At 42.8% G+C, this 72089-nt stretch overlaps 2 protein-coding genes across 3 annotated transcripts; one reads left to right on the top strand and one right to left on the bottom strand.

Moving 5' to 3' along the window:
• Window positions 1-34746: 34746 nt before the first annotated feature.
• On the bottom strand, window positions 34747-44413 carry Thnsl1 (threonine synthase like 1). The gene is made up of 3 exons (XM_041641642.1): window positions 44311-44413; window positions 40890-41045; window positions 34747-39582 (listed from the first exon to the last, which is right to left on the bottom strand). Exon 3 carries the CDS (start codon window positions 39533-39535, stop codon window positions 37292-37294), a length of 2244 nt encoding a protein of 747 aa, XP_041497576.1. The 5' UTR covers window positions 39536-39582; window positions 40890-41045; window positions 44311-44413; the 3' UTR covers window positions 34747-37291.
• A 430-nt stretch (window positions 44414-44843) lies between these two features.
• Window positions 44844-70524, top strand: Enkur (enkurin, TRPC channel interacting protein). Of its 2 annotated transcripts, none has more exons than XM_041641612.1 (5): window positions 44844-45081; window positions 54311-54456; window positions 56319-56542; window positions 61880-62026; window positions 70136-70524. In XM_041641612.1, exons 1-5 carry the CDS (start codon window positions 45005-45007, stop codon window positions 70307-70309), a joined length of 768 nt encoding a protein of 255 aa, XP_041497546.1. In that variant the 5' UTR covers window positions 44844-45004; the 3' UTR covers window positions 70310-70524. The 2 variants fall into 2 exon arrangements, with proteins under 2 accessions (XP_041497546.1, XP_041497547.1); XM_041641613.1 differs by lacking the exon at window positions 70136-70524 and adding an exon at window positions 64676-65071.
• The last annotated feature ends 1565 nt before the right edge of the window (window positions 70525-72089 follow it).

Genomic DNA, 72089 nt, shown 5'->3' with positions numbered 1-72089 from the left:
CCTAGAGCAATACTGACGAATATCTTGCATATCATCATAGAACCTTCATCTGGTGATGGATGGAGATAGAGACAGAGACCCACACTGGAGCACTGGACTGAGCTCCCAAGGTCCCAATGAGGAGCAGAAGGAGGGAGAACATGAGCAAAGAAGTCGGGACCATGAGGGGTGCACCCACCCACTGAGACAGTGGAGCTGATCTATTGGGAGCTCACCAAGGCCAGCTGGACTGTGACTGAAAAAGCATGGGATAAAACTGGACTCTCTGAACATGGCGAACAATGAGGGCTGATGAGAAGCAAAGGACAATGGCACGGGGTTTTGATCCTGCTTAATGTGCTGGCTTGGTGGGAGCCTAGCCAGTTTGGATGTTCACCTTCCTAGATATGGACGGAGGGGGGAGGACCTAGAACTTACCACAGGGCAGAAAACCCTGACTGCTCTTTGGACTGGAGAGGGAGGGGGAAAGGAGTGGGGGGAGGGGGAGAAGGGTGGGAGGAGGGGGAAAAGGGCGGGAGGAGGGGGAGGGAAATGGGAGGCTGGGAGGAGGTGGAAACTTGTTTTTTTTTTTCTTTTTCTCCTTTTCTCAATAAAAAAAAAACTGATGAGAGACTTAGGCAATACAGCATAAAATGGTGGTGTGGCTAACTGAGGCAACTTCCTCTGTGAGGAAAGAATCTCACAGCGACTTTGGACATAGTCCCAAGGAAGTGGTTTGCTGGTGGTACCTGCAATCTCTGCAGTTTTCACTGTGTTCCTAATGCTTTTAAATTGATGAAAATCAAAAGCAATTGTGGGGTGTGTGTGTGTGTGTGTGTGTGTGTGTGTGTGTGTGTGTGTGCGTGGTGTGCATGTTCCCTAATAGTTTATGCGAGCATTGTCAACTCCATGGCTGATTTATTCCATGCTGACCCATGTTAACAACACATGTTGCCCATGACGTAAAGTTAATCTAAATGTAGTTTCAAACCCTAGTGAAAAGAAAATGCAACACACACACACACACACACACACACACACACACACAGCCACAGTGGGTTATTTGATTCATTAAAAGAAAGAAATTGGGGTGCTGCCCTGAAGGAGAAAGTATGTCTGATGTATGTGGCAGCCACAGACACAGATGGCCTGCTAAAGGCAGTAACTTCTGTGGAGTGAGGAGGGCTTTTCAGAAACACAGTTCCCATTATCTCCAGAGGGCATTTAAGGATACTGATCTTGGCTTCTGGTCTGTGCAGGGCAGAATCATCACCGTTTGTCCAGTGTTCAGGTCAACCGCTAGAGGGAGGCAGGGACCTGAACTTCCAAAGAACACAGCAACCCGAATTGCCTACAGAGTGGTGGAAATTCCTTGGGTCAGCAGTTTTGCCTCATTGTCCTGGGGGACTGCTTAATTTCTAGACGGATTCTTCTCTTCAACTGTCACTGACGGATGCTACTCTATGTGTTCCTATTAGAAGGGAGGAACACCGAGGCTGTCCACATGGCAGGGCCCATCTTACATTTGGAACAGCATAAAGAGAAGGCAGGAAGCTTGCAGAGTGAACTCGCTATTTGAAACGCGTCAGCTTTCCCCTCACACTTGCACGCTAATCTCCCCTCATGGACGACTTGAGGGTGGGCCAGCAGTATCTGCTTCATCTGCTGCCTGGCTCTGTGCACCCTCAAGGGTAGTTAAGCAAGCTAATGAAGCAAAAGTTCCTCTGCCTTTCGAAACCGTGTCCGCTCTATGTAGCCTGTCTATGTACATACTGTCTATGTAGTGTAAAGGAGACAGTGCCTACGAAAATGCCCTGGAGGTATATCTAAAAGTGTTCACTTGGTACTTTTAACCACGGGAGGGAGACCAGATGCTCTCTACCAAGGAAACCATAAATAAGCTATATGACAATGTTGTAGACTGTGTTATGATGAATCCTTTATCATCATACTTTCATTGTGATTATAATGACTCCCTGGGCTAGGAAGATGCCAGACAAGCCTGATGACCTGAGTTCAATCCCCAAATCCAACAGTAGGTGAGAACCACCTCCCACAGTTGCCCTCTGATCTCCACACGTACACCATGTCATTGTACATCTACACACATACACACACACACGTGTGTGTGCACGCGAGCTCGCGTGCATGTGGAGGCCCCAAAATGTGAGCCTATTTTCACCTTCCCTGAAGGTCAGAGTTTCAGCCTGCTCAAAGTTATTGACAAGTGTGACCTAGGGTTTGGTTTCTTCGTCTTTTTGACATTAAGGTGACCCATACAGGTAGAGCCACTCCACTTTGACCAATGGTCAGGATATCTACACAGATTTCTGCTCCTTCTTTTGAAATAGGAGGTTTCACCTTAGGAGTGGCTGCCTTCAGGACACTTGGTCTAGGGTGGGTTCACTGCCTAAACAACAGAATAATAATGACTTGGTGTCTCAAAGTACAAAGCAAATAACTGTTCTAGCTGTCCTTTGTATCATGTTAAAGCAGTCTTCTGTCTTCTTCTCCACTGTAGTGAGGTATGAAACTGTGGAAAATTAAACACCGTGGGTTTTCAGTATTCACTGGAATTCCTTCCTGGTGCTATCCTGTGTTTTCTGTTCTATAATTTTTACTCACATCTTCGGTCTTCATTTTCTTTACTATTTTTCTAATCCTTACGCTCCTACCATGGTAAGAGGTATGCTTGTCAAACATGGTCCCGAACACACGCAATAATTAATTTTTAAACTTAATGCTAAGGAAAAAGCACATTGGGAAACAAACAAAATGAGCTCAACCATTTTAGTTTTTTGCAACAGAATCTCACTGTGTACTCAAATTCAATATCCTCCTGCCTCTGCACCACTATACCTGGCTGATCTTAATGGCTCAGCCATTAAGAGGACTGGCTGCTCTTCCAGAGGACCCAGGATCAACTCCTAACACCCACATGGTAGCTCACTGAGCCCGGTCTTCTGATGTTCTTGGAGACCGGTCATGCAGGTAGTACACACACATCCTTGTAGGCAAAACACTTATACACATAAAATAAAATAATATTTAAAAAGAGCAAAGTCCCAAAACCTGAAAGTAATATCCATTTATCCCCAAATGCTGGATTTACTTCGTCTTTCTTAACTTTTTGTGTTAAAACAGAATTTATTTTACAATCAAAAAGTGGATTAAACCATTATTCCTGAAGAAAAGAGGCTGAGTCCTTTTTGAGTTTGTAACCATTGAGAAGAAAAGATGGTTGCTAAGAAAGAACTCTGACAGGACGGTGAGGAGAGCATGGAAGGGGTGGGGAAGCTAATGCACCCCCACTTCATCTGCTTCTCTGCACTGTGCCCAGCCAGGCATGCTTCTCCATGATACAAACTCAGGGTGACTGGGGATGGGGGAGCAGATGGCAGCATTCCCGAGAACACTGCCTACTGAATACAAGCCCTTTGGATGACAGGCTGGTTAGAGAATGAACATTGAAACCTTTGTTTGCTGGCTTTGCCAGGCAGAGAAAAAGAGTTACCGTTTGGGCAAGTTTGATTTTTATTCTGCTCAGTTCAATTCACAATTATTATAAATGACCTAAATAATTTTAATTAAGTCGCAAACGCTGTTCTTTACTGCATAAAATTCATTTGGGGCACTCACATGAGTCAGCGAGTGTTTCACATAAACATACAGGAAAGTACTTGCATTTTAAATACATGTGATATCGGTAAAGCGGTATTAATGAGGACTCACTACCCAGATGGAGCATGGAGCAAGCATGCGAGCGTTTGGAAGAAAACCAGGAGGAGCCTTTTCCTCTTTGACCTGTACTTCCTGCTTCCCACACTAACCAGTAGACGAGGAACCATGTAGGATGTGATGTCTGGGGGCATGCCACCTTGGAAGACTTTTTTTTAAAATTTAAGTAGAATGGTTGAGACTCCCCACAGACAAGCAAATGAGCAGCTAGAATTTTGGTAGGGGCGCCAGGAGCCTTCACAATTGCATCAACTCCTTATCAGTTTTTCGTAACTCACCTAGAGAAAGGTTCTGTGGGAAGGGAGGGAAGTGGGTTGTTAGGGTCTAAACTAATGTGGCAAATAGAGGCAGGCATTCTCCATCGACAGACTTGTAAAGGTAAGAAATTAGATGACCACAGGATAAATAACGAAATTAAGAACACCTGAACCCAGGGAAAAAGCAGCAAAGCCGCAAGATTTCCATATTCAGTAAATGTCACTGGGCTCTGAAGCTCACCAAGTCTTCCCCTTGAATGAACCTTGAAACCCTTCTCCGATGGCCTTCCCTTGTCTCCAGCTTGAGTCAGTGAGGAGGAGGGCGTAGGGACCATGAATCAGACCACAGAGGCCGCAGGAAGAATCTTTACACTTTGACCTAGTGAATGTTGCTCGGCAGCTCTCTGACCTTATCTTCTGTGATTCTCGCTGGCCTGCCTAGACTGTAAATGTTTAACTGGTAGAAACGACACTCCTGGCCTTGGATCGTTTCTGTCCAACAGACACTTTCCCTTCCCCATTGGCATTTTGGAGAAACTTTTCTTGCAAACTGTAAGACTGGTCCATCTGTACACGCATTTCGCTGTTAGTCTTTATTTCTTTAGCGCTCAGAGATTTGCTGTGTTATTGTTTCCAGGTTAAACAGAATGGCACAGGCAAGGGACTTCAGGCTACCACCAGTCTCCTCGACAGCCTGATTTAGGGACCAGCATGCAGCCCAGCAGAGAAAAATGACAATGTGTTCTGCCTGTCCTTTGGGGGAAGAAAAAGGATGCTTCTGATAGTGTGAGAGGGAGAGACCAGCCTGACCCTGGGGAAACAGAGCTATAGTGACCATTGCATGCCATATGGGTCCTATAGGCAGGTTCTCTGAGAAGACAACTCAGGGTCTGTGAGTGTATGACCAGAAAAGAGGGCCCAAATAGGAAGCACTATTGCTATCCCAGCAGTGAAAGAGGGATGCCCTTTTAGAATACACTGCTGGACTGTAACAAGTGCTTAGTATTTAGTTTTCCTCTAGGCAAAGGAAACAAAGCAACAAAAGTCAGACAAACCAACCCAGAGTAAACTCGGCATGAAAATTGTATAAACCTTTTTAAAAGCATTGACTTTGGGACTGAAGAGACGGTTCAGCAGTTTAGAGCACTCGTTGCTCTTGCAAAGGACCATGGTTTTGAGAAATTTCCAGAAATCATATAGTGGCTCACAACCATCTGTAGCTCCATTTCCAGGGTGTCTGACTCAATTCTTCTTACGAGGCACACACATGATGCATATATATCATGCTATAAAATAAAATTTTATTCAAACATATAAACATTCATACATATAAAATAAAGTAGAATATTTTTAACAAATCCTTTGAGTGTGAGGGTTATGGTTTAAATTTGAAATACACCACCACCAAGCCCATGTTATTTTTAGGGGCTTATTTAATATGTGTGTGTGTGTGTGTGTGTGTGTGTGTGTGTGTGTGTGTGTGAAGGCACCTGTAGAGACCAAAAGCATTGGATCCTGTGGAGTTGGAATTATAGAGGGTTGTGAGCCACGCACACAACATGGGTGATGGAAACCTGATAGCAAGTCCTCCAAAAGAACAACACACACTCTTTACTGCTGAGCTATCTCTTGGGGCCCTGGGCTCATGTTTTGGAGGCATGGTCCCAGCTTGTGTGATTTTGAAAGCTTTTGAGAATTGCCTAGCAGAAGGAGGTCACTAGGAGCAGGGCTGAGCAAGAAGGTGGTACCTAGTCCTGGTTCCAGACTTCTCGGTTTACTGACTCACAGTCATATGGATGGTTTCCTCCAGCTCCCAGCTCCACAGACGCAGCTCTTCCTGCCTCCAGGTCTTCCCCATCATGACAGTATGAAACCATGAACCAAAATGAACATATCCTCCCTTTGGCTGCTTCTGTCCAGCATTTCAGAGCCAGTGACACAGAAGTAGTTAGCATAGCATTAAGCATCGCTCTATACAATCATCTCTCAATTGAACCCAACTGACTTACTTCCGGATCTCTGAAAGAAGAGCCAAAAACGGTCATTCTTATCCACATGACTTATTGGGCTGTACTTTGGAGACATAAAAATAAAAGGAAAGGGAAATCTGGAACTAGAGGAAGCTCTTGGCCTTGGTGACACACATTTTTAATCCCAGTACTCAGAAAACAGAGGCAGGTGGATGTCTATTAGTATAGTCTATGATGTCTATATAACCATGGCCTATATAGCGAGCTCCAGACCAGCTAGGGCTACATGTTGAGACTCTGCCTCAAAAGCAACAAAAAGAATACTCAGTCCACCAGAGAGACTAGCTTTGTTCCAGGGCCCTGTGGACACCCTCATCACCCACAAGTTACACCAGGATTAAGTCCTGTCTTGTGACTTTAGCCACAGTTGGGTAGAATGGGCCAGCAGACAGGTAGGATACTCAAGGATCCTAGAGCAGCTGTGGCAGAGCAAAGGGGGATATTCCACAAGGTTGTAACTGTGAATTGCTACCAATACAAGATGGGGACAGTGCTGCCCTAGGAGGTGCTGGGCGGGATACAGATGGTATGTGCCATACAAAACAACCACAAGAACAGCACCAGGCCATACCTGAGGTCCAAAGCAGGACCATGGCCAGCCAAATCTGTGACAGAAAATGGAAAGAAGCTACCATGGACATTTACTAAGGTCTGTTCCCTCCACAATGGGACAAAAGGCCTTCTTTTCAGAAGTTTAAGCAATAGGAGGAATCTTGGGTGGTATGAGTCAGACAGATGTGGAGCAGATGTCAGGGCAGTTTCTGCAGGCTTTATAATGCCAAATATCTCCTGGTATCCATGTTCTCTTCCTTAGATACTGAAATCCCCAGATACTAAAATTCCCTGACACTCAAGTTCCCAATATAAAATGATATAATATTTGCATATATACATCATCTCTTGATTAGTTGTAACACCCTTAGAATATGAATACCATGGAAATAGTTGTCAACAAAAATGAGAGATCTGTGCACATTTAGTACGGTCACTTTTTAAAACATGTTTTTGATCTGCAACTGGTTAAGTCTACAAATACAGAATCCACAGATAGAGAAGACGAGCAATATTTACTGTCTATAAACCTCAACTTTCTTGTTTACAAATTAATATGCAGTGTTGTTATTACACGAGGTTGAGCTTGTTCAGGATAGCATGGCTATAGACTATTATTGGCAACAATAAAAACTGCCCTAGTGTGGCGCTTCAAAGAATTTGTATTTTAATGAGCATAGCTCGGTTCCTGGCACATAAGGCTTTGTAATAGGGAATTTATCACAATTATGTAGGAAAACAATATTTGTAATAATATTAGACATGATCAGAATTGTGACACAGAAGAGAGTCAAAGGGGTTATGAATTTGAGGCTAGACTGGGCTACATACGATGCATATCCTGTCTTCAAAAATAAAAACAAAAAAAGGAGGGAAGGAAAAGAAGTGAAAAGAAAGAATGAGTGTTGTAAAGTGGTACCCGGAGCAGGAAACCGAAGAGCTTTACTAACATCTCGCAGCAGCCGCTGGTACTCGCCCCGGGCGGGAGCATCTGAGAGGCACACTCCAGCCTTTCAGAGAAGGGGAGGTCAGTGCCCTAAGAACCGTGTTGTTAATTTCTGGACAAGTGTTGAAAGGAATGAAGGGGTCAGAAGTAAATCCAATACGCATGCATGCACACACACACACACACACACACACACACACACAAACTTATGTTTAAAATAATAGAACCACCCAACCTTTGGGTAGAGGAAGCCTCAGAGCCCACCTGCCTGCACGATACATGATGCTCTGGAAAAAACCGTCTTTCAGAAGAGTTCCTTCCTGCTAGGTTTATGTAAGAAAGTTCTACACTTCGAAGTATTCCTTGCTGTATTATCTACTCATTCTTGTCTTCGCAGCTTAGACCTACTGTGTGTCCTCTCAGAGCCTTGCCTCTGGGCTGTTGGAGAAATGCCTCATATTGAGAAGTTTCTCCTGGTCCCCTCATGCCTCCTCAGTACCTCAGTATCCTGATGCTTCCAATCCTTCATTGATTCTTTAAAATGGGGGTGGGGGAAGAAGATACCTTACACTTAAAGTAGTCACTGGGAGTGCCTTTGTAACCAGACAAAGGGTTACTACAAATCTAATTTTGAGCTAGGTTCAATGGCGCAAGCCTGTAATCTCAGCATTCATGTGGTTAAGGTAAGAGGATGGAGAGTTTAAGAACTTCCTGGCCTACATAGTGAGACTGTTGCTGCTTTTTATAATTTTTAATTTTAAACCTGATATATAAATATATAAATTATAAAATCATATGTATATGAGACATGTGGTATATATGTTTCATATTTAACAAATACATACATATGTGCACGATTGTTTAAACACACAATCACACACACACATACACATACACACAGACACACACATAGCTTTACTCCTTTCCCAGGTATTTTCTCAGGATTGCATAAGTAAGACTAAATTTTCGTTTATAATAAAAATATTTTTTAAAAAATCTACTTGTATTATTAGTTTTAAGATTATCTGTATGTGCATGTGTCTGTGTGGGGGTATGCACATGTGAATGCGAGGCCCGTAGAAGCCAAAGGCATTGGATGCCCTTGGAGCTGGAGTTCAAGGCCATTGTGAGGTACCTAATGTAGGTGCTGGGATCTGAACCTGGGTCCTCTGTCAGAACAGTGAGCCTTCCCTCCAGCCCCTACACTCTTTTTGACCCCATCCATCATCCACTGTGTAGCTGAGAGCATCTTGTGCTTTCCCCTCATGTTCACTGGGTTTGTCTTTAGTGTTTATTTGTGTGTGTATGCAAGCGTGGTTGCAGATGCTCAGGAAGGCCAGAACGGTGTGTTCAAGCCTCTGGAGCTGCAGAAAGGCCAGAACGGTGTGTTCGATCCTTTGAAGCTGCAGGAAGGCCAGAACCGTGTGTTCGATCCTCTGGAGCTGCAGGAAATGTCAAGTGACATATGTGCTGGGAACCTATCTGCTTTCTCACCCAGCAGCTCCCTTACAGAAAGAGACCTCGGATGTTAGGACAAAGAGTAAATGCGAATACACAAACTACAGAGGCTCTGCTAGGCAGTTCCCTACCAGTTACAGTCTGGTGGAGTCTCCAGACCACTGTCAATGATTCAGTTTTCTTCTTCATGCCAGCCTCCTCTTTCCCATCCCTCCCAACCCTGTTTAAACATGTAACCACATAAGTAACTCAGCAGGTCATTATGGTTTCTATAATTACAGGGAAGTATTTTGGCTGTCTGCTCTCCCTAGCTTCAGAAATGCTACTGGTTTTAGGAGGGAAGTTATTTCATGGGAAGAAATGATTAGGTATCTACTTTAAACATTAAGGCACCACATCAATATAGATAAACATAGTTAAGAAAAAAATGTAAAGCAAGGAGGGTTCTTCTAGAGCCGTTGTGGGGGTTGGTGGGAGGGGCCAGAGAATCACCACTGTTTCTCAGTAGTGGGGTGGGGCTCCTTGTGTTGGATTCAAGACATGACCTCTTTGAAAGCCAGCAGGCAAACTGAGAGGACGGCGACGGCCTGTGGGGTCACTGTCCTTGCTCCTAAATGGGCAGAGCACATAGCTCTGTGCCAGTAGGACAATAGCCAGACAGAGCTGGCTTATTTGGACATATGTCTGCTTAAAGCCAAGCTGATGTATTTCTTCCTAAAAACATTTCACTATTAACAATATGCACTTAAAGCTCAGAAATATTTCAATTTCGGTATTTAGAATAAGCTATAAGTAATTCAGGTATTTGATTTTCTCATAGTTCCCAGTATTTTATCATTCAGGATTACATAATCTAAAAAACTGGGAGAGTCTTGGCCATTGTCTTCAGGAAACATGTTATGTGTTCAAAGACATAATACTTATCCATCAAAAAAAATTATAGGATTTTTAGGCAAACTTTCAGTCCCATTTTGACTATTGACTTCTCTTCTTTTCCCCTTCCTGTAATCCCTTTTTTATATATAAATTTCTGTAACCCAGATGACTTTGTCCTTCTCTGATCTTCCAGTCTCATTCATATCTCTACAATGTTGGCTGCTGGGATTACAGTCATGAAGCACCAAGCCCAATTGGATTTGGCGATCAAACCCAAAGTTTTGATTGGAAGATCAGAGAAGGGCAAAGTCATCTGGGTTACAGACACACTCAAGGAAAGCCAGGACTACATGAGACCCTGTCAAAAATAAACAAATAAATAAATAAATAAGAAAAGAACAAAAAAAAAGTGTCAGCACTCTAAAGAGGATTCTGTATGCATTAATTTTCTCCCATTTTCTAGATGTGAAAAATGGAGGTGTGCAGGTTTTGAAATGGCAAGTGCCTTCTCGAGTTCACCCCATCATCAAATAGCAGAACATTGTTTGGGAGAATGCTTTCAGCCAAACCAAACAAAACTAGCAAACAAACAAAAGCCAAGTCTGTGAAGGGCTTAAAGGAAGAAATAGTGGCTCGTGTGGTCCATACACGTGGGACTGTGCATGTACAGCGCAACGAAGCACAGATAGCTAAAGGGAAGCCGCTGGGGGACTCGGGTGCCTCTGGCCATGCCATCAGTTCTTCCAAATTAAAACTTCCACTCCATAGCCAGGAAAATTCCTGACAGATTCTAAACAGAGCAGGATGAATGTAAGTACTTTATGCCTCACATTTGAAGGGAAGAAGGATGTCCATCTGGCAGTTAGTAACAGGTGAGCATCCATCCTTCCTACCACTTCCCTCTGCACCCCAGTAGCCAGCTGAGCAAGCATCAGACACAGACCAGGAACTGTCATCCCTTGTTGGGTTTAATTCTGCTTTGTTCTGGGACATCTGATAAGCACGTTGCATTAAAAACTGAAGCTGAAGTGTGTGTGTGTGCGTGCGTGTGTGTGTGTGTCGGGGGTGGGGGTGGTGTCACTGTATCTAAAGTCATGACTGCAGAGTCTTTGGAAAGTATGGTTTGGGGTACAGGGTTCCCTGAGACGTGCTCTGGACCTCTGGTCTATCCATGGAGGCATCGGTTGTCGTATTCTAAAACCTCAGTCGGGCAAGGATGGCAGGGAAACAGATCCTTCCAGTTAAGTGCACCCCCTGAATACCACCCATCGCCAGAAGGAAAGTTTCACTTCTGGAATGTCGTATGCTGATGAATAAACCCTTTGTGGTGTACATTTTAGTAATAATATTTAAGGCGCTAAGCAACGCTCTAGAGAGCCGATCCCTAATTAGGGCATTTCCATTGCTAACTAGCCACTCTTGGAATGTGGGTGCCTGATTAGGGCACTTCAAATGCCTCTTCACTCCCAGGGTGGTGATTGCACTGTAGTTATCTCCAGGTAAACCAGCACAGAGATGATGTCACCGCTTGTTACCCAGAGCAAAATGGGAAAGTGCCCCTTTGTCTGGATGGTTCAAGGCTCTCACTGCAAGGGAGAGAAGACATCTTTGAGGGATGGGTCAAGTCATTTCCTCTTCCTGAGCGGACATGCAGATGAGCTTTTAGTCATGCTGTATCCTTTTGTCTGCAAACCAGAGTGACACACTCTGCTCTCCAAACTCTCCCATTATCCCCCAAGCTTTTGCCACAGCGGGGCGGGGGCGACATAGAGAAGCTGACACATAGGCTGCCAGGCCTGGGAAAAGAAAGCAATAGCCAAGACAAAGGACCAGTGACATGTTTCTATATGACTGCACAGGAGACATATTATGCACTGGCTGAGCTTGGGAACAGAAACTCCTGGGGAAAAAACGCTCTGGCACCCTGAGCAAGCTGAGGACAGAGAGGAACGTTTGGCTCTTTTTCAGTAAGATCCTGCCTGTCTGTTCCATTTAAATCAGACACTCTGAGCACAGCTCTTCAGAGAAGTCAAGGTACCACCCGTTGGAACTCTTGGAGGACCCCACACTGAATTAAGAGCTAGGCTTAAATCTCAGAAACAAACAGCAACAACAAATAGAAAAGACTGCCTGGCCAAATCTGGCTTTACCGCCAACAGGTCTCCACTACCCCCAGTTCTGGGGTTACGTGCATTCACCCTGTACCATCGTGTCCAGCTTTTAATGTTTAGTAGCGTCAGAGCTCAGATTCTTTTATCTACATAGTAGACTCTTTATTACCTAAAATGTCTCCCCATCCTACAAACATGATTTTGTATATAATCTCAGGAAGATCATGAATCCCCTTCTCTAAAATATCAAACATATACATGCACACACATTTTTATATAATACATATCACATATAAGATTATATATAATATATAATTACATATAATATAAGATATATTATATAATGTATGTATATATCAATGCATCTGAAGCAGAATTATCTTTAAACATAAAAATAATGCAAAAAAACTTCTTCACATTATCTTCTCATTTCAAGTTAGAGTATAGCTTAAAAGGACTTTCTGGTATTTTAAGTGTCCAACAGTGAATGGTATAAACAACCTGATTTCTTTATTCCTGGAAACATCTTAGAAGGAGATTAGTGACATTTCTGTACTGGACTGGATACAGAGTGTTTGAATTCTCAGGGGTCCATGAACCTCCATTTATGACTTCAGGGAAGGGGCGTCACAGAGAATATGATGAATTCATGCTCATACAGATATGTTCAAAGCTCTCTGTAGATCACTGTGCAGGATCAAGTTTGTCATGGATGAGTTCAGGAGTCCTTTCCCATGGAGCGACTCCTCCCCCAACATTTCCTGGGAGTCACAGGGGAGCGACCCACGGCACACATTGTGCTACTCAGTCTCCCACTGCCGTAATAAAGCACTTGAGGTAGTTGCTTTAAAAGAGAAAAGGTTTATTTTGGCTCAAAGCTTTGGAGGTTTGTGTTCAGAGTCAGATGGCTCACTACTTTGGGGCCTGTGATGAGGGGGTTCGTGTGAGTGGTGGAGGGGGCAGGATGAAATGTGGCAGGATTCCCAGCATTCCTTTCAACCTTCCTCCCAATAAGCTCACTTCCTCTCACTAGGCCCCATCCCAAGGACCCCCACACCAACAGTGTGACAAGCTGGGCCCTGGGTAAACATTTACGATGCCAACTTTAATACGACTTTTTGGGATAATGGACAGGACTGGCGGTCAAGTCCCTGCTTTGATGAAGATGTAGACCCATTTCCAGGGCTCCTGAGATCCGAAGTTCAGTTTTCCAGTGTATTTTCCCCCATCTTCCTCATGTAGCTCCAGCTTCAGGCAAAAGGGAACCAGGATAAAAAGCTAATTACTGTATAATTATTGCTTGTGTGTATCAGCCATGTTTTATTCAATAAACATATGATTAGCATAAGCAAAATAACATCAATATTTTTATTATAAATTCTTATTCGGAAATACAACTGATAGGTTTTTCTACTGTTTTTTTTATTTTTATTTTTATTTTTATTTTTATTTTTATTTTTATTATTTATTTAAGTGATAGTTTTAGACGTAGACTTGGTAGGATAACCCATGGGCAGGTTAATTCTGAGATGCAGGGGCTCCTAGTGCCATTGCTTGACTGGATAACATCCCCAACTGCACAAAATATGAGCAACAAATTAATTAATTAAAATTACTAAAGAGGGGACTGAGAGATGGCTCAGTGGTTAAGAGCACTGACTGTTCTTCTAGAGAACCTGGGTTCAATTTCCAATACCCGCATGGCAGCCCACAACTGTCTATAATTTCAAAATACAAACAGGCAAAATACCAATGCACATAAAATAAAAATAATTCAAAAAGAAACTTATTAAAGAAATTGAATGTTGCCATCGAGAACCTAAGCACAATCCAAGCACATCGTCCATTCAAATACCCTGACAGACCTTCATGAGAGCAAAGCACATCTGAGCTTGGAGCTGTTGGGTGGCCGACTCCTCACCCCCGCCCCAGGCTCTGCTGCCCTCTTTCTTCCTCTGGTGGTTGTAGGTACGTGAGTGGCATGCACGAGCTGTTCTGGCAGACATTGCCATTTCTCTCCAGCGGCAGCCTCCTGGATCCACCCCCCAGCACCTCTGCTGACCATCCTCCACCTCCACTTCTCCCTCCTACCTGCCCAAACCAGGCCGCTATCCTGAGCTTTCACCGTCCTCAGTAACCGATATTCGAGCTGAAGCAAACAAGTACTAGATTGGTTTCCTTGTGACTTTGTTTTGTTTTCAGTCAAACTGTTTCTAACACAAACAGCTTTTTATCCAAAGATCTAGGGAAATTCCAGCTGACAGGTCAAGTGCTATGAACAAGGGGTTCTGCCACTCTCCCAAAGCTGGGGCCCCTCCAAACAACAATTGCAGTGCCCGGAAGCCAACAGAAGGACCGTTCCCAAGCACGTACCCAGCAAGGACCCTTTCAGACTCTAAGGGACTAAAATATGGATGAAGGATCACAGACTTGACTCCAGCCTGAGCCTGTTCTGCTGACCCAGTGCGGACCATGGCACCATATGCATGCTGCTTCTCCCATCCTGTGTCAGTTCCATGCCAGCCCCTCAGTAGACAAAGGAGAAAGAAAGATGAGCAAACTACCCTTCCCTCCTTCAAGCACTCCGAATCTACTGGGGACTCGAGATCGCTGGGGTGCAGAACTGCCTTTGAGTACAGCTCTCTGAAAGGCTTTTCTGGAGCAAAGGAGAGCAGGGAAAATCTCATAAAGGAGGAAAGGCTTGAACTGGGAGCATGAACTAGAACAGAGGGGACAGCAAGATAAGCATAGCGGACAACTTGCAAACATCCAGAGGGAAAAGCACGTGACATCTGGAGAGAGGTAGGTCATCGCATGGACCTGGACATGTGACATCTGGAGAGAGGTAGGTCATCGCATGGACCTGGACACGTGACATCTGGAGAGAGGTAGGTCATCGCATGGACCTGGACACGTGACATCTGGAGAGAGGTAGGTCATCCCATGGACCTACATAGACCACATGGTGCTGTGGCAATAAGGGGGAGTGACCTGAAGACAGTAACTGAAGGACAATCAGGACAGATGACATAGAAAGAGGGTGACCGGGAATAGACATGGGGGTGGAGGGCTTCCCCTTGTCACTTCCTGGCAGCCTGATGACCCCACTCTCTCCCTACAAGTGAGTCATTGCCTGTATTCCCTGTCTAGCCCTGAGCTTGGCTCAGCAAGGTGTGTGCTGCCTAAATATGGCCCTCCTCACACAATGTCAGCAATCGGTAGTGCATAGGCCAGACCTGCGGTGTTGCTGGCTGCCAGACCATCAACTCCAGATGGGAAATTGGCTGAGAGCTTGGCCAAAGTTCCCCTCCTGCTGGGCCTGCAGACAGGTTCCTGCCTCAGGAAGACAGACAGTCATTCTGGAGGTCCACAGAGGAAAGGCAAAGGGAAATGCTAGAGGCTGCCCAGATGGGAAGTGACTCTCCAGGACCTACATTCTTCCTGAATCATTCTCTCTTCGCCTATCTTCTCTCTTCGCCCTTGACACACATGCACATACACACGTATGCAAATCTGCTGACAACTTTTTAAAGCACACACATTTACGTTTTCTCTCTTCCATTAAGGGAGCATTGGTGCAAATGTGAGCGAGAACAAGGAGGTCTCTTGCTTCAGCCTGGTTCTGTGCTAGGATGGCAGGTATTTGTGAACAGGAATGGAGGCTCTCAGAATGATGTCAATTGTGGACACCAGAGAGGTCTCTCTACACAGGAAACAGGAGGCCATCAAGCTGAGGGAGATGCCAAAATGCTTTTCTTCACTGTGTGAAATGACTCATGAGTTAACTAGTAGTGATGTTTAAGCATTTTGTTGTTATTATGCCTTGCTTGTAGTGGTTTTTCTTGGTTTTATTCTGCACAAACATCCTCAGAGAGATGGCCAGGTAGTGGAGTTCTTGGTAAATCCATATTTTTGTGTCTACCATGCCAGTAAATCTTATTAAGTAGCCACCATGCACCAGGAACTAAGACCATAGCAACGAGACAGTGGAGCTTACAACCCAGGGACTGTATGCATTTCAAGAAGCTTACTTTGCCTGGGCACAGAGTTTAGGTCATAAGGACTATACTGGTATATTGGATGGAAAAGAGAAATTTGTGGGCTAGAGAGAAGAGAAGAAACTGGTGTTGCTGGGATTCAGACACTAAACTTACTGATTATTACTGATTTTACTGTGGGTGTCTGGGTGTGTGCGTGTGTCTGTCTGTATGTATGTATATCAGTGTGTGTACATGTGTACATCTGTAGTGTGTGTACGTGTGTCTGTGTCTGTGGTGTGTGTCTTTAGTGTGTTTATGTGTGTGTGTGTGTGTGTGAATGTGTATGCCTGTGGGGGGTGTCTGTAGTGTGTTTACGTATATGTGTTTGAATGTGTATGTCCATGTGGGAGTGTGTGTGTCTGTAGTATGTTTACGAATGTGTGTGTCTTACGTGAGGGTGTTTGTTTATGTATGTCTTAGTGTGTGTGTGTGTGTGTGTGTGCAGTGTGTTTGTGTGTGTGTGTTCAGCAGCAGGGGAAATTGATGTAGGTAGGACCTAGCTGTTTTGGTCACCAAACCCAAAAGAAAGATCTCCCCTTCTCTTCTCTTCTCTCCCCTCTTTTCCTTTTCTTCCCCTCCTCTCCATTGTAAAGCTGGAAGTGAGAGAGGAAGGCTAGACTTGATGATGATGATGGAGGTTGGGAAGAAGGCACAGAGGAGAGATCTTCCTTGCCAGTTAGTATCCTGCTCCATTTCTTTCTAGAGTCACGTACAGAGGAAGCAGAGAGGGCCACTGCCTCACCACCACCACTGGGAGGGTGACAGAATTGGACCACCACTGGGAGGTAACAGCGTTGGACCACCACTGGGAGGTGACAGCGTTGGACCACCACTGGGAGGGTGATAGCGTTGGATCACCGCTGAGAGGGTGACAGTGTTGGATCACCGCTGAGAGGGTGACAGCGCTGGATCACCACCACTGGGAGGGTGACAGCGTTGGATCACCACCACTGGGAGGGTGACAGCGTTGGATCACCACCACTGGGAGGGTGACAGCGTTGGACCACCACTGGGAGGGTGACAGCGTTGGATCACCACCACTGGGAGGGTGACAGCGTTGGACCACCACTGGGAGGGTGACAGCGTTGGATCACCACTGGGAGGGTGACAGCGTTGGATCACCACTGGGAGGGTGACAGCGTTGGAGCACCACTGGGAGGGTGACAGCGTTGGATCACCACCACTGGGAGGGTGACAGCGTTGGATCACCACCACTGGGAGGGTGACAATGTTGGAGCATGGGTTGAGGAGTCTCAAAGCAGAGCCAAATGTGACCCTGGAGTAAGTTCTTGTTCTCCCACCTGGATGTGTCGGGTAGCTACCTTACATCTGCAGCAAACACCCATCTCAGAGACTGGGACCTTGCCACAGGTGTCTGGTACCCAGCATGATTTCATGGAGACCCATTTCACGGAACACGGACACTGTTGTGCTCAAAGACTCAACATCTGGGCAGCAGCTAAGCAAGGACATAGAGGATTCTCATCTGAAGACTCATAGAGGCGGGGATAGAACTTGTAATCCTGGCACTCAGGAGACTGGGGCAGGAGGATTTAAAGCCTGTCTGTGCTTCACAGTGACTTGGAGGAGGAGGAGGAGGAGGAGGAGGAGGAGGAGGAGGAGGAGGAGGAGGAGAGCTGGAGGGAGAAGGAGAGGAAGAGGATTAGGAAGAGGGAGAGAGGCAAAGAAATACAAACCAAGAAAAAAAAACCAGGAAGAATTCGAATTGCCTAAAGAAGGCAATTCTCTAGGAGGGTTTGGCCTTACCTTTCCTGGGACATGGCTGTGGTGGGGTCTACCTGTCCTGTGCCCAGAGTGAACTGTCAGTTCTAATCTAAGCATGGTTGAAGCTTTATGACATAAGGTGACAGTCACTGGGACCATTCCTTATGGAAATCGCCCTGCATTGTTGCAGTTGAGTGTGCGTTGGTCCTGGAGACTGAGGAAGCAGCTAAGGCACAGTTCCAGGATGGGCTAAGTATGTGGCTTCCATGAATTAGGTTTTCTCTCTGGGCTTTCCTTGTTGAAAATAGGAGGAAGTGTCTTTTGCCTGATCTGTCTGAGAGTACTGCGCAGTCGAGGTACTCTTTGGCTCTTTGTTGGAGCCTGTACTATGAGAATAGAGACCTGCTTCCCCCCATCTGGAGCCTGTTCCCGCCCAGCCAAATCACCCAGGAGCCTCGCACCCGGGCTGTTTGCACAACACATTTTTAGACTCTGAGTCACCCATGAGTTCTTTCTGGTATCAGGTTGGATTGAACCTCACAGCATCCTGTTACAGGCTTCCTTATACAGGCGGCTCTGCTACCCAGGAGCCCCACCTCCGCGAGTGGAGGAGCCTGGGCATATCAAAGGGTTGCCTTTGTTCCACACCCCACTTGACGGGAATACCAGAAATCAATAAGAGGGGTTTTTATAATTTCCCACCTTACCTAATTCACAGAAAGCTGCCTTAGGCAGAATGGTGCAGCAGGTCTGGGATTTTTTTCAGTCTTCCTGGGGTTCACATTAGCTAGCATATCCTTTCATTCCCACTAAAACACAGTGTCATGCAACTTGGGTTTCTTAGCAATCACCTTGCCAGGTCTAGGCACTGCGGATACAGTAATGAAGAAGATAGACTCCTCTCCTCCCTCATGGAAGGGTTGAAAGGCGCCAGGACTTTGTTTCCACTATAAAGTTTTCCTTTGTACTATATACACAGGTCTCCAATGATTAGTACAAAACGATACTAAGAAAATCTGGGACAAAAGTAACATCAGCTAGCTGTCCTCTTAAATCGAAAGCTAAATTATGCCGAGAAAAACAAAATCTGAGGCATGCGCCTGTGGAGAGGGGCTTGGCCATGGCTTCTCTGAACTGTTATGTAGTATATGAGTCTCTCAGGTCATCACTAGGACCACAACACCCCGCCAGCCTTCAGCTGTCTTTCCTGCTGACTGTCTTCTGATTCCTAAATCAACTGGGACTAGGTGTAAGGTAACCTATTTTAAATTATGTGATATACACAGGTTCAAAAGGCAAGAGCAAGACTTCTTGAACCAGAAAGGAAATGACCAGTTGGTCCTGGGTGCAAACTGCTTCACCCTGGAATGACATCAAGCAAAGCGTACGGTTGGGCGAATCTCTGTGAGTACGAGGCCAGCCTGGTCTACAAAGTGCGGTCTAGCATGGTCAGGATTGTTGCAACAGAGTGACCCTGTCTTGAAAAAAGAAACAAAAAAGCTTTCTCTCTTCCGCCTCCTTGCCTTTGCCTCCATTCTTGGGACCTGCCATCACTAGGCAAAAGTAGTGGAAGAGACTTCTGATCTGACTTAAGACAGGAAGAGACAGCATATCCAGCAGGGAATGTGTGTGTCTCTTTGTTTATTTTGAGGTGCTACAAATTAAACCCAGGCCTAGGCAAGCAGTTTATTAACAAGCTCCACCCCAGTTTCATATGTCTGTGCTATATATGTGTATAATTTGCTCTTGCACTGTGGGGTTTCCAGTGGTCTAAAATAAATGCTCATGTGAACACCATCGAGTAGTACACCATGTGTAGTGCAGGTGCTGTTCTGGATCAAGAGGGAAGAAGGGAGGGGCACACAAGTCTGGCTGCTACCAGCATCTTCTAGGGCAGTGCCTCTTCCGTGTGGGCTTGACCGTTACCAGTGAGTGACATGTTGCTACCTCACACAGGGAAGAACACAGAGTCGTTAATTTGAGGAGCACAGTTAGTTAGCACCCTGAGCTGACTCTTCCAGAATCTAGGTGTCCAGAAACACCATGCAGCTCATTTGTTTATTTGCCATATTGTGTTTCCATAGTGAGTCCCTAGGTTAAACCTGGTGAGCTCGTGAGAAACAATTAAAAGCTTAGGGTCCTTTGAGACAGGATCTCATGTAGCTCAGGTTGGACTGGAACACCCTATATAACTGATGATGACCTTGAATTTCTGATCCTCCTCATTTGACTTTCCAAGTGCTGGAATTAGAAGCAGGCCCCACCATGCCCAATTTTATGGAGTACTGGGGATCAAACCTAGGGCCTTGTATATGCAAGGCAAGTATTCTACTGCCTGAACTATAACCTTGACATTCATCCATTTTTAGTTTTTTGTTGTAGTCAAATACCATTAAATATATTTGTGTCTTCAGGTAGAATTTATTTCCAAGTAAAGTCTACCTTCCTGACCTTGGGAAAGAGCCCTTGCTAGCGAATTTTCCCTGCCCAGCTGTGACTGCCTATCTTCAGCTGAGCGGTGTTTTGATTCCTCCCAAAGCTGGGCCTTTTGTGCCAACTGCCCCAGCTTCAGGTGCCTGCTCATTGAGAGTTCTTCCTACAGGTGAGTTTTAAGATTGCTATTAGTGCACCCACAAATAAATACCTCTGTACCGTCACCTTAATCACTGCCCCCAATTCTGTGACAATAACCTTGCTTTTACTAGAATTCCCAGCATTCCATTCCTTCCACAAAGCAACCTCTGGCCTTCCAGGCAGGAGTCTGTCTAAGCCACACCCCTAGAACAATCCCCTTATCTTCTCACCTGTCTGCACCTGTGACACCAGCTCCCCTTTCCCACTAGAGACTCACGCCTTGTTTTCTCGGCACTGAATCTGGTGATGTCGGTCTTTCAGAACCCCCTGAAATCCCGAGTTAGCTCCCAAATATTCACTATCATCCCAGCCGTAGACTTGTCACCAGTCCCAGATTTTAGCAGCCTGTACAGCTGAGCCTGCAGCATACCTGTCCCTGCATGCTCCTTCTACTTCCCATTGACCTGGGAACCTCTGGGGCAGAGCTCAGGCTTTGATTTCCAGCAGATCTGGATTCTAATTCTCTTTTTCTCATTAATAGGTCAACTTGAGATAGCTCATTTTCCAGCAGACCTTGGATTCCTGGTTTGTGACAAGAAGACAGCAGATGTATCTTGAAGGAGACTAAGATGGTGTGAGGCGCTGGCCAAGGTGGTCACAGTGCTCATCCTCCTGGCAGCCTTTGTCTATGGAGAAGCAGTCACCGCCCAAAAGCTCCCTTCGTGCTCAGCTTAAGTCCCTCTAAGGAAAGGCCGACAGTTGGCGGCACTACAGGAACAGACTGTTAAACGAAGGTGAAAGGAGGATGTCAGAGCATTGAAGAGGCATAAAGGAGGCAGACTGGTGTCATTTTTATCTGCTTCTCAAGAGGAAACGGGACTGTTTTCTGACCATCAATGTTGCTCCAGAATCATCATTCAGAGCATCAAGTTCCTCACCCACAACACAGCCACTTCACATTGTTTGTTTTGTGGTTGCCATGGTTTGTTTGCAAATTACTCCCTGAATTTAGAGTGCCGCTTCTAAGCCTGTGGAGAAGGGTTAGATACTGTACCACATGGGAACAATATAAACACACTTACCAGTGCAAGTCTCAGGGGAGCCTGCTGGCCCTGGAGGTGTGTGCCTTGGCATGGAAAGGAGATGGGTTATGGAACAAGGACTCAAAATTAGCATCATAGCTTTGGAGATTGGCATCTAAGGGGAATATAATGCATTTCTGCTCCCTATCTAACTTCAGTATACAAGAAAAACAGATTTAAAATGCCCGTGACCATCCATATTTAAATATAAAAGTCACAAGAAGACAAGAAAAGAGTGACTTGTGAGGGTTGTCACTCACTCTTGGGATTTGAAGAAGCAGAAAAGCAAAGCACTGTGGTGAAATATTTTAGAAAATCCAATGAGCTTGAAATGGAAAGAGTTAGGTGTGAGTTCTAGTCCTTGACTTGGTAGTCAAGACATCTCAAGATTTTCCGAACTTCTGCTGCAAGTACCTAAAGCAGAGAAAAAGAATCACCTACCTCACAGAAGCAAGGAAATTAGATCCTTACAGACGGGAAAACGCCACTCAGTTAAAGCAGTGTTTACCCTCAGACTTTGAAGGGAGAGTGTGCCTCACATCTGAAATCCCAAAAGTAGCCATGGACTGGAAAAATGATTCAGTGGGTAAGGGCAGTAAGTTCAAATCTCCAGGACCCATGTGAAAAAGCTAGGCATGTGACATCACAACTCCAGTCCTTTGGGAAATTGGAGATAGGAAAATCACTGGGGCTTGCAGGCTAGCCAACTCAACAACAACAACAAACCAACAACAAAAAGGCAGGATCCAGGTTCAGGTTCAGAGAGGCTGGACTAGGGATAGGTGGACATTGGAGAACTAAGATTCAGTTAGGAGAAATAAGAATTTGTTTGTGTGTCTATTACATGGCACAGTGACTACAGTTAGTAATTATGTATGACATGTTTCAAATTACTAAAAGAATAAATTTTAAATGTTTTTACTACACACACACAAGGTAAGTATTTGAAATGATACATGTGTTAATCATGCTGATTTAATCATCCTAAATTACACACATGTATTATGACATCACTTTGTACCTTTAATAACAAATGTATTTATAATTTTAATCTGTCAATATGTGTAATTATATGCAATTTTAATTTGCTAATTTACAGTAAAAATTTTTAAAAGGAAGTTGGTGCCTAGCTGAAAATTAGCTTCTATGTTTTCCATCCTTTTGTATAACTCCATGACTGGTATATATGCATTTGCCAGGTGAAATTTTTTTTAATTTAGAATATGTTCAGTCAACACTGTGTCTTAGCATACTAGACAAAGAATGCTTGCAAGAGAAAATATAAAGAGGGTTGGAGAGATGGCACAATGGTTAAGAACACTAAGATTTTCCAAAGGCCCAGAGATCAGGTCCCAGCACTCACATGATGACTAACAACTGTCTGTTAAAGTCCAGTTCCCATGGATCTGATGACTTCTAGCCCTGTGGAGACTGGTTTATGTGGTGCACAAACATGTGCAGGCTAAATACTCATACGTTTAGGATACAAATGCAAATGTAAAAGAAGATACGAAGAAGGAAATTTTTGTCAGGCCCAAATGAGACCAATCAGCTCCCGTGTCTTAAGTTAGGTTTGCTTTTACTTTGCCTTTTCTTATCAAGCTGTAGGACTCAGGCAGATATTTCTCACTCAGTCAGATGGCTTTCTGGTCCACGCCTCTGCACATCCCACCTGGGAATTCCAAGGAACACTGCTTTCAACTGATAGCAAACTAGCTTTCCGTTCTGTTTCTTGGGGCCTTATATTAGAATTTTGTAACTCAATGTAATTTTTTTTACATCCTAAAAGTAAAAAATAATAATATTTTCTAATATGTAGATTATGCATGTTGCAGGTGTCTATGCCATTGAGTTTCGGTGCAGTGGACTGCAGAATCATTTCAAAGACCAGGGGAAAGACACTGGTTCGTGGGGAGGCTGGGAAACTGAATCTTCTTCCAACCCTCCTAGCCTTGTTTGCTTCAGGGCCTTGGTGATTTCTTTCTTTAACATCCATGAAAGGACCCTGTAACATGAGGGCCTGCTTTGTTGGGGTTTCTGTCCTACCCAGTTCCCACAGCTGGTAAGCCCCAAAGAAATCTCACAGAGGTCTCCATAAGTTATAAACTGATTGGCCCATTAGCGCAGGTTTCTTATTAACTCTTATAACTTATACTAAGCCATTATTCTTGTCTATGTTAGCCGCATGGCTCAGTACCTTTTTCAGCAGGGCAGGTCACATCCTGCTTCTTCAGTGTCTGGACAGGACTGGGGAGCAGTGGGCACTTTAATGATGCCCCCCATAAAAATAATTTCAACATTTTTCTTTTTTCTTTTCTTTTTTCTCCTTCTTTTTCTTTCCCAAAACAGGGTTTCTTTGTGTAGCCCTGGCTGTCCTGAACTCATTATGTAGGCCAAGCTGGCCTCGAATTCACAGAGACACACCTGCCTCTGCCTCCCAAGTGCTGGGATTAAAGGTGTGCACCACCACCATCTGGCAGAATCTTAACCTTTTTCAAATGCAGGGTACATTTATATCATCTGAAAATTTGAAATTTCTGCCAGTTCGTTCTACATTTTATAACTGTTGTATTTCCTGTTTTGCTTGGGAAGAGGAAAAATGGGAGCGTTCAAGAGTCTTTGTCGCATCTTTAGTCTGCAGCACATGGCATGAGCCTGGCTGTGCCGCCGCCTCTCTGGGGCTCACAGGAAGTCAGTGCATCAATAAGCTAACAGAACAGCCTACTGGTCTAATTTCAAAGATACAACTATCGCTATTTCTATTTAATAATCAAAATATGTAAAGTATTTAATCTCATGTGATTTTATTCTGTTTTTGTTGAGATAGGGTCCTATGTATCCACCCAGGTTAGCACTGAACTCTGTGTCCAAAGGCGGCCTTATGCTTTTGAGCTTCCCGTCTCTGCCTCTCGGGTGCTGGGATTACAGGTGTGTGACACCATACTCAATTTGCAGGATGCTGGGGATCGAACCCAGGGCCTCACATATGCTAGGCCAGAGCTCTTCTTACTGATCTACAGCCCCACCCTACTATTTTTTAACCCCAATTTTAAGTTTTCTGGCATTTCTCTTACAGTTACAGTTATGGGAAGAGTGTAGCGATTTAGTCAATACTGATTTTACATATAGGCAATATTTTTGAAAAATAAAAGATGGTTTGTAAGGGAAAATGAAACTCAGCAAAGGGAGCCTGGTAACTTATTTTTTTGTAGTCACATCTACTAGCCTTTCACAAGAACCAGGCGAGTGTGAGGTCTGAGGGCCATCAGGAAGGATGGCCCATCTTCATCTGGTGCTTTCATTTTTTAGCATTTTATTTCGTTGTGTGTGTAAGTGTCCCAGTGGTTCACAAGGGTCCAAATCCGATCACAAACAAGGACACCCAATATCAGTGTCTCACCTAGTACTGGGGGTTCTAGCCAATGTTTTGAAGTGGGGGGGAAGAAGAGGTGAAAGATAAAAAGCTACAATTTGAAGCTGATATGATATCTATCTAAAATACAAAAATGAAAGATATGAAAGTTTAACAATGGTGTTACGATATCAAATTATAATAAACTAAGCCTTTGTCTAGGCCACTCAATTATACTCAATTGCATAACTACTATACCAAGCAACCACTTACAACAGTAGCGGAAACTATGACAAACAGAGATTAGCCTAACCAACCATGTCAAGATCTCTGCGGTCCATGTGTGAATGAATGCTTCCCCCGTGCAGCCCATGTGCCAAAGGCGTCATCCGTGGCCCACAGCATCTTCAGATGGGCAGCAGAATAGTTCCTTTCAGGCTTTGGGGGCCATCATCTCGGAGGAAGCTGCACAACTCCAGACTGGTTCCCTCCACCTTGCTGTTAGCCATGAGGTGAATGGTGTCTTCACTGCCCTCTCTCTCTCCACAGCGTAATGCAAGAGATGGGACCAATTGATCATAGTCTGAACACTCCAAAACCAAGAGCCAAAACAGCCCCTTCCTCTTGTTGATGTTATTTATCTCAGGCATTTTATAAACGTAACCAAAAGCCTGCAGGTCCAGTGCCAAGGGAGAAACTACGACTGTAAAACTATCCTCTAGGATTATCTGTGTAAGTAGGGCTGCCTCTCATGTTATGGGAAAAGGCAATTATTACAAAGAGATCAATTTTCCTCAACTTGGTTTCACAGAATAAAAAACACAACTAGCTTTTTTTTATATAAAGTGACTAAAATTGACTGTGAAATTTCTATGAAAATGTTAAGGGCTGTGGTTAGTTCAACCTACTTTGAGGCTTCAACTGAAAGCTGAGGGTTTCCAGACACTCCCTTCCTCGGGGTCCTGAACTCCACTCCATAGATTTGTTTGTTTGTTTGTTTCATTTTCTTCTCCTATTCTGTGAATCTGAAAAATCTCTGCTTAGCTACCGAAGATAGAAGACCTCGAAGGGCCCCTCTTGGGCTTTGGTCCAGCAAATCCTCATTGTTGGGTAGTTCTGCAACCACACAGGGTTATCACATTTATCCAGCTGCCATAGGGAGGGTTGGTTTTATAGAAATCTTTTTGTTGTTTGTGACACCATTATGTCATTTTAAGGCATTCTCCACAACTCCAGGCATCTAATCCTGGGTCTCACTGTCCCCTCTGCTCAGCTGAGCTCCGCTGGCTCCTGTCATTGCCATCACGATTCTTCTGATGACGTCGTTCGCCTCGCTGGTCTTCCCAAGATGCACCTCACTCCCTATTTCCACACCTTAGCTGATAGAATTATTGTTCTCTGATATCTTGTTCCACTTGCTTTCTTCTCTTTGCCATTCATTTTTATCATTTGGTGTCAACCTGTGGATCCTACCCACATTTCCAAATCCAGTTCCATTGTTCTCCCCTGAAACCTTGTGTACTTTGCTTATCAAGTTTTCCCAGCACCTAACAGAGTACTGAGTTCCTTGCTGGGGACTGCTGGGAACCTGTGAGAATCCCCAGAGAACAAGCTATCGGTTTAGCTGCCGTACTTCCGAGCGTCTGCTCTATGTGTAAGGCACTTTTCTAACCATTTATAGCTTTTATTATCCTCATTTTATAGGTGAGACATAAAGATGTTTCATATCTTTCCCTGTTTATCAGTGGATTTGTTACTTTTCTTATGGCTGTAACCAAGCATAGGAGGCAAACGGAGTTGAATGCGGATTTACTTATTTTGGCTCAGCTTGTCAGAGGCTTTAGTCTACCGCACTGGGAAAGGGTATGGCAGAGCAGACCAGGTCACATGGTGGCACTTCAGTAAGCGGGAAGAAAAAGGGATGCGGGCTCTCACTTCCCCCTTTTATCCTGTCCTGGCGCCCTGCCCATGAGATGGTGCCTCCTGTCTTCAGGGTGAGTTCTCCTCTCTCACTCAGTCATCCACACACGTCCAGAGCTTTACCTCACCAATCTCCAAAGCGATTCTAAGTCCGGTCCAGTTAAGAGTGGTTTGCAGAGAAAGTCGAGTTTGATTACTACATTGGGTGGCTCCCAAGCACCTACAGCTCTAGTGGCAGGGATTAGATGCCCTCTTCAGGCCTCCTTGGGTCCTCATACACATTGTGCATACACACATGCAGATACATGTATCCACATAAGCAAGCAAACAAAAAAAAAATCTAAAACAAAAGCCGAGAAAAAAAAATAATTGATCTTTACTCAAAATCACGGGGTTGTTGAGCTGGGTGTGGTGCCACACTCCTTTAGTCCCAGCACTCGGGAGCCCAGTCTTACTTTCTAAATAGTAAGCTCCATGACAGCCAGGGCTATACAGAAAAGCCCTGTCTCAAAAAGCAAAACAACAACACAAAAGCCATTGGGACGAAGCTATACAAAAATTTCTTTACCACTAGAAACCAACATCTAAGGAAGAGCCCTTGTGTCTCCCTGATTCCCAGCCTGCCTTAAAATCTTAGCCTGATCACGCCGCTTGAAGTGTCTTGAGGGCTGAGAGCAGCCCTCTGAGACCTTGGCTCACAAACGGAATCGAATCTGGATTGGTCTCAGTTTGGACCACTGCCTGTGTGGGTCTCTGCTTCTCATCAGCAACTTCTGATTGCTCTCAAGACCCTGACTGACTAAGCGTCAGCTTCCGTGTTTCTCGGCTTATCCTTCCTTACGTGGGCCTAAACCCACGTGGTGTTGCGCCTGTCCTGTCCCGCGAAATGCTCAGACTCAGAACTCACTCCCATTCACGTCCTATAAGCTTATGTGACCTTTCCATGTTACTAGACGTGTGATCCTCAACACGATGTGGCATCTGCAGGCAGGATGGAGATGGGCTCGAACAGTCCTGCTCAGACTCAAAACCGCGGCCATTTTTATCTCTGTGATAGTTTTTCCATTTTCCAGTTAAAAGTCCTCAGCATATGCCCTCAGCCCTTTTCTTCCTTCCTTGCTAATACCGCTCTACTGACTTCCACCCATGGCCTGTGGTTTCATGGGAGAGGCAGATGTAGCTGTGGGACTTCCCTAATTGTTCCCACAGAAGATTTGCAGGAGAACTGTGGGATGCCATTTGTACTAACAGAATTATACAGTTTTTTGCTGTGTGGAGTTGGGGTGTGGGAGGTTCAAGGACTTGACCTTGAAGAATATTTCATAAATATGTAAGGCAATCCAGAGATAAAAGGCAGAAACTGTAACAAATATTGTGTCCGGGAGAATAATCTATGGGTATGAAGCAAAGAAATGTGGCCTAACCAACTCCATTATGTGTGCTTTCCTTTGTGCTGTGTATACTTGGCAGGGAAGCTGCAGAGACCTTAACGACTTGCTTCCATTGCTGCTTTTCAGGTGCCCAAGCCAAAACTACCAGCAAACAAAAAAATTACCATAAAACAAAAGGAGAAAGTAGTCTTTAAGATTGTCAAAATGTAGGATCAAAGAGATGACTCAGTGGCTAAAAGCACTTACTGCTCTTGCAGAGGGTCAAGGGTCAATTCCCAGCACCCACATGGTGGCTTACAACAGTCTATACTTCAGTTCTAGGGGGTCCAACGTCACCTTCTGACCTCCATAGGCTTGCATGTGGTACACAGACATATATACAAACAATCACAGACATATATAAAAACAATCACATATATAAACAAATAAATAAATCAAAAAAATTATTTAAAATAAAAGATTGTTGAAAAGTGTCCAAGAAAATGAAAATACAAAATCCAAACCTGAAGTTCAAGTTCTTCCCTTTTATATATAACCAGGAAGTTCTAGAACAGGCAAGTCTATCTTTGAATTAAGGAACTCATTACTTAGACCCTTGCTTTTCTTCCCACTTCCCACTTGGTGCCTCTTCTAATGGCAGGGGAACGGGGTAGGGAGATGTCTCACTGATTGCCAATACTTCTGAGAAAGACAGAGGAATGGATACGGTTGGAAAGATGTTAGGCCAACTACCCTGCTTCTTACCACTGCACCAAGGTTTGAGAAGTGTAGTGGGAAGCTGCTAGTTAGTTCCTGGCTGCTCAGTCCCAAAATTATCACTCAGAAGCTATATTATTTGCAATACTGTTTGACCAATAGCTTAAGCATATTTCTGGCTAACTCATATCTTAAATTTACCCATGTCTATTAGTTTATATTTTAACACAAGGCTTGTGGCCTACTGGCAAGGTTTCAGCTGGCAGCTCACATCTTTCCCCTCTGGCAGCTACATGGCATCTCGCAACTCCGCCTTTTTTTCTCCCAGCATTCAATTTAGTTCCCCCCCCCCACACACACACCTCTATTCTGCCCTGTGCAGGCTTAAGACAGTGTTCACAGCATACAGAGGAAAATCCCACATCAGACAAGGAAGAAGGCTTCAGTCAAAATAAGGTACAAGAGTTTGTTAATTGAACTATCCATTCTTTTCCTACCCATGACTAGTCTTGAATAATTAAATATGAGTGACCAGAGAGAACCACAGACCAGCATTTTCTAGTAATTGCCTGGGATCTTATCCTGCTGCTGATATATAACAATACCCTTGTCATAAAAAGAATGGGATATGAAAATAATTAGCATCCATGAATAAACCTGCTAAGATTGTGTTCACTATTAGATTAAATTTATAAACGAAAAATGCGTTTCATGATTTCTAAAGTGTAAGATTTGCATAATTGGCATTTAAACTGTCACTGGTTCCAGGGCCAGTGACTCTGAGATTTACAAAAAAAAAAAAAAATCTTGTTTTAATTTGTTAGAAAACACAGTAAGAGTCTACTGTTTGGGCCTAAAACTCATGCCAACTTGCAGTTGATAAATTCTGAAATTTTCCACCTAAATATATCACCTTCTATTAATATCTTAGACTTCTCAGAGTAGGAATTAAATTTCAAGTACAGTAACCTTTTGATGAATCCTCAGGATGTGTAGGAAAAGGTTTCTGTCAATGTATTTTTATGGTAATATTTTACAAACTATCTAAACTTGTGTGGTTCCTTAGAGTATTCCTTTTTTTCCCAAAATTATTTTCTTAGGTATTAAAATATTTTAAACAATTTTAATTACATTCATCTATTCATTTGTGTGTTTTTGCTTGGGCTCTCACACTCACGCACACATGTGTGGAGGTGAGAGGACACTTTACAGGATCAGTTCTCACCCTCCACCAAGTGAGTCCTGGCCACTGAACTCAGGTCAGTAGTGTTAGCAACAGGAGTCTATTCATTCCTTCAGAGCCATCTCACCAATTCTAAAATATACTTTAAAATCATGTCAACATATTTACTTCCCATAAAGTGGCAAAGAACAGAAATCTTATCCCCTAAATTACACCCCAGGACAGAACAAGTAACTCGGTGACAGAAAACATGCATAGAGAATGTTTTCATAACTGACTACAAAGCCAAGAGTAGTGGTGCCTTTAATCCCAGCAATCAGGAGCACGAGATGGGTGGATCTCCATGAGGTTGAGGTCTACACAGAGAACTTCAGGCTAGGTAAGGTAACATAAAAAGACCCTGTCTCAAAAAAAAAATTAAATACATTTCAATAGTTTTGAGAAATGCCAAAGTACAAGAAAAGTAAAATTTGCCAATAAATGGATGGACTTGAGACGGGTAACCCAGACAATAAATGGACGGACTTGAGATGGGTGACCCAGACAAGAGAGAAAAATATAGGCCACCAGTTCTTACGCAGGTGGATCCTAGCTTTGCATCTTTGATTTTGTGGGTCTCACTTAAAATACCCTTAAAGTTGGGAAACTAGAAAGGGACCATTGGATGAGGGAGGAGTGAATTTACGGGGGAAGATGGTAGGACCCGTGGCTTGGGAATCAGGCCCAGGGGAGAGGCTACTACTATTTTGATGGATGGACATAGTATCTAACTGTCTGTTCTTAGATTCAGAGGTTAGTGCCACTCTCTCGCATCCCTCATCAGAGAAGCTTCCTCTTGCAGTGATTGACAGCTTGTCAAAGTGCAGAGATTACGTGACTGCAGAGTGCTCAGCCACAGAGGAGACACATCATATCCCCTCCCTGCCGAGGCTCAGACAACATTAAAAGAAGGAAGCAGAAAGATGACAGAGTCAGAGTGCAGGGAGGACCGCAAAGCATTGTCCTCCAGATGCGGCAGGGCTGCTGCACTGAAGAGTTTGATCTGCTGCGTCTCTCTGCACTAGTGAAGCCAGCCAACATTCCAACACGGATGGGTTAAGAGTTAGGAATTCTCACACCTAGCTGAGGAGCTACTGGCAGCTGACGGATCTGGGAGTGTGACCTATTGTAGGTTTTTCAGACTCCATCAGACGACTCTACACCCATGTGCATGCTCACAAACACACATGAGAGCAGGGGGAGGGGAAGAACACGAAGTTGGGAGGAAAATGTGGGGTGTGTCCAGGAGGAGCTGGAGTGATTAGTATGTAAACACAATGTAAACATGTATCAAACTACCAAAGAAGAAAATTTAAATAATAAACTTTCATCATTGACAAATAAATAAACATTACTTCCCTTTTCAACATAAAAGATAAACATGCAGAAAATGGCAATGGCAATTCCACTAAAATAATGAAATTAGAAGTGTATATCAGGCTGGCCTTGAACTCAGATATCTTCTTGCTTCTGCCTCTCAACTGCTGGGATTAAAGGACCTTTATATAAGTCACAGGTAAGCAGAATTCTAAAGTGATAAGAGATTGAGACAGATAAGCAGTGAATAACCAGAAGCCTATCAAAATGTGTGAAAGAAAGAACTTACATTCAAGCACCTACAAAACTCCAAGATAAATACATAGAAAGCCATGCTTAGATACACCATGCAACTGCTGAAAAGACAAGAGCAAAACAACAGAACAAAGCCAAACCAAAAACTCTCAAAAAGATAGGAAAGAGTTATGTTCCACACAAAGAGACAGTGGCCCAGACAAACACTGTCCCTCACCAAAGCCATGGGAACCAGAAGGCTGAGATAGGGTCCTTTCGGGAGGATCACAAACATATTTTAAATGTCCATAACCTTTATCTAAGAATTCCACGTCAACAAGTTTGTCATGAATAGATGACCAAAAGCCATGTAAGTAGCTTTAGACAGTAGAGGAGGGATAATATATATTAAGGGGTAGCTATAAAAACTACTGTGAAGCCATTAAAATCATGCTCGTAATTATTGACAAAAACCACTGTACAATCTTGTTAATTTGTGTGTGTGTGTGTGTGTGTGTGTGTGTGTGTTTATGTGGGGGGTGGGTACACATGTGTGAAGGTCAGGTGAGCCTCAAGTTTCTTTCTTCAGGTGCTGTCTATCTTGGTTTATGTTGGTTTTGTTTGTTTTAAGATGGGGTCTCTTACTAACCCGGAACTCACAGAGAAGGCTAGGCTGGTAGACCAGTAAGCCCCGGGACTCATCCATCTCTGCCTCTAGTACTGGGGTTATAAGCATGCATCACCTCGCCAGGCATTTTAAACACAGGTTCTAGAAATCAAACTCAGGTTCTCATCTTGCTTAGCAAAGGCTTTGCCAGTGGAGTCCTCTGGTGAAGTTTTGAAGGGAGGTTAACAAACAGCATGAACTTGTGTATATTCTGAACTTAAGCATCAAATTTTCACCAAAGAAAGACAGAATCCCGATTCTGTTTAATAAAGAAAGGCCATATGATCAAATACTATGAGGTATGGGAATCAACATTATTAGTGTTAGAGTTCTCAAATCATGAACGAGGAACTGTCTTCCTGGTGTAATGCCCCCTTGTTCTAACTGTGGTAGAGTGTATAAAATGGCCCCATGGATGACCTCATCCCACATTCCTTTACTGTGAGACTCTGCTACTCCACTCACAAGGGGCAACTTGTTTCTGTACACCTTGAACCTAACTGGACTTGCCAGCTGCTGCAAGCATACAGTGCAGTAGGAGAGATGGTCTGGATCATCCTATGCCTTAGTCAGCTTACACTTTCTATTTCTGCTTTTGGAATATGGCAACCATAGAGAAGTGGTCCTGCTGGAGAGAAGGCTGGGAGGAGGGTGGGACAGCACATGAAGGCAGGAGACAGGCAGGAAGAAAGGCTGTGAACTTTGGCCCAGGCTCTGGCCTTCTAATTGGTCTTGGACCTGTAAATTTTAATTCCTCTACCTCCACCTAGCAGCCAACACGATCTCTCTAAAATAAAAGGGTTATGGTGGATCTGGAGTGACGGCTCAATAGTTAAGAGCATTTGTTCTCGCAAAGGGCCCAGGTTCGACTCCCAGGAGCCACATGGTGGCTCAGAACTGTCCATAACTCTAGTGCTAGGAAACCCAGTGACCTCTTCTGACCTCTGAGGATGCAAGCAAAACACACTCATAAAATAACTTTTAAAAAAGGACTACAGCATTCAACTTAAACTTCCTCAGTGACATCATATAGCTTTCAGAAATCAAATCAAAACGGATCTTGCCTTCCTAGCCTCTTCTTCAAAACTCCGGACACCCTTTGTTTCAAAATGAACACTACATACCACACTCTGGGCCATGTTTTCTCCGGTCCCATTTGCCTATTTAACTTTCACTTAAATTTTAAGCTTTGGATTCCATGTATGTCATCATGTCTCCTAGGACATTTATTTTAACGTGTTTTGCTGTATGAATGTCTGTGCCCCGGACACATGCCCGGTACCTGCAATTGCCAGGAGAGGACTGTATCCCTGGAACTGGAGGTACAAATGGTTGTGAGGTGCCATGAGGGTGATGCCAATCAAACTTGGGTCCTTTGGAAAAATAGCCAGTGCACTTGACAGCCAAACCATCTCTCCAGCCCCCAGACTCACAAATTAAAGACAGCTAACAACCAAAAGCAAACTTCAGCAGGAAGCAACCTACTTTACTTTTATCAAAATATTGCTTGATGTCTTCTCTTGGACGGTTCTCTCTTCTGTTACATTTGCTACTTCTTTGCTTTGCTTTAAGTGAGTAGTTTATCTTTGAAAGAATCTACTTTTAAGAAAAAATATCAAAGAGATAAAGTTAATGATTTTAATGGTTAGAGTGTAGATGGAGCCCCCCAAAATGATTACTTCATATGTAGATTTTATTTATGTTACTAGATGAAAACAAAAGCAGATAACATTTCATGGGTTTGATGGTGACATAAAATCTATTTTTGTTGTGGTGACAACAAGCAGTCTGAATTATAAACTAGGTGTCCCAGTGGATTTAGGGCAACACTGCACCATCCATGATTTTCCAGTGGGTAACTTTTAAACTCTAAAACATCATACAGTACTGTTTAACTTTATTTTTATTTTATAATTTCTAAAATGCACAATTAAAAACCTTACTTGTAGCCCAGTGGTCATGCACACATGTTTAATCTTAATATTCAGGAGGGGCAGAGGTACAGGTATCTCTGAGTTCAAGACCAGCCTGATCTACAGAGAGAGTTCCAGGACAGTCAGGACTACACAGAAAAACCTGTTTCAAAAAACAAAACAAAACAAAATTCTTATCTGTTTTTCAAAGTCTTATAAATACACTGTAGGCATGTAATTGTAAAATAATTTCATATATACATTCTTATTGTAATGTCAAGATAAAACACATTATTAGAATTTTACAAAATGATACACTCATTGGATACAAGAACAGAGGAAAAATTAGTAAAACACTCACAAATTGGTAAGCATATTGTGATATTTACATATTATATATATTATTTTATACTAAGGAAAGTCAATGAGTCATACCTTAATTCATCTGGCCGTCATAGTTTAAAGTTGTACAGCCACAGTAAATAGATGATGCAGTATGATTTTATTTTACATAAAATTGAAGAAGTTTGCTGGGCAGTGGTGGCACACACCTTTAATCTCAACACCTGGGAGGCAACGGCAGGAGGATCTCTGTGAGCTGGAGGCCAGCCTGTTCTACAGAGTGAGTTCCAGGCTCCAAAGCTACACAGAGAAACCCTGTCTCGATAAATAAATAAATAAATAAGTTCAAAACTAAACAAATATTACACACACACACACACACACACACACACACACACGCTGACTAACATGAGCTTTGGGATAGCTACTTCTTAGGAGGAGGAATAAATGCTAAGAGGACAGTCTCTGCTCTCCACCCCCAGAGACTCGAGCACCTCACAGGCTTCACTACCCACCCTGCAGCACACTGTGCAGTGGGGATGGGGGGGGGGATCACATAGCCTTTGGCAGCACTACATCTTGGGTAGAACATGCAGAAGAATAGTTGGGTAGAAGTATGGGTGCTTGGCAAGGTTTGTTTTGAATGCTAAACTCTGAAAGGAGCATCTAAATGCACAGGAAGTCAGGTTCCCAGGAGAAGCTGAGGAAACAGGAGAGGAATGAAGCACATTATCCGAGTTGAAGGAAACCAGGCACAAGGCTCAGCTGGACACAAGCCCTTGAAAGGATGACTACCACCTCAATCACACGGGAGGGAGGAGAGGGCACAAACACTGCTATTCATCCACCCTATGCAAGGGGAGCTGAGCCGGGCGGTGATGGTCCATGCCTTTAATCCCAGCACTTGGGAGGAAGAGGCGGGAGGATCTGTGAGTTTGTGGCCAGCCTGTTCGACATAGGGCATTTCAGGCTAGTTAGGGCTACATCGTGAGACCCTGTCTCAAAACAAACACAAAAAAGAAGAGCTGAGGGGTGATGGGGAAACCACACAGCACATGGAGACACAAGGTAACCATTTGGACACAAGTGCACAACCGAGAGCAAAGCAGGCAGACAGCGGCATTTTCTCTCCATTGCCTGCTCCAAAAACTGCGCCCCAGGACTCCATCTCTGTGGAACCTGCTTACCTTACAGCAATGTTTCCTCTTATTAGCTCGTTTATGTAGCACATGGCCTCAAGTTCGCAGTCCTCCTGCCTCAGCTTCCCAGGTGCTGGGACCACATGTGTGTGCCACCACACCCACATCTTATTCCTTTTTCTGCTCGGTTCTACCCCACCTGGCCGCAGCACTTGCTTTTTATTTATTCACACATTTTGTGGTTATTTTGTGTTGTATGTCACGCAGACGCCATGTGTTCTTCCATTAGTCGTTGAGTCCAAAAATCAAGCATTTTAACGTCATCCCATTATTTCCAAGAATGCATTATCATGCACACGGCAGCATTAGGATAATTCTCTAACTCTACCCATGGAAGCAAATGTTCTGAAATTATAGACTGTATACACAAACACCTGGAGCTTTGCGACTCCATCATCATAAACTGCTTCAGGTTTTTCATTTCATGTATCCCAGACTGGCCTCAAACTATGTAGCTTAACATGTCTTTTAAGCACTGTCTCTACCTTCCTATGTGCTAAGGTTGGAACTCAGAGTTCTGTGCATGCTAGGCAAGCATTGAACCAGGGCCATTCCCAGCCTCCATGACAGGTTGTAGAACTATGTTTTAAAAGCCAAGCCAGAGATCTAATGCTAAAATCAAATTGGTTTAATTTCAAACTTGCAAAACAAATTGCCCCTTGCCCTTTAAAACTATTAATATTTTTCATCATTTTAATTTTCAAATTAAGTTAAGCTAACTAGATGCAGAACGTCATCAGCAAAGACACTCTGCAGGGAATGCCATCTTGTGGTGGAGACACTTCAGGTCAGTGACAACCTGTAATCCAGAAAGTAAATATTCAGGAAATACACACAGAGCAGTTAAAATCACTGCCACTACACAGTAATGGACATTAAGCATTTGCTTTAATTTGAGTGGGTTAGGTGCCCAAAAATGTTTATTAGATTTGAGACAAATAGGAACAGACTTTGAATAATATAGAAAAGCTGTTGTCTATCATTGTACTTTTATTAAAACTTTCAAACATTACTGATTTTGGAACCCCTTCCTCTTGAAGTGGGTGATTTTATTTCTGTATACTACTCCACAGTTCTGTTGATAGATACACCCTAGAGTTAAATGCTGGCTCACCTTTCAGACTTCCTCAGCCTAACTACAAATATTCTACGGGTAGTGAACAGTCCCCCAACTCTAACTGAACAGGGTGGAGACACATAAGCAACCACTGTCCAAGCTGGAGCTTGAAATGGTTAAAAAAAAGATGGCTCCAATATTAATGAACTAACTTCCTGTTTCTGCTATGAAAGTTAACTATCTCAAGCAGCAAACGGTGTGAACAACAAACAGTAAAAGGCTATGGATGCAGTACTTAACTGTGCTTAAAGATTTGTAAATGCCAAGCCAGATACCAGTATTTGTTCCTCTCGGAAGTGGGGGTGAAGGAGAAGCTGCCATATCCCCCCTAAGCAGAGAATGAAGCTCGACAGCACCAGGTTCCAGGGGCGATGCTGGAAGGTCTCTTCTGGAGGACCTGGGGGTCACTGCAGGTGTAAGGTCAGGCCCAGGGGTCAGGGCGCTGGATTTCCAACAAATGCACACAAAACATTTACACACACAAAAAAAATATGCTACTGTAGTCCCAACCAACGCTTGAGATTTATTTTTGCTTCTTGCCAAGAAAAATACTCTACTCAGACTTCCTTATGAACCGATTTTGGATCATCTTTTCCACGTGGCTCTTCAGGGCGTTCACGTCAGCTGCACAAACCTGGTAGTCCGTCTTCCCTTGCTGTTTCATTCTCTCTAACAAAGCCTCATGAGGAGGTGGTAATGCATTGTACGAGCCCAGTAAGTAAAGCTGGCTTGATGATGTCTCGTTGAGCTCTTTAATCTTCAGGGCCTGCAGGATAGCGGGTGCAAACTTCGAGTAGTGAGCTGTCGATGAGATGATCACCGGGCAGCTTTTGTCTTGCATCTTGTCTGCAACCACCTTTGCAACAGCCGTGTGTGGATCCAGAATATACCCTGCCGTGTTGTAGGTGGTGCCGATGGCTGCGAGGCACTCTCCCTCCGAACACCAGTCCGCGACAAAGTCCTCCTGCAGCTTCTGGACCAGCAGCTTCTCTATTTGGAAGTGAAGCTGGCTCTCTAACTGATTAAATAAATTTGCCATTAACTGTCCATCTTTGTTAGCCATCAAGTATAAATGTCGCTCCAGGTTTGAAGATTTGAGAATATCGATTGATGGTGAGAAGGTTTGTGCTAATTTCCTATCCCTTAGATCATAATGTCCAGTTTTTATGAAATCCGTCAAAACGTGGTTCTGATTAGAAGCACAGATAAATTTCCGGATAGGGATCCCCATCATCTTGGCATAGACTGCTGCTAACACGTTCCCAAAATTTCCTGTGGGGATACAGACGTCTACTGGGCTTCCAAAGGAAATAAACCCTTGGCTAACAAGATCAAGATAGGCAGATGCATGATAAACTACTTGTGGAAGCAGCCGAGCCCAATTTATAGAATTTGCTGAACTTAAGACTGTTCCATATTCCACAGTAAGAAAGCCAGTAAAATCAGAATCGTTAAATATTTTTTTTATAGCTGTCTGGCAAAAATCGAAATCTGACCTGACACCTATTGCCCATCCGTTTTCTCTCTGACTGCCAATTATCTGTGCTTTTTGAAAACCACTAACTCCATTCTCTGGAAAAAATGTGACCACGGCGATCCTTTGCTTGTCGTTTGTACTAAGATGGCTAAACCCATTTAAGACTGCACTCCCCGTGTCTCCTGAAGTAGCTACAAGGATCACATAATTGCAACTCGGTGGGATGCAGTAGGCAAAGATATGAGGCATGAGCTGTAGAGACAAATCCTTGAAGGACCCCGTGGGCCCATAGAACAACTCCAGGATGAACTGATTGCCTGACAGGTGCCTGACGGGGGCAATTCTGGAGCAGGCAAAGTTGTCCCCGTAAGCAGTTTCAATCATTTCTCCCAACTTGGTGGCAGGTATGTCCGCGGGGTGAATACACCTTTCCAGAAGTATCTGCGCTCTCTCTATGTAGGTCGCTCCTATTAGGCTTTTCCACTCCCCACAGCTTAATTTTGGAAACTCCTTCTCAGGGACAAAGAGTCCGCCATCAGAAGCCAATCCCTCAATCACAGCTTCACTGAAGTATTTTGGTGGAGGCTTCTTGTCAAGGTCTTTAGGACACACATGCCTTGTTGAAATGAATGTCTCTGAATCCACATCTTGGTATCTTTTCACCGCATCCAGCACTCTGTCTGCAACCTCCTCAGCGGAAGCCCCGCTCTCACAAAGGACTCGAGTATCGTACCACTTCTTATAGTCCAGTCTTCTGTGCTGCAGGAAGTCTCTCACAGATGCTCCTGAGTTCTGACCAACAATCCTGCTAACTTTCGTTGATTTCAGACGACTGATTATATCCACTAGAGGCACATCCAGGTACACGACAATCCCATTTTTCTTCAGATGCCACATACTAGCATCATGCATAGGATTGGACCCACTGAGGGAAATCACACTTCCAGATGCAGACAAGTTTAAAATGGCTTTTCCTTCCTCTTCTAAAAATTGCTCATTACCAACATCCTGCAATTTTTCAGAAGCGCTCATCTTCCAGGTTTTTTCAAGGATGTCACTGTCCACGTCAATGACACAGCAGCCTAGCTTGTGACCTATTATTCTGCCTACTGTCGTTTTCCCTGCACCAGGAGGCCCCATCAGGATAATATTTTTGTCTCCAACAAGAGAGTGGATTGAGTGCCATGACCTCCCTGATCTTGCATATGCAAAGGCCCGTGAGAGCAAGTGCTGCGTGTGAGTCCGCACGTTAACCTGTGCACTAGAAAAACACTTCTGCGTTATCTGTTTCAAATGTTGACATCTGGTAAAGTTCAGCATTTCTTCCCACTTTTCTGCCTGAGCCAACCTAGGGTTGACTTTAGACCCTTTAAAGACATAAAGACATTTAGTTACTTATTTCAAGAAATGGTTAAAATCCCGATAGGATTGAATATATTCATGCCTTCAACACATAAAACGTTCAAAATACTTCAAACTGATGGGACACTTCAGAAGTCTTATACGAGATACACTGTGACATATCAATTACACAAAGCAGTGGGCTTCACTGAGCCACTTCCATCATGCTTTCATTAAACTCGGATCGCCCTTCTCCATCCCTTTCCATCCCTCTGCCTCTCCTCTCCCATTCCCTCCCTCCCAGCCCCTCTTCTACTATTACATCAATTTGGTTGTCAGAAAAAACACACAGTTAATATCTTTTCAAATTTCAAGACACCAATAAAATGAAGTTTAAAAAAAAATATGTATGACTCCCAGTACGATACAAAGCAAATGTTAACAGCAGAAATCTTATTCAGAAAATGTCCTATCGCATGTCTTCATAGACACAGTAAGTCTCACTGCCATCTCTCTTCCTTGTAGGAGCACTGTGACAAAGACAGGGTCACAATTTGTTGGCTTATAACACATACGGAGAAACTGTGCAGTTGTAGTAACAAGTACCTACAACTCATAAAAGCTGAGACACACTCTTAATATTCAACTTGTCTTGATGATCATGTTGATAGACTATCCTTATTTATTATTTTCTCATAAAATCCACAACAGGAAATTAGAATAAACAAGCACACTTGCTTATAAGCTGCAATTCCACATGTGCCCTTTTCTTCCCTGTGTGTCTTTAACCTGCAGACTCTCGAGGATCACGTTGACATTTTTATATTCGATGCCTTTAAAAGGCCATAGTGAAATGGAAAATGTGCCAAAATGAATAAAGACTAATTAATGAAGCCTTCACTTCCGTTTATCCTGTAATCATCGTTAATGGTAAGACTTAATTCTAGACTTCAGAGAAGTAAAGAAACTCATGAGGATGTTCAGCGATGAAAAGAAAACTTTTTTGGCATATGGACATGATCTACAATTGTTCACATCAATCCTGCGCCTGCCTTTGGAAATGTACTCATCCTTAAAACAAAACATGCCAGATATCAAATATTTTGCTATAATAAAATTTAACTAAATAGCTTGTAATATTTCTTAAATTGACTGATATAAATTTATAGGCATGCTCTCTGATAGAACTAATATGCAGTCAACTATATCAAAAATTAAGTAGAAAACTATAAAAAATTTTTAACAGTATACTGCTGTTGATACTACCTAAACTCTGTTTTGCAATAAAATCTTCAGACCATTTTTTAAAAAGTTAATTCTGAATTTTACTTACAAGCACTTCGACCTATCAAGAGAAAGAATTCATTGCCCACTGACTTTGTATGCTGCTGTGTCTAACTCCATTGAAGTATAAATGCAAAATAACAGGAACCATAGATGAAGAGTCTAGCAAGACCAAGGCAAGGCCAATCTTTGAAGAAAGCAGGGTCTACAATGAAAAAGAATTTCAAGTTAATCACAACTTTATACAGTATCATAAAATCATGCATAAATACTTCAAAATGGCACCTGAAATTCGTAAATCATCTATTACTGAATGATTAAGATATTGGGCTTTTCTTTATTGCAACATTTATAGTATAACAGCAAAGAACTTTGCTAACAACAAAGAAGGCATTTTTACCATTAAGCAATAAAAGACAACATAACCATAACTAGGACTGGAGAGATGACTCAGAAGGGAAGAGTACTTGTTCTTGCCTGGGACCTGGAATTGATTTCCAGCACCCACACAGCAGCTCACAGGCATCTGTCAATCTAGTTCCCAGGATCTGGTACCCTCTTCTCACCTCTCTGGACACCAGACAGGCACATGATACACAGCTATCTATGTGAGCAAAACACTAGTACATATACAATAAAATAAAAGACAATATAACCAAATAATAATAACTGCAAAATCTTTCACAGTGACATGTGATTTTAGTCATTTAATTAGATGTTTAATGAGAGGCTGACCAGTGAACTAAAAGCTATGAAATAAGGACCTAAATTGTTCTTTCAGATTTTCTTATCCACCCAAATTACCATGAAAAGCCTGCAAGCCCCTGCCACCCACATACACATCTTAGCTACTGAAACAAGTCTGTGATAAATTCAAAGTGTATATTCTGGTGACGAGCACAAAAATATTAAGCATTGCCAGTCAACAACTACTATCAAAGAATCTGTAGAACAAACCGGATTATCCAGAGATATGGCTAAGCATATCATTTATAAATTTTCAGAGAGAACAATGGTGCTTACCCTAAATCACAAACAATTTTGCCATGCACTCTGATATACTCTCTAGAGTAAAGCAAAGGTTGGAGAAAATTTTAACTTAAATCACTCAGTAATTTATAAAACTGCACTCTGGTACCCTGTGGTTAGTACTACCTGCTTTTAAGGACACTGTGCAAAACAGCATAATTAATCTATTTATGACAGGTACACTCGTAGGTACACACATGCATCAAACAACTCACATCACACACACACACACACACACACACACACACTCCCGGAACTGTGAAATGCCTGAGTTGCTGGTTTGTTTTTATTGTTTTCATGGACAATTAATCTTCCATGTTTGATTCAACTTTACATTGGTTGCTTGATATTCATCCCATAAAGAGCAGACAGTGGAAAAGCAAACACAAGCATATTAACTTCCCTTATCTTCCAGTCTTCTTGGCCAGACCTCCCCAAGCTCCCACTTTAAACTTTATCTCATTTCCCCTTTCCAAACGACATTGGGAGAGCAAAGTAAAAACAAGACTATTAAGGAGTTGAGTTTATAAGTTCTGCTTTAGTATCATTTCACAGTAAATGTTCTCTTTAGGCTAGCAGAAGGCAGGCAAGCGCTCTGACAAGCCCAATAGAACCCTTTCTAAAGAAAAACTGTAAACTACATGCTAAATTTTGTTTTGTAATATTTAGTCGTGAAAATAACTTTGAAGCCTCTCTGCCCAAATTAAGCTAATTAAAAGACAAAAGAAGATGAAATAATTCTCAACTATAAACTGGGTCTTCACTACAGTTGCTTCTCCTTCCGGAGTTAGGTGTTATAATGCCGCCTCTCTCCCTGAACGGGTGTGCAAGGCCACTCGCTATTCATTCTTAGGTGAAATGCCGGGGTGGATTCCTACGAGCCTTTAGGTTCAATCCTTTTTTGCAATGAATGACTATATTAATGTTATTCCATATGCATATCTGTTCAATGACATTACATACACTGCTTATTAGTTATTATGAACTAAGCCAGCGGCACTCTAACTGATGCCTAAATAAATGAAACTCATCTTGGCATACCTGTTTTCTCTGTAAAACACACCAGCCTCTTCATACTTGGAATCACTATAGAGCAACTGGGTACTCAGTTTAGGCCCTGTCTGAGTGGCCACTGAAAACATGCAGAACCCGCGGCACCAAACAAAACGTAAAAAGAGCATGTTACTGAAACCCCAAACAAGACAACCAACACCTTTGACTTCAGCTGAGAATGTGCATGTACCACATTCAAAATTTCCAATGCCATGTGCAAGGTCACCAATGACTAAAATGTGTGGCCAGATATTGATTTGGGGGATTATGAATAAACTTGAGCAAACAGGACATTAACACATCTAATATATGAATAATGTGAGTTAGCTTATGCCATTCCCTTTATTGAAGGCTGCATTCTTCCATCTTTTCCCACATATCGACTCCTTCCAATTAGAACAAATATAAGCCTTGGCGCCATCACTGGTGCCTCCAACCACTGGCTTAGCATAGCTGAACCCCTGGGTTCAATCCTGAGGTCAGGAAGGTATATATGTCTTGGCTAATGACTAGCAAGTTGATTAATTCTATGAATTCATAATTCAAACTTTAGCAAGCACAGGAGCAGACTCCCCTGGAGAATTTTTTTCTATACATGTTAAACAAAAAGAAGAAGAGCAACCATTTTTTCCAAGGCAAAAATGGGTAATCTCTGTTTATACCTAAATTTATACAAAACGTTTTTCTTAAAAACTCAATCTGATGTGAAATAAGGAGAATCTTTCCTCCAAAAGGTCATTCATTTTAACTATGGACTACCCAGAAAAATTAAATCCTATCAAATCAAAAAACATAAAATTAAATTTATTCTTTATTCTTATAAAATAAAATTTAGCAAGAGTCTCAGATTAGGATTTGCATTGGGCGAAACCTTCCAAGTAGGAACTGAAAAGCTCCCTAAGCCACCAGGCCCTTTAACCCATCCACTAGGTAGTGAGGACTGCAGAAGAGATGCGCTCCGACTTCCCTGCTGGACACCTTCCCAGTGGATTCAGAGCTATGGATTTTCTCTCCCAAAGTACAGAGTGTGGCTGGGGCCAAGGTTTCTAAATGAGCGTGCAGTTACTAGTGCATAAGCATGAACGGAAGAGCAAATGGCTCAAAAAGGAATAAAAGCACTTCTCGGAGTGCGAAAAGAAATGTCAAAAGGGGATGGGGCGGGGGGACTAAAACCTGGGCAAAATCGGAGGCCCTCTTCTAAAAGCTGGTCCTGCTGGCGCAGGCTCGCACTCGCGCCCGCGCTCCCGAGACCTAGCGGAGCGCAGGGCGGGCCGCGGGGACCGGTGCGACAGGTGGATGGCCTCGTGGGGCCCGATCGGGGGCGACGGAAGGAAGGATATGAGGGTAACGACCCGCGCCAGCCTTTCTTTCCTCCTCCATTAACTCACCAAGTAAACCACCCAGAGAAGACCAGGGAGAGGAAGGGGAAAGAGAAGCAGCTCGGGCACCGCCAAGGTAGCCTCAGCCGGCCCGCCCGCCCCAAAGTCGCCGCATCTGCGCCTGCGCCGACTGCGCCGCTAGGTCGGCCACGTGACCAACACGTCCGGCTCACTGGCCCTCGGCTCCTCCCCTTCCCCGGCTGCTCGCTCCGCCCCCGCAGGGACGCAGCCCGCGTGTTGGAGACTATTGTGTGACGCCTGCGCACCAGCCATGCTCCCTGTTGTAGAATTTTTCTTCTCAGATGCACCGAATAATAAAAGAAAATAAAATGAGTGGTGGTGGGGGCATTATTTTCATGTCGTCTTTCCCAAAGGCGCAGGAACGTTCTTACGTATTTCTCAGGCAGCGTGGGGAGTTACAAAACAGGGACCAGAGAGAACCAGCCCGCCGCTACCCGTTTCCTAGCAACTGTTTCCACAGCAACCACGCAGTCAACAACGCTAGGCCGTCTCTGGAGGAGCGGAATAGGTTCTTCCCGAAAAGGAGTTGCTATGAAAGGGTCAAAGGGAGATTATTATACGAAAGAGAAATTTTAGTTCCTTGTTAAGAGAGCAAGAAAAGAAAAAAGCGGCGAGAAAAGGAGCAGAGACAGTGGGATAGGGAGTCAAAAGTTGAGTAGTTGTTAAAGAATCCTCGGTGGCCATGGACCCACCCTGCACTTCCGAGAGTATTTATAACCTCATACCCAATGACTCAAAGGAGCCGCCCCAGCCTCCTAGGTATGTGGTAAGCAAAAGTGACCAGCTCAAAGGAAGACTGTAAATCTTCCTTTTAAGGACTTACTGGGTTTACACATCGTAGGACTTTTAAAATTAAAATATATTTTTGTGTTAATGAGGTAACCTTGTGTGGCAACTTCTTAGGAACAGGTGAACAGGTCTGTTTAGCTTTTCATAATCTCAGAGAAGGCGGGCGGGTGCTGTGAGGTGGTAATTTTATGGCCATAGTCTCCTGCTAATACGTAATTATTGATTCAGTTTGGTGGTGTGGTGTCCAGTAAGAAATTTCATGTCATTGAAAAGAGAAATATCAGTTTTATTAATAAGTTTTAAGAAATTCTATGTCTAACTTTAAGTTAAATTCCATGTTGTATTTGACATCACGATTTCTCCTTCTGTATTCTTTGCCTCCTTTACCTAAATTCTCATTTGTTTCTTACTTGAATTAGTTAAGCAAAGATGATGAACTAGGGAGTATTTTCTAGGATTTTTTTTTTCAGATCTTATGGTTTAATGGAAGGAATATAGTTGGATGGATAGAGATTCCAAATTATATAATTGAGGGAATTTTTAATGTATTTGTTGGACCCCTACAAATCTCCAAATCTCAAAAAGGAAACCGCAAAATAAATATCCCAGATACGCTGCCCTGTAACTATTTTTTAAACTCTATTGAAGCCTGAGGGAGGAGAAGAGGGCAGTCTCATTTTGACTCATGAAAGTAGCAGCTACTTTAAAAGAATCAGCACCCAGAAAGCTGAGTTCAAGGCTAGCCTGAGCTACAAAGGCAGACCTTGTCACTAAAACCAAACAACCAAGAAAAGAAGCCAACCCTCTGAGCTTTAAAAATCAGATTTACAAGTTATTTTGAAGGTGTTCAGCCAATCTTCAGTTGTTTTCAGATTTGAACAATAAGTGAAATCGAATCTCTGAGGTCAACTTCTTGTTGCTTGGAGTGTGGCAGCAAAGTGGGCTCCTTCTGCTTTAATCCTGAGTAGCTTAAACCAGAGGAGTCACAGACATTATACTTCCACCTGTTTATCAAAATCTGGTCGAGGTCAGGCAGTAATGTGAATGCTGACACACTGTGGAGTTTACAGGGTTCACATTACTTATGGCTAAATTCGGTTCAAAATTTCCCTATGCTGTACAAGATAAGCATCTGCCTCTCTGTAACATAGTGAAAGAAACTACCTTCTGTGAAATTCTGAATTTGGATGTCATATTAGTTTATTAGTTAGCATTCTGTTAATTAGTAAAGTTTTTCTGCACCTGGGAAACAGTCATCATCTGTCCCCTGCTCTGTGTATAACAGTGCCCTAGGAGTCTTGCACATGTGGGAGTGACAGCATACATTTTTTTGTTTTATTCTGAAAAAAAAAAGTACAAAAAAGGGACTTAGGATGAGCAGGAATAAAGGAGGTGCCCTAAATAATTCTGTTAGGTGAAGTCAATTTTCACAGTTAGCAATAATAGTGAGAGGGTTTTGACAAGATGCCAGACATGCAAACTACTGATTTGTTTCTTAAAAATGATGCCCAAACACTTTACCACGTTCCTTCACCACACTAATATGAACTTCTTCCCCTCAGCCATCTCCTTTATAGCCTTGATCACAAGAAAAGCTTTAAATGTGCAAATCCTGTTTACAACCCTGAATAATAATAATCCGAGCTCCCGGGGAGCTTGCCATGGGTTGAAGCACTGGCTCAGACTCATTTCTTGCTACACTGTGATGTCCCACATGTCACAGATAAAAATTTTCTGGTTGAACAGAAATATAAACATTAAATTGCGGATTAAGCACAAAGTAATATATTATTTAAAACCCTAATGAAAGTTTCTAATAAATGAGTGGAAGAGATATTTGAAAAACAGCAGTTTCCACTTTCTGACCTATGAAGAGAAGGTCGCAATTACAGGTGGGGTTTTGTCAACAAGGAAAATTGCAGCTGCCATGTTCATCTGAGTCACCACCTTTTACCCACATTTCTGTAGATAAGAAGAACTGTTAGCACACCTCACTGGAATTCTACATACAAACCACCGAGGAAAGAAAACATGCCAACACAGCCAGTTAAAGTGAGCTGCCAGGAAAATTTGTAGATAAGTGAACCTGTTCAGAACATTATTCAATTACAGAACAAGGTTTGCCCTCTTATGCAAACAACCTGTAATATGAAATTGTGATATGAAAAGTCATTTTAAGACATCAGTTGTTAGATTCACCAGAATTCAAACTTTTAAGTGAGTAAGCCTGTGTCTTTATTCTATCCAGGACTCAGTAAAAACAAAGTATTAAATTAATTTAGTTTTAAAATTTAACTGAGCTGGGCATGGTGGTACACACCTTTAATTCCAGCACTTGGGAGGCAGAGGAAGGCAGATCTCTAAGTTCAAGACCAGCCTGGTCTACAGATCAAGTTCCAAGACAACCAGGGCGACACGGGAGACAACAGGGCTACCCTGTCTCAGAAAACAAAACAAAAAAAAAACATTAATATACATGTCTACTAGTAAGAAGAAACAGTTGCAATGGTACTACCCAAAGAATGATGTCCATCATACTATTACTGCTGGTGTTCCAGACCACTCTTTTTCACCATCATCATCTGTTCCCACAGTTCTATAGATAATCAGTATATTTTAATTTTACGGAAGAGAACACTTGGGTCCAGAAACTCGAGGCGGGTAAGAAGGGCAGGAGCTAAAACAGATGTGATACCAGTCGGACAGCAAGGTCCAAAACTGGATCAGTCTGCGCATGCCCAGAGAGAGAAAGGGGGCCTGGAGGAGTGCAGCTGCTTCCGTAAGAGTGTTTGCCTCTGCTATTGATAGCGTCTCACGTATCGGACACTGGTGAGTGTCCATACACTGTTCTCTTCCCATACAATAAGAAGTGTTGTGATGAGACTACCAGAGAGAAGAGAAATGGTGACATAAAACTGCGGTGGCATTACAGATGAGGAACGTGGAAGGTGAGCTTGGAAGTCTTGTATCTGTCTGTCTCGTGTTTGACTCACAGCTACCAGAAAGCCGTCAGTCATCCGCAAAGAAAGAAATATGCTCCAAGTCATATGTCACAAGCAAAAGTTAAACTGTAGCTGAGCAGAAGTATGGCGTTCTTTATCGGGAGCCGTGGGTTCCTGGACAGAGGACACGTTTTGGGATGAGGACAGGGGTCAGCATCAGTCCCACAATTAATGTGCCGTGCTTCAATGGTCTAATATTGGCCCTAGTGCCAGCATAATTTAATGAAAACAATTTGAACAAAAAAATGCAGTTCCGTAGTTAAATTGGGTATATTTTCTGGTATTTGGTACAACACTGTCCAATAGAAATGTAAAACACTAAAAATATTTCCTTAGTCCTTTTTAAAAGAAAGCAAAAGCAAAATCAAACTTTATGAGGTATGTTGTTTAGTTCAATGACTTCACTACCATCCTTTCAGCATGCGGCACTAGCCCCGTTTCAAGTGTTTAATATCCACAAGTATCGAGCAGCAGGAACCTGGAAGAGTACAGTGACTGCGCTCACATTTGACAACTATTTTTTCTCAATAGCTTATGAGAGATCATAACGTCGCTCAACGAAGCACCCCTGCATTACTGGTGATAAATTGAATACAGAGCATACCTGTCATAACTAACCACTCTGGGAGTAGAATATCATCTATTTTTGAAAAATTCATTACTTTATGTAATCAAAAGGATGAATTGAAAATCATTTCAATGGCTGTGTGTGAACTTACACAGTATGTAACTATATGTGAAAACAGTCTCAAGAATACTCTGGAGGACGTTCTAACACAGTTCAGGCTCCAGAGTTAATATCCACTAAAATCCAAAGCAAATGCACATGCACTCTTCCCCCGCACACCATGGTTTCTCAGGTGTCTCCTTCAGTAAAAGGGGAATCTTGGCTTCTTTCATATTATCAGCACGTTTCAGCATGTTACCTCTGTGTGTGTCCTTTTAAATTTATAAAATGGATCACTATATGGTGATTGTTAGCAATAAAAAGTTATAGTATCTTAATTGAGGATGACAGTTTTAATTTCAAAGTAAGTCATATCTAATTCAGTCTAAAATGAGTAAACAATGAATTCACTTGTCTGATAAAACTGCCTGCTAAATCTTTATAGTAAAGCCTTATAATTTCAAACATGTAATGAAATGCAGCTATTTAAAATAATAAGCATAGCTGGACAGTGGTGGCACATGTCTTTAATCCCAGCATGGCAGGCAGAGGGAGACAGAGCTCTGTGAGTTCGAGGTCAGCCTAGTCGACAGAGCCCCGATGGAGGAAGGTAATTGGTTAAGTAATAAAGAAACTGCTTGGCCTCATAGGTTAAAACATAGGCGGGAGGAGTAAACAGAACAGAATGCTGGGAGGAAGAGGAAGTGAGCTCAGACTCGACAGCTCTCCTCTTGGGGGCAGACACCTCAGAGAGATGCCATGCTCCCCTCTCCTGGGCAGATGCACACGATGAAGCAAGCCACCAGGTCAGACATGCTGAATCTTTCCCGGTAAGACCGGTGCTACAAAGTTTATTAGAAATGGGTTGATTGGGATATCAGAATTAGCCTGTAAGGGCTAGAGCTAATGGGCCAAGCAATGTTTAAAAGAATACAATTTGTGTGTTGTTATTTTGGGGCATAAGCTAGCCAGGCGGCCGGGGTGCTGGGGACGCAGCCCCGCTGCTCCTGTTACAACAGAGCCCTGTAGTTGGATTTTCTTTTACTCTAGCTCCACGTTGGAACACCAGAACGTTGTTGATTGGTTATTTATTTATTTATTATACAGTTTTCTGTCTGCATTGTGCCTACACCCCAGAAGAGGGCACCAGATCTCATAGATGATTGTGAGCCATCATGTGGGTGCTGGGAATTGAACTCAGGACCTCTGGAAAAAACAACAGCCAGTGCTCTTAACCTCTGAGCCATCTCTTCAGGCCCCTGTTGGTCATTTTTTACTCTTATTATTCTTACTCTTTGCTCTTTGGTCTTTTTTGGGGGTTGGGGGGGGGCTGCGGCCCAGCTACCAAATAAATACACATAAAGGCTTGTTCTTATTCTTATTATAAATGCCTGACCTTAGCCTAGCTTCTTTCTAGCCAGCTTTACTCAATTTAAATTAACCCATACACCTTTAGCCTCTGGACTTTCATTTTCTGTCTTTCAGTATCCCTTACTTTACATCTTGCTCCCGTAGCTTGCTGTGTAGCTGGGTGGCTGACTCTGGAGTCATCCTCTCGTTCTCTTTCTCCTTCTCTCCTCAGATTTCTTCTTCCATTATTCTCTCTGCCTTCCAGGACTGCCTATCCTTTCTCCTGCCTAACTGGTGGCCGTCTTATTACATCATCAGCTGTTTTTAGACAAAAAATAATAGCTTCACAGAGTTAAACAAATGCAACATAAAAGTGTGAAACACATTTTTGCATGGCTAAAACAGATGTTCCACTGCATAAACAAATGTAACACACCTTAAAATGTATTCTGCAACAAAAGTGAGTTCCAGGGCAGCCAGAGATACACAGAAAAACCCTGTCTTGACAAAACAATAATAATAATCTAAATATAAATAAAACAATAAGCTTTGTATATACTGATATAAAAATGTATCACACTATACCATACTTTAAAAATAAAGTTGCATATATCCATGTACATATATCCATGAAACAATAAGTAGTGTAAAATAGTCCATGAATCTGATAAAGAGCAAGAAGAGTACATGGAATGGTTAGGAGAAAAGAAAGGAAAGCGAGAAATTATGTAATTATAGTCTAAACCTCAAAAAAAAGCGAAAGAAATATATATGTGTAAAGTTGAGAATTTTGATGTCCGTTAGTGCACTGTGGGGAAGAAGAAATTAAAAAGAAAGACTACAACACCAAATTAAAGTTACAATTCATATAGATAAACAGACACTGAACTTATACCAGAAAATTAACTGGAGAAATGAAAGGAATGAAGGGAAGGAAGCCAAGATTATTGCTCATTTGCAATTAATTTGAAACAAAAGATGTTACCAATATAGAATAAAATATCAGCCAGCACTTTATGTAACCAATGAGTATGTTTTCTATTCATATACATGGGAAAAGTACTGAGTCACCAGTTTTCAAACTAAGAAGGAGGTGGCTATAGACACACCCTGCTTCACATAAAAGGAAATCACGTCATTGATGATGACACCTCTGCCTACTTCCACAGAAGCTAAAGGCACAGGTTTGGCCTGATGATTGCTTCCTGAAATTGTCTTATGATTCATTCATTTCCATAATGTTCCCAACTACTGAGTTCACGGGTAAGGAAAGGCCCAAAAGCCTAGAAACAGTTTGTTTTTGCAAACACACTTGTGTGTCCACGTGAGCATGAACTGATGAAGGCAGGATAACTGACGTGGAGAAGGGGGATGTGATCAGAGTGGATTTCTACAAATATGAGAGTGACGAAGTTAAAAACCCAAGTTAGAAACAGACAGGGAAGAAAACAGATTTCCCCAAACTCCACATCCCCAAGGTAAATAGTTAAATTTAGTGTATTTGCTTCCAACAATATTAGTGCAAACATTTCAATATGTTTATAACTTGGATAGACATTGTATGTATAATTTTCATAACATCACTAGGTCCTGGGAATTTTCAAAGTTATTGACTATTCTACAAAAAGAAATCTATTTTTAATTATTTTAAAACCAAAAAATAGGAGAGCCTAGCTTCTGCCTCCAGCAAGGGTGGGGTTTGTTGTCTCACCAGAAGCAGCTTGGACAGGTTAAAAACACACAGAACCAAAGATTTCAAACCCTGGACAGTGGACACACAGCTCAGCCCTCCCTAAAGAATGGGGCTGGCTTGCAGTTGCCCTAAGAGACACTCCAGGGACAACTTTCTGGCCACAGTCCAGAGAAAGGAAACAAAGCCCTTGATTATCCCGGAATTATGAGGACAGTTTGGAGCTGAAAAGACAAAGCAGCTATAATTCACATCATGGCGCAGCAGAGAGCTGCCTAGACAGGAACCCACACGAGGTTTCCTTGAACTCCTTGATTGATAGTGTGTATGTGTGATGAAATACAACACCAAGAAAATGACCCTCGGAAAGCAGCAGCTCCAAGTTCATCCGCTTACAGCTAGAGTGGTGAGGTCTCCTTATTCAGAGCGCATTGACATAGGGCAGAATTCGAGCAAAGCTCCCAAGCTGAAGACTTGACATCTAACCTGAAAATTACCACTTTTTCCAACTACGACAACTGCCTTCCAGACTCAAACTAAAGAAATGTTAAAGCAATAAAAAAAGAAAAAAGTTAAATAAAAAAAAAAAGACAGAAGTCAGGAATCAACACTATAAAATTTGCATTACTTGGCATCCGATAAAATACGTACAGGCAAGCCAGGCATGCCTTAACTACCCATACCCAGGAAGCAGAAGCTGGTGAATCTCTGTGAATTCGAGGTCAGCCTAATCTTCAAAATGAGTTCTAAGACCGACACAGCTATGTAGAGAGACCCTGTGTTAAACAAATAAAAAGAACAAAAATGTACAGGCATGCAAAGAAACAGGAAAATATATATCCTAAAAGAAAAGCAGGCAATCTAAACAGCTAGAAATATCACAAATAAGAAAATTACAAGTCAAAGGCATTTAAGGCAGACATTTTAAATATCATGTCCAAAGAGGTAGAGGGATGCAGGAATAAGATAAGAAGAGATGAAAGGGGGGGATACAAGTCTAACTTTCAGATGTGAAGAAGACTGTCCAAAATTAAAATATTGGGTGGGGTCACTAATAAAGAAAACAAAACAAATTTTAAGACGCCACAGCAACACAAATGAGACATGGAGAATAAAGAGAACAGCGCATCGCGAGCTAAGGACAATGTCAGCCAGCCTCTAAGTCAGGCGTGGTGATGCATACCTTTGATCTGCAGGAATCAGTCTCTCTTTCTACCATGTGGTCCCAAGGATCAAAACCTTCCTGACAAGTCTCTTAACCTGCTGTGCCATCTCACCAGCCCACAATATAGACTAAAAGGCACAATAAAATGAAATGACACAGACATACAAAATAAAAACAGTGATTGGCTAAAATTCCTATGTAGTCTATGAGAACATCCCTCTAACAATAAAAACATCAAGTTCAAGAGTCAGCTGATTCAGTGATCTGGCTGGCTTAGGCAGGTGTCCCCTCCTCACCACCTCACGTGTGTCCTTCTCCAAGCCATGTACTAGAAAGGGAAGGATGAGGTAGGGAGGCCATTCTCCAGTCACGGAATGCAGTTGCGATGCTAGCTGTGCCTTGTCTAGGCCGCAAGCGCTCCAGTGGATACAGATGCAGCAGTATCTAGTTCCAGTGACTGAAGTCACACCAAGTCCATTCCCCCGCTACAGTGGAACTAAATGGGAAGCCTGAATCTATGAAAACAGAGCAAACACATATGAGCATACTTCTAAAGGAAGATGATAAAAAAGACATTTAGGGTTGCATGAAAATGGAAGATATCTTTCCTTTCCTTTCCTTCCTTTCTTTCTTTCTTTCTTTCTCTTTTTTCAAATTTTTATTTTTTCTGAGACAGAGTTTCTCTGCAAAGCCCTGGTTGTCCTGGAACACATTTGGTAAACCAGGCTGGCTTCAAACTCATATTTTCCTGCCTCTGCCTCCCAGTGCTGAGATTAAAGGTGTGTGCCTCCAAGTCTGGTAAATGATGCCCTTTCAAATGTTTGGGATGCAGCCAAGGCAGTGCTTAGAGGAAAATTTATAACTTTAATACTCAGAGAAAGTTCTAAACGTTAAAAACCAAATATATCTTAATAAACTTTTTAAAAGTACATGTAAAATGAGGGGACTGAATATTAAAGAGCGATGAAGAAATCACTGAAGGGAAACACGAGTGAGCATTAGAGAAAAACAGCGAATGTGGGTTCATTGCGAAGATGATTCAACCGCTGGCAAGACTGAGTGGCTGGGGCTTTGGGGTGGGGGAGACACACATCACTAAGGTCAGCAGTGAGAGAGGAGACATCCCAGTCGATGCCGGAAATAAATGAACACCTTTGTCCCGGCACCTCCTACAGCCTGTACTTCATAAATGTGGTGGGTGGAGTCAGACCATTAAGCCTTTCTGCCCAATCTCCATTATCCATCAGAAATGTATGCCTGTTCATAAGCTTTAAGTATTTTGCACTAGATATGTAAATGCTACGATCTTAATTTTTTAACTTCAGGTATACATCAGTGTTTAGACCAGCTGTAAAAGATGACATGAAGAAATTCAAAACCGCAATGAAAACTATGGGGCCTGCGAAGGTTGACGTGCCTTCCCCAAAGGATTTTCTAAAGAAACACTCAAAGGAAAAAACCCTACCGCCTAGTAGGTTTAATCTCTTACTGTGTTAAACGTTAGAATTATTGGCAGGTGATTTAGTAACCCCGTTATTTTGCCATCAACAAGTATTAAATATCCAGAGGCAGCAGCAACTTTACCTCCCAGGGAATGGGGCTTGGGCGACGTGGAGAAAGTGCGAGTGGGAAGAGTAAATGAGCGCAGAGGGTGGTGCCGGCTCCACAAGGACTCCTGGTGAGGCAGGCATCTTGAGCTACTTCTTGGCCTATCCAAGAAGCCTCCCCTCCAACACCCTGTGCTCGTTGCTTTCTCCTGGATTGTATCTTTAATTGTAAGCGCTTATCAGACAGGTCGGCACCCCATGTATGGTGACTGATTGATGAGCAAGGTTGCCCCTCATCTGGACTCCAGCCTTTTTTATTAAGTGAAGGAAATTACAATGGTCATTACCAGTTGTTGAACCAATATTCGATTGAATTAGGGACCACTCTAATAACTTCTTTATCTAAATTACTTTAGAGACCTTACTCCCAAGTAACATTCACATCCTAAGGTACTGGATCAATTGGTTCAATATATAAATTCTGGAAAGAAATGTCAGCCCCAAGAAAAGATTAATCGAACCCATAGACTTTTAATAGTAATTACATATTTCCCTTTAAAAATAGAAGCAATATAATCTAACTTGTAACAGGATGCCAGGCCTTAGTAAGCTCCCAGACCTTTGCACAGCTGACTCCATGGTGGAGGCACCATTCAAACTGTAAAACTCAGCATGTAGACAGCACCACCAGCCAAAACTAAAACAAAGACCTAATCCATCAAAGTCCATCGTTCTGAAACGTCTCTAAATGTACTAACTTGCGTTTTGTGCTTAACAGCTCACCCTGAGAAAGGCTCAGTGCTAAGATCTCAAACACCCGGTGTAGTCACTGGCAGGCTAATAAGGACTTTCTAATGGCTTAAACCATGTGTGAGCATCTTCTCTGATGAATGACCCCCACAGCATCACTAAGAAGATACAGTCAGCTAATGCAGAAGTAAATGGAAGCCAGACCATAGCAACCATGGTACAGTTAGGATTGGAGTAAGGTCCTGATGAGTGAGCAGCTGCCTTAGCTCTTAGAAACACACTTCAATTACCTGTCACTTAGAATAGACAACCGTGCTGATGTGGCTATATCAAAATGGCGTTTTGGAACTGTTATACTGAAAGGGCTGTGTTAAACGAAACAGTTCCACCTGCTGCTCTCAGGACTGTGTGCACTAGAGACCAAAGATATGTTTGATGACTGTTCCTTTAGGATGGTGGGACACACTAGGAAGGAAGGAGTAGGCAATCTTGGTCATATTGGTAACCTGTAAAGCTGCATGTTTAATACACAGCAATTACTCATTGTAATGGTTTCTGTGAAAATATCCAGAGATCACTGGGTTGCCAACATCACTTTGTTAATTTATTTAATGGCTTTGTTAGAGTTTTTTCTTAAAAAAATAATACTGACAGCATGCTGAAAATAATCTATTTTATATAAACATATTTTAAATGGGAAAACTGAGTATGTGTTGTAGTCTTTATAAAATCCATCAGAAATATAGTAGTGATCTATCATTATTACCCTCCTACTCTTTTATACTGTTTTTCAACTTCAAATTGATCACATTGCATTTAATTTTATATTTTGAGTATTTGCAGTTGAGGTATAATTGACAAATGAAAGGCAGTACATATGTGATGTACACAAAATAATAATTTTTTAATTTTAAGTATTTAGGTACTTAGTATTAGTGAGACCTCAATACTAGTGGTAAATAACTGGATGACCTAAATAGTGTTGAATAACAATGTTTATTTTCAAACATTAACAATAAAATGTTATATTTAACAGAAAAAAAGTTTAGTAGATGTGTTCCCAAGAAACCTCCAGTGCCCTTGAGGACCGATCATCCAGTCATGGGAATACAGAGTGGAAAAAACTTCATAAACACAAATGCAGCTGATGTCATCATGGGCGTGGCCAAAAAGCCCAAGCCAATTTACGTTGACAAAAGAACTGGAGACAAGCATGATCTTGAGACATCCGGACTATTCCCCAAATACATCAACAAAAAGGTAGTTATTGATCTGTCAGCGAGAGATCAGAGATGCCAAAGTCCTGCAGGGGGTCTCTATGAGATAGGTACACAGTGTGTTCCCTGGACAGACTACAAAGCCTGCCCATTCCCACTGCTCTGCGGTCTGTGTGGGGTTCACATCTAAAACATGAATGTTGTCTTCCTCAATTCCAGTTATTAGTGTATTTAATAACTACAGCAGACATTCTCTAAAAGCTATTAATATCAGTAAGGTAAAAAGGTCACTAAATGCAGCCACTACTGTAAATCCCGAGGAACCCACCTTTCAGGAGGTCTTGGGATGCAGCCATTCAACTTGGGAGCAGAATGAGAGAACTTAGCAGATGAGGCTTCAAAACCACCCAAACTGCCAATCTCTCCAAAACAACCCACATCACTGTTTTAGTGTAAATGCGTTGATTTGAGTTGAATTTGGGTAAAGATTAAGAACGCTGCACTGGGATTCATTATTTGGGTCATTGATTTCGATCTGAAAAAGTCCTCATCAGAAAGGGATGATTTTATCTACCAAATGTTAATTGTTAAAAAGGTTTTTAAATCAAAAATCTTACAAGGAAAGCTATACAAATCCTTCCATATTTATATATTTATAGAGCATAAAAGTATGCTTGTGAACACATCCTAAAAAAGGCTTCAACATCCTAAATATTAATAACAAATAATAGTAAGTTGTGGCCAGAAATAGAGGAAGAATAGAAAGAGGAAGGAGGGAGAGAGGGAGGGAGGGAGGGAGGGACGGAGGGACGGAGGGACGGAGGGACGGAGGGTGGGAGGGAAGAAGGCAGACAGGCAAGAAGGAAAGAAGGAAAGAAGGAAGGAAGGAAGGAAGGAAGGGGAGAGAGAGGAATGGAGGGAGAAAGGGAAAAGGAAAGAGGAAAAGAAGAGAAAATAGTGGGAAGGGGAAGGGATTGGAAGGGAGACTTCAGTAGTGAGGAATGAGTCCAGGTGTCTAGTGATCTACAAACGGCCTCCAGGCTGCTTTCAAACCTTAGCACCCGTTCTCTGGGAAATGGCTCCATCCAGCAGGCCAAGATCACCTCTGGAAGAACTCAGCTGTTTTCTGGTCATTGGCCACATGCTGGGAACTTTACTAAAACTTCTCAGGATGCTTCTTTCTCTTGTGGCACATCTAAGGTGCTTGTGGTTCTTGTCACATCTTTGAGAAAAGTAGACTCCTGGCTCCTTCAAGCTACTTCCAACCCATTATTGATATCTCATTGCCTAAGTTCCCTCTCCTTTGCTGGTTATGTTGGAGACTACTGCACACACCAACTTCTCTCCAGATGTCTCTGTTTATGTTGCCCACGTCAATACATTTTCTTTTAGAAAAGAAAAAAAGTTGAAGTATCCATCACAGACACAAAGATAGCAGATCAGCCTACTAGCTGTGTGTGTTTATCAAGCATAAAAGCAGCACACACTTGTTTTCAGGGTGTTGCTATTCACAGATTTGTTCAACTTTTCACTATTCGGAGTTAGCGAATAGTAAATGAGGTGGGTAGCGTCTCCTTTGATTTCTATGGCTGTGATAGACTCATGATCAAACCAACCCAGGGAAGAAAGGGTTTATTTAATCTTACAGCTTATAGTCCATTATGAAGGGAAGTCAGGAACTCAAGGCAGGAACCTGGAGACAGGAACTGATGCAGAGGCCGTGGAGGGGTGCTGCTTACTGACCTGCTCTCTATGGTTTGTTCAGTTTGCTTTTTTATACAACCCAGGACCTCTTGCCCCGGGGGGGCAACAACACAGTGGTCCCTCCCATATCGACCATTAATCAGAAAATGCCCAGCAGACCTGTTTAGAAGCCAGTTTGATGGAGACTCAAATTTTCTCAATTGAGGTTCCCTCCTCCCAGATGACCCCAGCTTGTGTCAAATGGACACAAAGCTAACCAGCACCAGATGGTATAGGTAAAAAGATTTGAGGAAAAACAAGTGGACTTTTTTTTCTTTCCTTTTTTTGTAGTTTGTTCTAAATGAAGTATATGCTATTTGTGATTTGAAATTATGGACAAAATTAAAAGATGAACGAGCATATGAGGTTTATAACAATAATAGTGAGCTATTGCTTTGAATTTCAGTTTGTCACTTGCTAACTTTGGGATCTGAGACAAGCCATTGGATCGATCATAGGGGTATAGTGAGCATTAAATGACATTAAATAAACTAAGCATATGATGATATCCAGCACCTCATAAAAGCACCAAAGAGAATAGACATTATAATAGAACAATTAGTGATGAGACTCATCAGTCTCCAGCCAGTTAGCTTGTAGGACCACTCAAAATCACTGACACTTTTCCTCATTTGCCAGATTTTTCTTTTCTAAAATGTATAATATCGGTCCCTTTTCTAAACATACTATGCCAAACATAATCTAACCTCTAAAAAGGTATTTTTATTATAGGGCAGGGTGGTCTGCATGTGCCATAGCTCACATGCAGAAGGAAAAGAGGACTTCGTGGTAGTTTCCATGGCTACCAGATCCCGCACTGACTTCCTCAGTGTCACCTCCCTGGCTTCTTTATCTTCAGTTTCTTCATTACCTTCTTAGCTATTATTTTCTTCAGAGCACGCACACCTGTTATTTTATACTTTCCCCTCTCAGTATTACAGGGGGTTGCTTTCAGAACCCTTGTGGGTACCAAAATTCACAAATGCTCAGAGCTCTCTAATGAGTGGCTTAGTGGATGTGTGTAGCATACATAACCTGTTCCAGGCTTTATTTTATCTCTAGATTTCTTAACATAACGAATATAAGGCAAATACTTTGTACATCACTGGTATATGATGCTGTTTAGGGAATAATGACAAGGAAAAGTCTGTACATATTCACCACGAATGTAGTTAAAACTTTTTAAGATTTATTTATTTTTATGCATATGAATAATTTGCCTGCATGTATCTCTGTGCACCATGTGTGTGCCTGGTGCCCATGGAGGCCAGAATAGGTTATAAGGTCCCCTGAAATTGGAGTTACAGATGGTTGTAGGCCACAAGGTGAGTGCTGGGAAGAGAACTCGGATTCTCTGTAAATACAGCCAATACTCTTAACTTCTGAGCCATCTCTCCATACCCAGGTACAGATTTTAAGCGTCCTTTCTTTGAGGTTGATTGAACACATCTTTCTATACAAGAAGAAGAATTCAATGGGGAAAAAACTTTGCTTTTCTATTCACTATTATTTTAGCACTCAATAAATTCTCAAATACTATTTGAGAACTGAACACAGAGAAATCATGTTTCTCTAGATAGTGACAATGTGTTCACTAATTTGAAAGAACCTCAGTTGATGGCCTCACCACCAGTCCCTGTAAGCAGCTCAGAAACCTGAAAACACAGCTTGCCTTTCCAAAATAACCGTAGGGGGCTGAGCCAAGCTTCCTGTAAAGTTGTTATGCATGGGACCATTAAGGGTTTGTTCTTATGGTTTATAAAGGTTTGTCTCCTTTTATTTAACCAGATTATAAAAATAGAGACCTCTGAGATATGAGTTTCAGGTCAAAGTGATTTACATAAAATATAGGAAAGAAAAGCCAACTCTGTGTTTTCCTTAAAGGCTTGTTTTTGTAAACTCTGTATGCATGTGTGTTCTTATGTATGTGAATACAGGCACTACAGGAGCGAGGGGACAGCAAATCCTTTGGGCCTAAATGGTTCTGTACACCTGGGTGTGTGCTGGGGACAGAGCTCAGGTCCTGTGCAAAGGCAGTAGATGCTCCTAACCACTGAGCCTTCTCCCAAGCCCTAGAAAAGCCAACTCCTAAAAGTAAACTTGCTGGTGTGGTGATGTGAGTCTCAGCACTCAGGAAAATGAGGCAGGTAGATATCTGTAAATTGGAGGCCAGTCTGGTCTACATCGAGTCTTCAAGGCCTGTCTTGGCTACTATGTCTAAAAACCAGTATAGACCAGTGGTTCTCAACCTTCCTAATGCTGAGACTCTTTAATACCTTTCCTTATGTTATGGTGACCCAACCATAGAGTTATTTTTGTTGCTACTTTATAACTGTAATTTTGTTGCCGTTATGAATTATAAGGTAAATATTTGTGTTGCCTGATGATCTTAGGCAGCACTTATGAAAGGGACATTTAACCAAAGGAGCTGCCACCCACAGGTTGAGAACCCTCAGGTCTAGAGCTTAAGAACAGACACTGGTGAAACTCTGAAGAGAATCAAAATAAACTGCTACAAGATCTCTGTCCTTTTAGTGGTGTGTGTGTGTGTGTTCTGTGTGTGTCTGTGTGTGTGTGTGTCTGTGTGTGTGTCTGTGTGTGTGTCTGTGTCTGTGTCTGTGTGTGTGTGTCTGTGTGTGTGTCTGTGTCTGTGTGTCTGTGTGTCTGTGTGTGTGTCTGTGTGTGTGTGTCTGTGTGTGTGTGTCTGTGTCTGTGTCTGTGTGTGTCTGTGTGTGTGTCTTTGTGTGTGTGTGTCTGTGTCTGTGTGTGTCTGTGTGTGTGTCTTTGTGTGTGTGTGTCTGTGTGTGTGTGTCTGTGTGTGTGTCTGTGTGTGTGTCTGTGTGTGTGTCTGTGTGTGTGCGTGTGTGTGTGTGTCTGTGTGTGTGTGTCTGTGTGTGTGTGTCTGTGTCTGTCTGTGTGTGTCTGTGTGTGTGTGTGTCTGTGTGTGTGTGTCTGTGTGTGTGTGTCTTTGTGTGTGTGTGTCTGTGTGTGTGTGTCTGTGTGTGTGTGTCTGTGTGTGTGTCTTTGTGTGTGTGTCTGTGTGTGTGTGCGTGTGTGTCTGTGTGTGTGTGCGTGTGTGTGTCTGTGTGTGTGTCTGTGTGTGCGTGTGTGTCTGTGTCTGTGTGTGTGTGTGCGTGTGTGTGTGTGTCTGTGTGTGTGTGCGTGTGTGTGTGTGCGTGTGAGTGTGTGTCTGTGTGTCTGTGTGTGTCTGTGTGTCTGTGTGTGTGTGTCTGTGTGTGTGTGTCTGTCTGTGTGTGTGTCTGTGTGTGTGTGTGTGTGTGTGTACACGTGCACATATATGAAGGTCAGGGGACAACTTGCCTCCACCATGTGGGTCCAGGGATTGAAATCAGATCATCAGACTTGCGCAAACACCTTTACCCACTGAGCCAGCTTTCTGGTCCAGCATCAGCATTTGAAGTGACTGGGATGAACCGGCTTTAACTTGCGGGAAGGGGAGGGTGGAGGATAGGAGAAGGAAATTGAGGGATTTTGTCAATTTTCAGAGGTTTTGTTTGTTAGATCTTTATATATATGACAATAAAATTGCTTGCTCGCGAGTCCTTCGTTGCTATGCTCACACAGAGAAGACTGCACGCAGGATGCTGATTAGTTTTTCTCCGAAAACTCCTCCCAGGATTATGGTGTCACGCCTGAGTACATCTGCAAGCGGAATGAGGATGTCAAGAAAGCCCAAGAAGAGTATGATAACTACATCAAGGAGAACCTTAAGAAAGCAGCTATGAAGAGACTTTCTGACGAAGAAAGGGAGGCGGTTCTGCAGGTGAGCCTCTGGAGTCACTGCTCTCTGACCCTCTAGCCTGCATCGGCTCCATCACTGAAGCCAAGGCTTTGACTTCAGTCAGAAGTGTGCCTTGGGGTCCAGCACAAGTGCACAGAGCACAGTCGACTCATTGGAAAAAGAAAAAAACCTGTAGTGCAGGGATTCATAAAATTATTTCTAATTTGGTATCAGTTGTAAGGAAGCCCATTTTCTCCTACAACAAACTGATACTTTAAAAAGTGAGAAAATAATCACTTTAATTCAGTAAATTTATTTTTTAAAATCTCAGAGATGAGGTATTTTTCACTAGATGGAGCTCTAGAATAATTGAAGCTATCCACATCCACATTTTTTCATTCCAATGATTCAACTTTCCAAATTATTAACTAAATGGGTGTTAGATTTTACATATGTTCCTTCTATTTTGAACAAAGGGGCATAAGACAATTTCCACTGTAGTTTTATGGGAGAGGTCTGTCTGAGTGTGGGGCACCAAGACGAGCAGGGCATGGCGCTGTCGTTTGTGCAGGGCATTCATTAAGCACCTGCTCGTCCTCCTCTGCCACCATGCTGTCCCTTAAAGAAGTGATTCCTTTTAACATTTATTTGAAAGCTCCCTACCAAACAGTACCCAGTGACTTCACAAAACAAGAGGAGACGGTCCAGCAGGAAAGAGTTTTTCTGACAAACGTGGGTACATAGCAAGTGGAGTGTGATGGCGCACGCCTGTAATCCCCAGGCTCCCGTGCCCACACGGAAGTACATAGCAAGTGGAATGTGATGGCGCATGCCTGTAATCCCCAGGCTCCCGTGCCCACATGGAAGGCATCGCTTCATGGTAAAGAAGCTCATGGGCAGTTAGCCTGGTACGTACAAGAGGCCCTGTCTCAAACAAGGTAGAAGGCGAGGATCAATACCTGAGGTTGTCCTGTGACGTCCACGCAGTCATCATAGCACATGCGCCCATACACATGCACACCATAAAAAATCTCTTTCTTTTATTAATTTCTGTTGAAAATGGGTTACATGCCATTTCAGAGTCTTAACATTTAATTGATGGCATCATAATCACCAATAAAATGTTATTAGGTATCTATTTTGTACACAATATTATTAGCCTGTGCCATGAAGATAGCACCAACGGTAAAAGATAATTTTTTGTTATAGAGAATGCTGTACTTTGATGGGTGACTGGGCAGACAGGAATGTGGGATTGTGGATATTAAGGACGTCCCAAGGTGGTAGTCAGCTCCAAAAGAGAGAGATCGTGAGTGAAGCCCAAGAGTGCAGAGTGAGAAACACCCAGACACCAGGTGGGGCTAGAGAACAGGGGCGCCTGTGTTGAGAGGTACCGCCAAAGTGCTGGAAGAGGTGGAGGGGCGATGTCAGGCCGGTCACCTGGAGAAGCGAGGCTTTTAGCTGCAGCTTCAGGAAGCACGCGCTTCTGCAAAAGCCAGGTCATGATACCTGCGTGACACTGGAAAACGGTAACAGGGAAGGTCTTCCTTAGAGATTGCAAAGGCTCTTCCCTCCTGTGCCTTGTGGATGTAGTGGAGAAACCTTAGATTTCCTCTTCTGGTCACCCCAGAACCTCTCTTGGTGCAGCAATGGCAAAATGGTGACTCCTTCTCAGAATGCCCCACTCCCTAGCCAGTTACCAAGCCAACTGCTGTCCTCCAGACCAGCCCAGGACCTTTCTTCCCACCCATTTCAAGGATGCAGGGTTCTGTGGCACTGCAGGTGTATGCCCTGAGCTCACCTTCATAAAAGTCACACCTGGGAGGGACCATCTCGTCTGATGATCCCAAACGCCTCATTTTACAGACGAGCAGAGTAAATGCTGACTCATCTGTATGCTCATCTGGTCCTTCTTTGTGGACATCCATGTGTTTAGGGGCAGGAGGATAACACAGGGTAAGCACAGTCCTTACTCTCGTAAGCTCTGACTCTAGCTGTACTTGCCTTTGGTCACATATTGTCAGGACTAAAGGCACAGCTAACACACACAAGGCGGATTCATGTTGGGTTGTGAAGGAAGCTTTAGAAGGAACTATAATAGAAGTGAAGTCCAGTGAAGGAAACCAGCAAGGCCCTAAGACCTCCAAGACTAGGGACACGGAAGTTCAGCACCAGGTACAGGTATGAGAAAAGTGAAGGACTGTCAGTGTTCTCGGAACTTAATGCGCTGTAGAGACCTCCCAGCACAAATAAACACAGCTGAAGTATGTGCGCAAGTGCAGAAGGCAAGGGGTAGAGGCCCAACCTTTCCTCCTCCCACCAGAGCTGCTTTAAACTCGGAGGACAGAAGAACAAAAAGCAGGAGACCCACAGAGTCAGCTGGACCCTAGCTGTGTCTGTTACAAGGCAGGGTGGGAAGGTGGAGAGTGTTTGGGAACCAGGGGTCCAGAGACAGGGATCAGAAGGCTTTTTTTTCTTATGGATCATGGCTTGCACTCTGAATTTTTACATCATGAACAATATTATTCCAGTACAAAAACAGGAGAAAGAAAAATAAAAAAGGGAGAAATGTCTATTGCTACAATGGAGAAAAGACTATTTTATAAGATAAAGTAAACAAAAATAAAAGGTTTGAAAATCGCAGAGGCTGCATCACCATGATACAAAATTCTATTGCGTTTCCATCCCTAGCTGTTGGCTTTGATCCAAACTCTGCTGTACGTTCTCGGAGTTAAAAGCAAGCTATCTTTCAGAAAGAAAGCCACAGGAAAAGATGTGCTTCTGGGACAGCAAGTAATGTGAAAATATTCCCCGACTCGCTTGGAAACCCTTTGATATCTGAAAGTGTATAAATGTGTACATTTTCTCTCAGAGATAGACACCCTGTGGTGCACTGTGGAAACATGTTCGGGTTGCGTAATGAAGGACCAGAGGGAAGCAGAGTTCCTCTGAGAACGGATCTTCAGGATGCATCTCATGTGCTATTAAAAGCGGCACTGACCCATCTCCCTCTTGAGAGAGTTAAACCTGGGCAACAATGGCCTCTACCTTTCACCATCCCCAGATCTCTGGTTTAATCTGACTCAACAAAGGCCCAAACCACCTGTTCCATTTCCCCAACCAATGTATCTTATGTAGTGTATTCTATCTTTTCATTGCTTTACCTAAATACAGAATTAAATCACTGAAACTCCATTGCCCCCCAAAGGATTCTATTCACTGCGATGTCCTTGTTATATAAGAAACTTCGAACCCTCTTTTCCCCACTTATTTTGCTTAGCATGAATTACTTACACAAGTTAGTGTGTATCACTGTGACATTTTTCATGCACGCACTTAATGTGCTTTGATTGTTTCCAACCCTTCATTGCCTTCTGTCTCCTCTCCCTCCTACTGATCTCTTTCCCTTTCTATTTCCTTGTCTTTTTGTTACTGTAGTAGTTTGAATATAATTGGCCCCCATAATATCATAGGGAGTGGCACTATTAGGAGGTGTGGTCTTGTTGGAGGAAGTGTGTCACTGTAGGATGGCAGAAGGGGGACTTGAGATCTCCTGTGCTCAAGATATAGCCCAGTTTCTCAGTGTACTTCCTGTTGCCTGCTTATCAACATGAAGCAGCTCCTTCTCAGGTACCGTGTTTGCCTGCACACTGCAACATTCCCCGCCATGACAATGACGGACTAAACCTCTGAAACTGTGAGCCACCACCTCAATTAAATGTTTTCCTTTATAAGAGTTGCCATAGTCATGGTGTCTCTTCCCAGTGATAGGAACCCTAACTAAGACAGTTACCAGTTTTAAAAACTAGCATCAATGATGGGGTTCAGTATGCATTTCACACATATGTGGCTTGATACTCTGTCCTAGCTTTTTCCCCTCCCCTAAGTGACCATACGCTGGCCTGCTCTGGCCAATCCCTTTCCTCACAAATAGCCCTCCCTTGCTTTCATGTCGCATGGTTCCATCATCTCTTTCTACTGCTTTGAGTAAGATTTCTTCCTCCCCACTCAAGACTTCTCTCTGATCATATGACACACACACATGCACACACACATTGGGATTTTATCTTTATGTTCTCTTTATGAGGGAGAAAATATAATATTTGTCCCTAAAAGTCTGTACTATTTCCCTTAAAATTGCTATTTTTAAGTGTTATCCTTTCCTGCAAATGGAATGCTTTTGTTTCTTTAAGGCCTGACACACATGTGTGCACACATTTCTTTAAGGCCTGACACACATGTGTGCACACATTTCTTTAAGGCCTGACACACATGTGTGCACACATTTCTTTAAGGCCTGACACACATATGTGCACCCTTTCCCATTTTCCTTATCTCCTGGTCTGTTAACAGAGATCTGGGTTTGTTTCCTTTCCTACCTCTTGTGAATACTGCATAAATAAGCATGGAAATGCCAGGATCTCTCCAGTGTGTTGGTTATGAGTCCAGCTGGTACTTAACCAGGATTGATGCAGCATTTCTATAGTGGCTGTACCCGGTTCATCGTCCTACAGCAGCTGTAAGGACTCCTCTCCCCACATCCTCACCAGTCTCTGTTGTCATTTATGTTTCTGATCCATCCAAAAGGGGTGAGGTGGGATCTCAAAGAAGTTTTAATTTGAATTTCCTTGGTGGCTAAGGATGTTTTAAAGATATTTATTGGCTAGCGTTTGTATTTCTTCCTTTGAGAACTATTTGTTCAGTTTCTTAGCCAAAGTACTGGTTGATTTGTGATTGTTTTTGTTCCCCATTCTGAAGACAATCTCTTCACTCTGATGATTGTTTCCTTTGCCATGAAGAAACTTTTCACACATTTTAAATTTATCTTGCATGTATGGGTGTTTTTACCTGCAGAGTGTGTGTGTGTGTGTGTGTGTGTGTGTGTGTGTGCAGCTCATAGATGTCTGGTGCCCACCATAACCAGTCAAGTTGTTGAATCCCCTGGAACTGGAGTTAGATGGTTATGAAATACCATGTGGGGGTTATAAATCAAACTGTGGTCTTCTAGAAGAGTCCTCGCTCCAGACCCTGAAGAAGCCCTTTAATTTTGTGTTATATTGTTTGTCAATATGGGGAGTGATTTCCTGTGCTTTAGAGAAAGCCCTTGACTATACTAGTGATTTCAAGTATTTCACCTGTATGTTTCTGCAGTCATTTCAAAGCTTCAGATCTTACATTAAGATCTCTTTGGCCCACTTTGGAATTGGTTGTAGCTTTGTGTGAGCAGTTTCGTTCTTCTACACATGCAAATTTTATTTTCTCAGTATTATATTTTATTTTTGGTTTTTTTTTTTTTTTGAGACAGGGTTTCTCTGTGGCTTTTGGAGCCTGTCCTGGAACTAGCTCTGTAAACCAGGCTGGTCTCGAACTCACAGAGATCCGCCTGCCTCTGCCTCCCGAGTGCTGGGATTAAAGGCGTGCGCCACCATCGCCCGGCTAGTATTATATTTTAAAGAAACTGTCTCTTTTTAATGTATATTTTAGACACCTTAATCAAGAATTAGGTGGTTATATCTCTGGGTTTATTTGTAGATACTCTATCCTATCCCATCAGTGTGCATATCTATTTCCATGCCAGTATCATGCTGGTTTTGTTACTATAGCTCTGTAACATAATCTGAGATCAGGTATTGAGATTCCTCCAACATTGCTCTTTCTGATAATGATGATTTTGACTATTCAAGGCCCTTGAAAATTGAAAACTGACACTTCTATGTTCAGAGGTGGAGGCAGGCTCAGTTAAACTAGTGGACTCCCATTTCTCCCCAGCTTTATACTGATGCTAAATCTCTATTGAAAAACTACAGATATTCACCAGGTCTGTCTTCACTTTGGCAGGTTTCCTTTCCTTACCAGCAATCTTTGCTGACCACAGGTAGCTTTCATCCTATGGGCTTGGCAGGTCTCACCCTCCAGATACACCATGGATTGTATCCCTAGGATGGCTACTGCTCTAGCCAGAGATGACTCTAGAATGTGGGCCATCTTCTATCTGCCTTGGGAGTGTGAGAAGGAGCAGCAGCACTGAGCTCTGATCAAGCAGAAACAGTCTTCATCCTAGCAAGAACTCTCGAGAACTTCTGTCATGTCGGAGAGAGATGCAGGTGCATCGACCATTCCTGGAATGTCAGGTTTCTGGGCTCTCTGGGCGTGAAGGTCAGAATTCGTGCTCCAGAGGTTGTTCACACTAGGAGCAATCTGACTTCAGGACTATGCTGTGTCGATGAGATCTGTTCCTGGTCCCCAGGGTCAGATTATCCGTCCCCATGAACTTCCTTGCCCAGCTTTCTGTCACCTACAGCCTGGACTTGTCAGCATGCAGCCTGCTGCTTTCCACTTCTGTCTCCAGAGTCTTCCCACACCCTGGGGCTGTGGCAGGCCAAACCGAAGCCTCAAGGAAGCTTGGTTTTTAATAGATTATTGCTCAAGATGCTAACTGGCTCCCTGAGTCACCCTGCGTGACACTGTGGGATTTCTCACTGTCTCACCAAAATTCGCAGCTGGAATTGCAGCTTGTGAACGCTGCTTTGGGCTTGTCCCAGTGGTGGGACTGCCTGTCTCCTGCATGGCTCACCTTCAGAAACGACCCAACTTGACTTTCTCCTTATTCTTGAAGCAATTGTCATTTTCTCTGTCCCTTTGGGACATCCTTTTACTTGTTTTGTGAATTTACAAAGCTCTTTTGTCTCTAAAATGGAGCCTATGTTTTCTTAGTGTGGGTGAGTATGCACTTGTATGTATGTGTGTGTGTGTGTATGCAAGCATGTGTGTGTGTGTGAGAGCATGTGCGTGTGTATGCATGTGTGTTCATGTATGTATAGGTGTGGAGATCAGAGGTCAATGTGGGGTGACCATATTCTTTGAGAAAGGGTCTCTCACTGAACCTAAAGTTTCCCAATCCAGCTAGTCTGGATGAGCCACAAGCTCCTGGATTCTTCTTGTCATGTGTGTAAATAAAATTATCTATGATCTTACAATGACAAAGAAGTTGCACTAGTTTATAAACCTTACTGGATGAATTCCATACGTAGCTTAAGAGCATGTTGTCAGTGGGGGCCCTGGTGTACTGTGATGAGAAATGGAACTAGGCAGAGATGGAAATGACATTTATAGCTCCTAAGAGGTCCTTAATTTGAATCTGTTGATTTTAGAGCCCATAAAACATGAACCAAGTTATTGAATTAGCATGTGTTCTATGTTTAATGATATTCCAGCCATGTCTAGAATACATTAACAGGAAGGATTGACCCCCTGACTATGTGGAAGATTATATATATATATATATATATATATATATATATACATATATATGTATATATTATTGAAAAGATATATAAAAGGTCATTGTAAAATTGAATTTTTTTCCTTACAATAACATTTTGTCAAATAAAATATGATATGCCAGTCAAACACCCAGGCTTCTGGTGTGGCTTCTGCGTTGAAGAATACAGATAAAACAGAAAATTCTGGGCAGGGAGGTGAAATTAGGGAGTGGGGGTGGTACGATCGATAAAGTGCATTCTTTGTGAACACGGGGACCTGAGCTTGCGTTCCAGAGCCCGTATCAGAATGCCAGGCATGGTGACATGGGCTGTGAGCCAGCAGTGGTCGGGAAGAAGCAGGTGGATTCCAGGGTCTAAACAATGAGTCCCAGGCCCGTGAGAGACCCTGCCTGGAAAAAGTACAGGAGTGGTCCTAACATGAGATTGTTTCCAGCCTCACTGACTTGTACACACATGGCCATGCACACTCATATATATACATGTGTACACAAATATATAAACATGAATTAGGAAGTAAAGCTTTTCAAATAAATTTTTGAAAAATATTTTCCAAAACCAGCTTTGACTATCAATTTTCAGATAGTTGGTTTTGTCCAAAACATTTGCCATGAGCTTGGTTCCACTCTGCACTTACATATGAGATGCTAAAAACAAGTGATGGCCACAGTGACAGTGAAGAAAGTAAACACTCCCAGCAGGGATGGAGCAGACCACAGAGGGCAGGGCTTGGCTTCTGTGCGTGGCTTCTGCTACTGTGGCCAAGTCCTGGACCAACATGTTACCTACTCACTCTTGGTTACAGGCACAGTTTCTCATCACTTCCTTTTGTGGTGTCTGTATTATTTCAAGGCTTCTCTACCATTTGCAGGGGCTGAAGAAGAACTGGGAAGAGGTGCACAAAGTGTTCCAGTCCCTCTCGGTCTTCATAGATTCCATCCCGAAGAAGATTCGCAAGCAGAAGCTGGAAGAAGAGATGAAACAGCTGGAGCATGACATCAGCGTCATCGAGAAGCACAAGATCATCTACATTGCCAACAAGTGAGGGGCATCGCGGGACAGGAACAGAAGAAGGAGGCGAGGACCATGGACGATGTCATAATAAACCCATGCTTTCAAAGAGGGCCATGAAGAGAATAGGAAGTTTTCACTAAAACTGTAGGCAATGTTGAAAGAATAGCTGAATTATTCACTGTCCTAGAGAAATTTTTCTCCTCCAATGTCACGGTTCTACTTATAAACAAAGCATTAAAGTTGGAAGCCGCAGTCTCGGTCTGCATTCTGTGATGTAAGTCCTGTCACTCTGTTCTTGTTTCACATGAACATTAATTTTGGACCTTGAGAAATAAAAACACTTAGCATTTAGGGTTTTTTTTTCTTTCCCCCTCTTCACTGGGTGATACCAAGAACACAGTTCAGAAAACCACACATGACTACCAGAGATTGGAGCACGTGACTTCCTGTTCCTCTGAAGTGTTGTCTGTATGCTGCTTCCAAACTTCAGAGGTTTGAAACATATAATCTCAGGGGTCCCTTGTTACTTGTAATTCTTCCTAACTCAATATTTTCAGTATCCACAGCACTATGCATGGTTGGAGGAGGAGGCCGCTTGTTTGTCCTGGCCGCCCAGAACCAAAATAACCACACAGAAACTACATTAATTAAAACACTGGTTGGCCCATTAGCTCTAGCTTCTTATTGACTAGCTCTTGCATCTTAATTTAACCCATTTCCATTAATCTGTATATCACCACGAGGTTGTGGCCTACCAGCAAAGTTTCAGCACATCTACCTCCGGCTGCAGATCCATGGTGTCCCCTGACTCCACCCTTCTTTCTCCCAGCAGTCAGTCCAGTCCTCCCCACCTACCTATGTTCTGCCCTATCAACAGGCCAAGGCAGTTTCTTTATTCATTAATGGTAATCACAGCACACAGAGGGGACTCCCACATCAATGCATGATAAAAAAGGTGTGTCTAAAGGAAGAAAAATTAAGAGGATAATAGGTGAAAGGCTCCAGTGAGAATGTCCCCATCTGGTGGACTCACTTTAAGGCTAAGTATGTAACTCAGTAGCAGGGAGCTGAAGGAGCATGGGGTGGGAGCAGGTGGAACAGAGGGGAGGGAGGTGAGAACGACGTGTGCATTCCCAGCACACCACAAACAGGGAACAGAAAAGAACAAGAACAGAACAAAATAATGCAAACAGGCTAATGTTCTAATTTTAGACTGTGATGCCCCCCCCCACATCCCATGATTTGCAACCAGTACTTTATAGTTGAGGTCTGCTTTTGTTGGGTTCCCTATAAGTATACATTTACTGAGTCCCAAAGTCACATTTTGAAAGATCACATGACTTATTAAGCAACAGATTTATGTATCTAAAGGAGTCTTCAACTCAAAATGAGAACCAAATCTATACATATCTAAGAAAGAAATTACCTTTCTCATGAAATTCACTTATTTGTTATGCATTTATTGGCTTTTTCAAGACAGGGCATCTCTGTGTAGCCCTGGCTGTTCTGGAACTTGCTCTATAGATCAGGCTTGCCTCAAACTCAGATAACCACCTGCCTCCCTATGAAATTTTAAATTAGGAAAACTTGGCTAGGCGTCAGCACTGCAAACTATAAGAACAATATAATTTATGCTATTTATACTGTTTTTTTAACCTATGGGTAACACAGAAAAAAAAATGTAACAATCCTTTTGAAACATTTTACACAGAGAGAATTTGAGAAGTCCATTTAAAAGCTTATATACTTAGAGGAGAATGTTATATGTCATTATGTTTGAAAATTCATCCTAAGATTTGTTTATGAACTTC

Source organism: Microtus oregoni, unplaced genomic scaffold (genome assembly GCF_018167655.1).
Source record: "Microtus oregoni isolate MIOR12 unplaced genomic scaffold, Mior012 000070F_ref0000104, whole genome shotgun sequence".
Classification (NCBI taxonomy): Eukaryota; Metazoa; Chordata; class Mammalia; order Rodentia; family Cricetidae; genus Microtus; species Microtus oregoni.
This window is presented reverse-complemented; position numbering and strand designations above follow the sequence as displayed.

Excerpts from the sequence above, each read along its gene's own strand:
- Enkur (XM_041641612.1), top strand. The coding sequence starts at position 45,005 with ATGGACCCACCCTGCACTTCCGAGAGTATTTATAACCTCATACCCAAT. Across the intron at positions 45,082-54,310 it reads GAGCCGCCCCAGCCTCCTAG|GTATACATCAGTGTTTAGAC; the intron begins GTATGTGGTAAG and ends TTTTAACTTCAG. Across the intron at positions 54,457-56,318 it reads GGAAAAAACCCTACCGCCTA|AAAAAAAGTTTAGTAGATGT; the intron begins GTAGGTTTAATC and ends TATATTTAACAG.
- Thnsl1 (XM_041641642.1), bottom strand. The coding sequence starts at position 39,535 with ATGCTGAACTTTACCAGATGTCAACATTTGAAACAGATAACGCAGAAG.